Genomic DNA, 72,089 nt, shown 5'->3' on the forward strand with positions numbered 1-72,089 from the left:
CACTCCCTGTGTTGAGGGGCAAAGACGGAATGAGTGAGGCGACAGAGATTGGAATGAGGTAGGAATAGAGAGACAGGGAGAAACACAGGGGAGGGGGGATGGGGGGGGAACACTGTCCCTCAATGTTTTTTTAGTTTCTGCTTTATAAACTGGTATTTTTGTATTTGGATGTTTCTGAGATTGTGAAACCAAGAAAGTGGGGGGGGGGCGGATCTTAAAAAAATATTAGTCAATGATTCCCCCCTCCTTTACCATTCCTGATGATAGAGGTGACTTACTACACTGCAGAGATTATAGAACTGTCTTCAGGCCTGGAGACTGACTCAGCCCTGAACCATGACAACCACACTAACCAGAAGCAGCACAGTGGTTAGTGCTGCTGCCTCACAGCACCAGGCTTGGGTCACAGTCTGTGCAGAGGCTACACGTTCTCCCCGTGTCTGCGTGGGTTTCCTCCGGGTGCTCCGGTTTCCTCCCACAGTCCGAAAGACGTGCTGGTTAGATGCATTGGCTGCGCTAAATTCTGCCTCAGTGTAACCGAACAGGTGCCGGAGTGAGGCGACTAGGGGATTTTCACAGTAACTTCATTGCAGAGTTAATGTAAGCCTACTTGTGACACCAATAAATAAATTAAACTAAAAAGAAATACAGTTTTAAACCCCACTAATATTTTATTTTACTCTTTAACTAGTTACATCTACCCCACCCCCCGCTTCCAATGAAAGTAAACCTGAGAGTATCCATGGAAATATAATGATTAGTAAAGTGGAATAAAGAGTAAATCATCAGTAAAAGGGAATGAAGAGTAAATGATTAGTAAACGGAAATATAGATCACTCTCAGGGATATGCGACATTTAAATGGGCTCACTGCTCTCCCTCAGCGTCCATAGCAACCGCCCCAGCAACGGCCTGTGGAGCCGGACTTGGCCCCGCTCCGGCCCGAGAGCCGCCATCCCGGGTCTGGTTACCGTGACCGGGGTGGGGCCTGGGCACCAACTCCTACCTCAGCGGGCTCCTGAGGCCGTGCAGGACGAACTCAGGCCGGGTGCTCAGAGCCATGGGGAACTGGAGCCCGCATCGCCTGGACGGGCGCAGCTAACCTCTGACCTCCAGGCCAGCGGGCCAATCACAGCCCGCGATGGGCACGGTCCAATCGGCGATCGGAAGGGGCCGGCGGCTCCACCAATGGGGCGACGGCGGAACGTGCCCGACCAATCGGCGCCGCGGGGCGTTGGGCCAATGGGGTCGCGCCGGCCCGCGCAGGCGCACTGGAGGTCACCACCCGTGCGCGCGTGTGGAGGCGCCGCCATGTCCTGGATCTTCGGCCTGAACAAGGGGAGCCAGCCGGGCTCGGGGGACACGGTCTCTCCCTTACCGCCCGCGCCTCCCGCACCCCCGGGCAGCGGCGGCGATGGCGGCTCCGACCGCGATCGCAACAAGGACAAATGGAGCAACTTCGACCCCACCGGCCTGGAGCGCGCGGCCAAGGCGGCTCGGGACCTGGACTCATCCCGTGAGTGGCCTGAGCTCGGTGGACACAGACCCGGGGGCCTCACTCACTAGGCCCTGGGTCCTGAGCGGCTCCTCAACCCCTTTAAATGGTTGTGGAGAAGGGAGGGGGGCGGGGAAAGAGCCTGTGACCTTCAGCCTGGCTCGGGATAGCCAGGCCGCGGGGCTGGGATGGGGCTGAGCCGCTTTCACATTTTATATATTCCAGCCCCCCACCCCCCCCAGTGTCTTGGTTGATGTTTCCTCTCTTTTGATTCAGGTCACGCCAAGGATGCGCTGGACCTCTCCCGGTCACAGGAGCAAACCCTCCAACTGGAGCACCAAGGCCGCATCAAGGTACGGAAGTAGGGAGGTAATGTAGGGAGGTCAAGGGGAGTGGGGGTGGCACACTGCTGGGGGAGTGGGGGTGGCGCACTGCTGGGGGAGTGGGAGTGGCGCACTGCTGGGGGAGTGGGGGTGGCGCACTGCTGGGGGAGTGGGGGTGGCGCACTGCTGGGGGAGGGGGGGTGGCGCACTGCTGGGGGAGGGGGGTGGCGCACTGCTGGGGAGGGGGGGTGGCGCACTGCTGGGGGAGGGGGGTGGCGCACTGCTGGGGAGGGGGGGTGGCGCACTGCTGGGGGAGGGGGGGGTGGCGCACTGCTGGGGGAGGGGGGGGTGGCGCACTGCTGGGGGAGGGGGGGTGGCGCACTGCTGGGGGAGGGGGGGGTGGCGCACTGCTGGGGGAGGGGGGGGTGGCGCACTGCTGGGGGAGGGGGGGTGGCGCACTGCTGGGGGAGGGGGGGTGGCGCACTGCTGGGGGAGGGGGGGGGTGGCGCACTGCTGGGGGAGGGGGGTGGCGCACTGCTGGGGGAGGGGGGGGGTGGCGCACTGCTGGGGGAGGGGGGGGGTGGCGCACTGCTGGGGGAGGGGGGGGTGGCGCACTGCTGGGGGAGGGGGGGTGGCGCACTGCTGGGGGAGGGGGGGTGGCGCACTGCTGGGGGAGGGGGGTGGTGCCCTGCTGGGGGAGGCGCACTGCTGGGGGAAGGGGGGGACGGCACACTGCTGGGGGAGGGGGGGACGGCACACTGCTGGGGGGGGGTGGCACACTGCTGGGGGAAGGGGTGTACAACATTTCCAGAGGTTAAAGGACAGCGTGGTGCTTCTGCAGATGTGTTCGGGGGGCTAGAGGTTGCCTGGGTGGAGCCTGAGACTACTCTTGGGTTGAGGTGTCAGGGATTTCTCCAGTGGCGGGAGAGCTGATGCAACAGTCTATTCATTTACTTGTGACTCTGACCGGTGCATTTTGGCCTTTATGTGGACTTTGAAATTGTTAGTTCAGAGATAAATCAACTCAAACTGCTGTAACTGGTGATATGTGGTTTACCCTGACTAACGTCAGGTAAAAGTGAAGCTGTCATAGGCAGGGTTTTAAATGTTAAAGTTATCCTAAGTTTTGGGGGTGAATACCTGATATTTGATAGTTTATCTAAAGGATTCTTCATGTTTAGAATAACTTTGTTGCCTTGTGATCACGTGTGTTTTGGTTTGAATGCAAAAAAATTTCTTGCATCTGTGGCTATGGGTATTTGATTTATTATTGTCACATGTATTAGTATACAGTGAAAAGTATTGTTTTCTGCATACTATACAGACAAAGCACATAGAGAAGGAAAAGAGAGTGCAGAGCATAGGTGTCCTTGTGGGCCCCAGTTATGCGTGGGTTATGTGGGACACTGCTGGTTCTAGGCTTGCTCCCGCAACGCACTCCCCGTTACATCGATGACTGTATTGGTGCTGCCTCATGCTCTCGTCTGGACTTGGAAAAATGTATCAATTTTGCTTCCAATTTCCACCCCTCTCTCATCTCCACATGACCCATCTCTGACCCTTCCCTTCCTTGACCTCTTTGCTGAGGTTTCTTCCCACCTGTGATTTACAGGGCACTCAACAGGGTTTGACTCATTTCCCGCAAGTCTGCCCTAACCCATTCCCGTCCCTCCCAGAAGCATGATAGGGTCCCCCTTGTTCTCACTTCTCACCCCACTATCCTCTGCATTCAGTGCATAATTCTCTGCCAACTCCAGCATGTTACCATAAAACACATTTCCACCCCGCCCATCAGCCTTCCGCAGGGTGCACTCCCTCTGTGACACCCTGATCCACTCCTCCATCGCGCCCAATTCCCCTTCCCATGGCACCTTGCCTTGCATTCAAAAAAAGTGCAGCACATGTCCCTTTACCTCCTCACCATTCAAGGTCCTAAACACTCCTTTCAGGCTAAGCACTGTTTCACTTGCACTTCCTTTAATTTGGTCTATTGTATTCGCTGTTTCCAATGCGGCATCCTCTACACTGACCAGGTGACTGTTCATTTTTGCTCAGCCCGCAAACATGATCGCAACCTTCGTGTTGCTTACCACCTCAACTCAGCATCTCACTCTCACCCCAACGTGTCCATCCTTGGCCTGCTGCTATGCTCCAGTGAAGCCCGGCACACCTCCCCTAGCATCTGATCTTCTGGTTGGGCACATTGCAGCCTTTGGGACTCAACATTGAGTTCAGCAACTTTAGACTTCGACCTTTCTCTTCTTCTCTCTCCCCCCCCCCCCCCCCTCCTTCTCTTCTCTTCTCTCTCTCTCTCTCTCTCTCTCTCCCCCCCCCCCCCCCCCCCCCCCCCCATATCCCATCCATATCCTCCATGCAACCCCCTCGCACCAAACCATCTGTCTTTTGTTGCCACTTTTTGTTGCAGTTTCTACAGGTGTAACACGTTCTCCCTCCCTTCAGTTCTGACGAAGGATCAAAGGACTTGAAGCATTAACTCTGTTTTTCTCTTAATACATGATTGCAGACCTGCTGAGTTTTTTCCGGCGTCCTCAGGTCTTGTTTCAGATTCCAGCATCCGCAGTATTTTGCTTATTTTTTCTTGCATCTCTTGTCCAGTAGATTCTGTGCGTGTGCAATTTTTATATATTTCTAAAATCCTCGTAGTAATTTCCCATCTGCTGATGTCTCCAAACCTGTTCCTGGATCATTCCAGTGATTGTTGACTGACTGGATTTGCTGTGCTTCTGTCTGCAGGAATATGAAGCTGCTGTGGAGCAACTCAAAAGCGACCAGATCAAAGTGCAGGGAGAAGAGAAGCGGAAAACACTGGCTGAAGAAACAAGGCAGCACCAGGCAGTAAGTGTTTGCAGCAGTTTTAGTCATTTTTCCATAGAATCCTGGGGCCGGATGCTTAAAATGAATGGACTGCAGCTTGTGACCATGATATCAATTCAGAGTGGAGGCAGGTTGAGTGTCCCTCAGCAAGACAGTGCACAGTTGTTAGTACTACTGACTCCCCTGCCAAGGACCCGGGTCCAATTCTGGCGCTGGGTGTCTATATAGAGTTTGCACGTTCTCCCCGTGTCTGTGGGTTTGCTCCAGTTTTCTCTCAGTCCAAAGATGTGCAGGTTAGGTGGATTGGCCATGTTAAATTGCCCTTTAGTGTCCAAAGATGTGTAAGGGGGGGAGCGGGGGTGGGGTAACCAAGGTAAATGCATGGGGTTATGGGGATAGGACAGGGGGATGGATCTGGGTAAGGTGCTCTGTCAGAGAGTCAGTGCAGACTTGATGGGCCAAATGGTGGCCTCCTGGGGTTCGGAGTGGGTCATTGCTGCTTGGCTCCTAGAGAATTGGTAAAAACACCATTCAGAGAAAACTGGGAGCAGTCCCCTGATTTCCCTGAGCTTAGGAAAAGGCATGATGTGAACATGAGCTGTGGCTTAAAAGGGAGAAGATAAAATCATCTGACGGGATAGGCAGAGAAGTGGCAGATGGAATTTAACCCTTAAAAGTGTGAGGTGATGCATTTGGAAGGAGTAATTTGACAAGGAAGTATTCAATGAATAGTAGGGCACTCGGAAGTTCTGTGGAATAAAGGGACCTTGGCATGTTTGTCCAGAGATCTCAAAGTGGAAGGATATGTTAGTAGAGTGGTAAAAAGATTATGTGGGACACTTGCCTTTATCAATTGAAGCATAGATTACAAAAGCAGGGAAGTCATGTTGGAATTCTCTAGAACTTTGGGAGACCACAGCTAGAGTACTGTGTGCCATTCTGGTTGCCACATTATCGGAAGGATGTGATTGCACTGGAGGGGGTGCAGAGGAGATTCACCAGGATGTTGCCTGGGATGGAACATTTAAGTTATGAAGAGAGGTTGGATAGGCTTGGGTTGTTTTCTTTGGAGCAGAGAAGACTGAGGGGCGACCTGATTGAAGTGTTCAAGATTGAGAGACATGGACAGAGTGGATAAGGAGCAGCTGTTCCCCCTTAGTTGAAGAGTCAGTCACGAGGGGACATAGGTTCAAGGTGAGGGGCAGGAGGTTTGGGAGAGAGGGGGGGGGGTGAGGAAAAACTTTTTTACCCAGAGGGTGGTGACAGTCTGGAATGCGCGCTGCCTGGGAGGGTGGTGGAGGCGGGTTGCCTCACATCCTTTAAAAAGTATCTGGATGCGCATTTGGCACATAACATTCAGGGCTATGGGCCAAGTGTTGGCAGGTCGGATTAGATGGGAGTTCAGATGTTTCTAATGCGTCGGTGTGGACTTGGTGGGCTGAAGGGCCTCTTAGTGCTGTATGATTCTTTGAAAATTTTGTCACTGGCTGTAATATTGTGGTAGCAACGTTCTGTGCCCACATATCAGACATGTGATATTCCTCTGGAGAAAAGGATCAAGCTTTAAACTTAGGAATTCAAACTAAGCAGTGTTATCAAAGGCACTCACCCACTGTTGATATGATCGCCACTTGGATTGGGATTTATCTTGATACTGATCCAGTATTCCTGTTGATGGGTGATGGCGTGACTGGCTATTCCTGTAACTGTCAGAAATTGGTAAAGTTTCAAGCTCTCAAACTAAATTTGTCACCTTTGGTTTGCAGCGAGCTCAGTATCAGGACAAACTGGCAAGGCAACGATATGATGACCAACTCCGCCAGCAAGTAAGTAGCGTGCCGTTTTGGACAGTTCTGTTTGGTGACAGAAAATTGGGTGGCTTTTTCAGTGGCCTGGAGGTGTAAGCAATCTCCTTAAATCTTTTGTTCTTTTTGAATATAGACCTCAAGTGTATAAGTAGTAGCTGACACAAAGGAAACGCAGAAGCCGTCTTATAATAAAATGCACAATAGTAAAAGGATAGTTGGATGAAGGCTGCAACTAATTATAGACCAAAAGGAAGCAACATGCATAGATGAGGAACTAAATGAGCACTTTGTACCAGGCAAGAAGCTGTTGCTAAGGTGGCAGTAAAGGAGAAAGCAGTAATGATATTGGATAGCATAAAAATAAATAAAATGGTTATACTTAAAAAGTTGGCAGCCCTTAAAAAAGAAAAGTGACTTGATCCATATAGGTTATATCCTAGTTTACTGAAGGATATAAAGAAAGAAGATACAGCCAGAGGATCTGCAGTGTTTCAAGTTTCTTTGGATATGAGATGATACCAGATGAGAGAATTACAAATGCTACACCCTTGTTTAACTAACGGTGGATGGATAAGCCCAGTAATTACAAGCCAGTTGGCCTAAAGTTTGTGTAGGGAGAAGCTTAAAGACAATAATCTACTTCGTAATTAACAGTTGGAGAAAGTCGGTGTAGATTTGTTAAAACCAGACCATGTTTGACTAAGTTGATCGAATTCTTTGAAGTAATTTTTAAAAAGATTTATTAGTCACAAGTAAGGCTCACATTAACACTGCAATGAAGTTACTGTGAAATTCCCCTAGTCACCACTCCGGTGCTTGTTTGGGTCAATGCACCTAACCAGCATGTCTTTCAGATTGTGGGAGGAAACCAGAGATAGTATGTTTCTTGTGTATGTTGACTTGATATTTGGTAAAGTACCACACAGTAGACCTATTAACAAAATTAAAGTCATTGGGTAAAAGGGATGATGGCAGCATGGATACAAAGTTGGTTGAGAGACAGAAAACAGTAGTGTTGAACAATTGTTTTTCAGACCAGAAGAAGCTACATAGTATTGCTCCCCAGCTCTCAGCATTAGGACAGCTGCCCCTCTAATGATCTAGACTTTGGTATACAAAACGCAATTGCAAATTTTGCAGGTGGCACAAAATCCAGGAATGTGGTAAGTAATGAAGAGGATCACAAGAGACTTTAGGGGTCATAGACCGACTGGTGAAACACAACAGATGCAATTTAATTGCAGGAAGAGTGAAGTGATACACATTTTGAGAGGTAGCCACTGAGCCTCCAGCCTGCTGCAGTCAGTCAACTTGTAAAGCCTTGCTTTGTAGATTATATGGCATTAAAAGAAAGATCTGCATTTATATAGTGCCTTTCACAAAGCGCTCTGCATTCAATGACGTGCCATTTGCAATGTGGCAGATAGTATGTACACAGCAAGATTTTATGCTCTGCAATGAAATAATCATTAGATCTGTTTTACATGTTGGTTGAGTGATGAGCATGGGCCTGAATTCTGCTCTTCAAGGTAGTGCTATAAGATCTATTCCATTTATTTGATTTGAGCAGACAGAGTTTTCATTTTAATTTCACATTTGAAAGACTACACCTTTTGACGGTGCAGGACTGTACTGGAGGAGCAGGCTAGATTTTTGGACTCGAGTCTCTTGGAGGTGGGTCTTGAATCTGTAACCTGACTTGTGAACTGGTAAATGAGTCATAAATAGCATGTCATGGGCTGCAGTACCGACCTCTGCCGTCAGAGGAGGCTCCAACCCTTCTCTTTCACTCTGAACAAGTTCCCGATGATACATGCCCGAGACGACAACCAAGTACAGTACGGGACAGTGGAGTACAGCGCAGCACTGAAGTCAATAAGTGGCTGCACGGTTCAGAAAGAATTAAAGTGTGTTTGAGGAATATAGCAGAAAGAGCGACATTAGATCAATTGAATTGCAACATCTCACTGATCATGTTAAAATGTGAACTGCCTTCAAGCCGCTGGGCGATAAATACATTCAAAGATTAAATTATTTTTTGAAAGCATGATATTGTACCCATGTTAATATACATGAGGAAGACCATTGCCCAGTTATGGATTATGAATGATCGAATTCTATATTAACTATACATTATAGCAACAAGCTGAAATGCCCTCAATGCTTCACACAAATGAAGTGACAATTGGATCAACAATAAACATCATTGTTTCAAATAGTGATCATTCCTTGTTTTTCTTAGCAACTGTTGAATGAGGATAACTTGAGGAAACAAGAAGAATCTGTTTCGAAACAGGAATCTATGCGGAAAGGTAAGATATTTCAATTATAATCATTATTAAATAATATTTGGATTGATTTTAACATTAGAAGGTTAATGTTTAAAATGTAAGTGAATCTTGAATTGGTTGCTGCTTTTTGAATCGAGTACCTGGTGGAATGAGCTGAAGCCAATCCTAACTGCTCAGGTCCGATAAAAGAGCTGTGCAGGATCGGGGAGTTGGAGGTAAATGAGTAGAGACCCGTTTGCTGTTGAGATTAAGGCGTTTTGATTGAAAGGAAGTTCGAATATCTCCCTCAGTCATAAATGAGGGGAGTTCTCATAACATAGTTTAGCTTTCTGTTTTATTGTTCAGATCTGGATCCTTATAGTCGCCGCTCAGCTGAGTTGAAGATTTTGTGTTTCGGTTGTTTTTCTTTACAATGAGCCTGCAGGTTTTGCAAAGATTATTTTTTTAAAATGTCGGCAGCAGTGGCTCCCATACTGAGAAGTGTGAGCGGTCAGGACACCCATATGGCACATCTTAAACCAGCATTGAAAATATTGAATGCCTTTGTAACCTTTTTCCACATAGATTTATTCATTTACAACTGCAATTATCTTTTCCTGGAGGTGTTCCCTCCTTTTATTGCACCTGCACCTGTGGCCCTTGCACTCTGGCTTAATTGCAGGGATTGGTTCCATTTTGAAAGGGAATCACAGCCCTAAAATTGTGCTTCAGTGATTGCTAATGTGTTGAATCTTTTTAAATATGGTTGTGAAATAGTTCTTCTACAAAGTCTGGCATATGATTCAATCTTTATTTGAATGTTTATAACGTGTAGATTGGAATGAGGCTGTTCACTTGCCTTTGATTTGATTTATTATTGTCACATGTATTAACATAGTGAAAAATATTGTTTCTTGCGCACTATACAGACAGAGCATACCATTCATAGAGAAGGAAAGGAGAGAGTGCAGAATGTAGTGTTACAGTCATAGCTAGGCTGTAGAGAAAGATCAACTTAATGCAAGGTAAGTCCAGTCAAAAGTCTGACAGCAGCAGGGAAGAAGCTGTTCTTGAGTCGGTTGGAACATGACCTCAGACTTTTGTATCTTTTTCCCAATGGAAGAAGGTGGAAGAGAGAATGTCCAGGGTGCATAGGGTCCTTAATTATGCTGGCTGCTTTGCCGAGGCAGCGGGAAGTATAGGCAGAGTCAATGGATGGGAGGCTGGTTTGTGCGATGGATTAGGCTACATTCACAACTTTTGTAGTTTCTTGCGGTCTTGGGCAGAGCAGGAGCCACACCAAGAATGCCTTCTCTCATTCCATCAAACTTTGACTGTCACAGCCTCGCGACTGGTCTTTTCTGTTCCTTTGCCACTTCCCAATTTAACGTTTGCAGAGTCTCACTGGGGCAGTGGAAGGCACTGTTCTTCTGGATAATGAAGGAAAGTTTAAAAATGAAATAAAGAACATTTAACGAAGGAAAGAGTAAAGCTTGTTACAACTTGAAGATTAACTTTGTGTGTGAAGGCAGAAGACATGGCTGCGGTTCTTAATGAATATTTTGGGCCTGCTTTACAGAATAGAGGTGCAATGTAGACAATGTGGCTGAGAAGGAGTGTGAAATACTAGGTGTGGTAAACCATAGTCAAGAAATATTGAGGGGTTTAGCATCTGAATAAATCAGCAGGCCTAGAGGGACTGTCTCCCAGGTTGCTAAGAGAAGCAAGGGGAAAACTAGTGGAGACTCTTACTAGTCCTTTCTGGCTACAGATTAGGTGCTGGAAGATGGCTAACATTGTCTGTCCCTTTTAAAACAGTACAGAGTGGTTATTGGTCAATCATCTTAACGTGCAAATTATTTAAAAGAATTTTGATGGGACAGTGTTAATCGTCAAGTAGGAAGACACGGATTCATCAGGAACAGTCAGCTTGGATTTGTTAGGGAAGCTCATGTCTGACTGGTTTGTACACTTTCAGGAAGGAATGGGGGAGGATAGCACCTTGGACATGCTCTACATGGATTTCCAGTAAGGCTCTTGAGAAGGTCTCACTTGGCAGAGTGATCAGAAAAGTGAAAACCTGTGGGATTTGAGGGCAAGTGGCAGGTTGGATCCAGAATGAGCTCAGTCTGAGGAATGGTCAATGGGTGTTTTTTGTGACTGGAAAGTTGTTTCTGCAGATCTCAGCATCAGGTCGCTTGGGTTGTGTGGTATTCGTCAATGATTTAAGCTTAAATGTAGGGGTATGTATAATAAGTTACATGATGCAAATACTGATCATGTGGTTGAAAGTGAGGAAGGAAGCTGTAGACTTCAGAAAGATGTCAGTTGTGGGTAAAAAGTGATAAATAAAATGAACTCCAGGTAATTGTGGTCATGCATTTAGGGAAGACAAAAATGGCAAAGGAATACACAAGCAGGATACTGAGAAATATAAAGGAATAGAGAGACCTTGGAATGCATGTGCACAGATTCATGAAGGCAGGTAGAGAAGGGATACTTTCCTTTATTATCCAGTCATTGAATGGAAGTGCAGGAGGTTATGCCAGAACTGCACAAAACATTAGTGAGGCCATAGCCAGTGTGCGGTTCTGGTCATCATATTGCAGGAAGACTGTGATCACACCAGAGAGGGTATCGAGAATATTTATAAGGATGTTGCCAAGAGAATTTGAGCTACAAAAGAAGATGGAATCGTTGATTTATTTGGGTCGGGGGCGTCCGATGAGTGCTTTAATTGAGGTGTATAGAATTGAGGGGCCAAGGCAGGACCTATTTCCCTTGGCAGAGAGGTCAATATCCAGGAGGCATGGATTTAAAATAATTGATCTAAGGAGTAGAGGGGAGCTGAGGAGAAAGTATTTCACCCAGGGGGTGATGGGTTCTGGATCTTGCTGCCTGCAAGAGTGCTAGAGACGATACCATTGCTACATTTAAAAAGTGCTCGAATACAAACTCAAATTGCCATAACTTTCAAGACTACAGAAAGAGCTGGATTGTGGGATGAGATGCTTTGAATTGAATTGGTCATTTGCGGCCATCAGAGACCGGATGAGCAGATTGACCTCCTCCTGTAACAGATTTCTATGCTTCTTTCTATAGTACTAATAGATCCTGACTAGGATTCAGCATCAAGGGCTTTGTCTTTACTGAACGGATGGCTATTCTGTCCCCAAAACATGGTGAAAAGCTATTGTTCTGATTCATGATTCTTTCCCCCCCATGTGTAGCCACCATTGAACATGAGATGGAGCTCCGACACAAGAATGAGATGCTTCGAATTGAAGCTGAAGCCAAGGCTCGTGCCAAGGTTGAGCGAGAGAACGCCGATCTGATCAGAGAGCAGATCCGGCTGAAAGCTGCAGAGCATCGTCAGACTGTCCTTGATTCCATTAAGTAAGTGTGAGGTAGAAGGAAATGCTGATTACAGTCAGTAAAACAGGACTGACCTGTTCTCTTCCTTCCTCGTCAAACCATCGCAACAATTTCCTTCCCATTAATATCGGGGCCTTGTTCTATCTGCTCCATTTAGTACATACAGCCAGTCAAGGTGCAGTGACATTTCACAGAGTAATAGAAATGTCCTCAAATGGATGATAATGATAGTAATTAAAACACTTGGCATTGAACTGCCGAATGTAGGCCCTAGTGACTCATTGCTGAAGAAATTAACTCTTTGCAGGCACCTCATGTTTTAGCGTCAAATTGTGATGGTTCTGCTACCTTCCCCTTTCAGGAAAGAACTGCTGCTATTAATACACTTTTGCACCCATATCCTTCTAATATACTGTACCAGATTTTCCCCCTCTGGCAATTTGTTAGAAAGGACTCGGTGTTTAATACTACCTACAATTCCACGCCAGGGTGATGTGAAATAGGCTGGGATCAGAGTAATTGTTTCAAATCTGTTTGGTTCTTTGGTCCAACTTCTTAAGCCTGGCTCTTGTCACATGAAATAGCTTCCAGCTTTTTAAATTTCATTCAAGGGAATGTGTTTTAGTTTAGTTTATTTATTAGTGTCACAAGTAGGCTTACATTAATACTGCAATTAAGTTACTGTGAAAATCCCCTAGTTGCCACACTCTGGTGTCTGTTCACATACACCGAGGGGGAATTTAGCCTGGCCAATGCACCTAAACAGCACGTCTTTCAGACTGAGGGAGGAAACCGGAGCACCCGGGGGAAACCCACACAGACACGGGGAGAGTGTGCAGACTCCGCACAGACAGAGACCCAAGTCAGAAATTGAACCTGGTTCCCTGGTGCTGTGAGGCAGCAGTGCTAGCCACTGTGCCACCGTGCTGCCCTAGGGGCCTTTAGGCCAGCATTTATTGTCCATTCCCAATTGCAAAGTCCTTTGAATAAATAAAGAAAAAATACGTCTTGTAAACTGGGTCTCCAAAATGTTTGGGTTGACCTTTGCATTCTGAATGTACAACTGAACGGCAGGCCATTTGCAGCATGCTGTTCCATTACCTGCAGTCGAGAGTCCTCCCTGTCCTTTTCATTGAAGTTTTTGACATAGAAATTTACAGCACCAAAGCAGGCCTTTCAGTCCAACAGATTAATGCTTCGTATGAACCTCCTCCCACCTTTATCACACCCACAACATATTTTAAACAATTTGTTTGCAAACCCCAAAAACTCAGCTAGGTAAGGCAGTGGATAACTATCATGCAATCACAGTATTGAGGCCAGAATTTTAGGAAAGTAAACTATCATGAAGCACTCGGGCAATAGTTACTGGTACATTTTAAATTTAGAAGCTGTTTAAAATGTACACAAAGATCTCTTTACGGTTCACTGCATTGGGTTTTTCCACAAACTCGGAAGATAGCTGGGGATTGAGGTCAAGGCGTACTCCATTCATAAAAATGAAAATTTCCCAACTGAAAATATAGGAGCAGAAATTTGAGAGAGGCTGGCATACACGTATAATGGGGCCAGTTTCGTGCTGCATAATTGAATGAAATTTTTCATTGCCTCGCTTTGAAATGGAGTGGGTGGGTGAATTTTGGATGCTTGTCCAGTCCTTTGTGAGCGAAATAATGCAATCCCTGTCCCCAAAGCTTTTCCTCTATTTCCTGCGCTTCCCTTCAAGAGGCTGTGACTGTGTTTCCGCTTCTGTGCAGCTGCTCATGCTGTTTTGAGGTGCGCTGACTGCTCTACTTTCTCCTTTCACTCAGGACAGCTGGTGCAGTGTTTGGGGAAGGATTCCATGCCTTCGTGTCCGACTGGGACAAAGTGACAGCTACAGTAAGTGAGAAGGAGGGATGCAGTATTCCCCGAACGCTTGTCAAACTTCTGGGGCGGAATGCAGAAAGTAAAATGCTGACGTCCTATTGCTGGGTGAATTAAATGTAAATCAGAACACCTTGCAGTAAAGCTGTGCAGATTACTGGTCCTGTGTACTGGGTTCAGTTTTCATCAAGACAAGCCAACCATCAAAGCCCCAGAGGCTGTGCAGTGAAGGGCCACGAGACTGGAGATGGCATCAAAGAATCAAGCTTTTGAAGAGTGGAGAAGCCATGTTATTTGAGCTTTGAAAGGAAATGACTAAGGAGAAAGTATGTAGAAGTCTGCAAGATAAGTGGGATTGATGAGATAGAACCATAGAATCCCTACGGTGCAGAAAGAGGCCATTCAGCCCACCAAGCCAGTATCAACGACAATCCCACCCAAGCCCTATTCCCGTAACCCCACGTATTTACCCTGCTAATCCCCCTGACACTAAGGGTCAATTTAGCATGGCCAATCGACCTAACCCACACATCTTTGGACTGTGGGAGGAAACCAGAGCACCCGGAGGAAACCCACGCAGACACGAGGAGAATGTGAAAACTCCACACACACACACACACACACACACACACACACACACACACACACACAGTGACCCGAGGCCGGAATTGAACACGGATCCCTGGCATTGTGAAGCAGCAGTGCTAACCACTGTGCCACCCAAATAAATCGGGAGTAGTTTATCAGTATATGCTACAGTATTAGAACCAGTGAAAGGTTAACACTGGCGAAATGAAGGGATATGATATGTTGGTGACAATTTTACACAAGAGAATCAGTGGCACTTGGGTTAGTGTTCTGGTAGGCTGGTGAAGACAAAACCACTGGAATCACTTGAGAAACATTTAGATGATGTGATCTGGAAACATTGCTTGTTATATTCCATACCAATGAACTTGTCTATCTTGTGATCTTCAAGGGCTGCATTTCCATGCATGCAATATCTCATTTTAAGCACCAGAGGGTACCAGTACTAATGGAGGTCCTTGTGAAGGTTGACTAAATATTGCAGTGAGGGACAAGATCAGATGTCATCAGACAGCATCAGTAACTCAACCAGTTTAAAGCAATCACCTTTTGAAGTTGTATGGCATGTCGGAACAGGGATAGGCCCTTGAGTCTCTCGGTGCAATAGCTTCTAATCTCTCCGCTAACTACATAACAACCTTTGTCTACATCCCTTGATACTTCTAGTCAAAGGAAATTATCAATTTCAGTCGTAAATTAACCATTGACCCAGTATCGATTGCTGTTGGCAGAAGAGTGTTCCAGGCTAGTGCTTTGTTTAGTGACCTTTGCCACTTTCTTATCTGAGCTGTACAACAATTGGAAATGTTGGATATCCTTACCATTGTGTTATGCACTGTCAAAGCTTGTTGCTGAAATGTCCTTCATTTTTAACTTTTGGGTTTGTATTCTTCTTGAGCTGTCGAGCTGAGATGTGCTGCAGGTTTTAATTGGCAACTGGTAAGGTTTAAAGATGAGCTGACCCTGCAGGCGGTTGTTTTCTTTGTTTTTTTGCTTGAGTTTAACACAAGTGCTGACTGGAAACTAAAAGCTGAAAGTGTGCCACTGATTCTCTTGTGTAAAATTGTCACCAACATATATCCCTTCATTTCGCCAGTGTTAACCTTTCACTGGTTTGAATACTGTAGCATATACTGATAAACTACTCCCGATTTATTTGGGTGGCACAGTGGTTAGCACTGCTGCCTCGCACTGTGTGCACAGTTAATGGACAACCTGATTTGTGGCACCTCTTGTCAAGAAACAATGTATTTGGCTGAATAATGTAGATTTTGAGTGAGATATTGAAGCCGTGGATTCTCTGTGTGACTGGTGGATGTTTTGTGTGCAGTTCTGTGATGTTGAGCAAAGGAGGCCTTCCCTTTCTGGAAAGGAAGAAGCTCAGGGTCCTATTTCAAGATTGTTCAGTTCACGGTCCTTGACAAACCACGCGATAGTTTCCACTTTGTCCACTGGTCCTTCTCTGGCTTGGCCTCCGCTCTTTGGCAACAGATGTCTCCCCAGACTGTCATGAACTCTGGGAATGGCTGGTGCAGCAATTATAGTTCTTAAAAGAATAACGTGGATCTGTTCTCCCAGCAGATTCCTAATGGGCAAGAAACGTTGCCAAAAGTTGCAGGTGGTAATTGTTGAGACTTTACGTAGATTTCTGTACTCCACAAGAAGCCCCATAATAACCACCTTCCTGGGATGTTGGATTCCTGCTCTGACTTGCTGGAGATGAGGTTGTTATCTGCAGTTGATCTGGAAGTAGTTGCATGTTCCCTTTGCCTCAATTACTGGTTGTACGCTTCAGTCAGCTGACAGTTTGCCATTTACATGGTATTTTTCAGAATGAAAACCTAATGTTTATTTAAGACACTTGTGGGCAATAAATCATATCGTGTTCCATGTGCTCTCCTGAGTATAATTGAAAGAATGGGTTGTAAACCTCTCTCAGTAAAGGCAGTGATTGCCCTTGAATCTGGAGCATGCTCTTTTGCTGCACATTAATATGACAATGTAGTCAGCACCTGGTCCTTGGAGACTAGTGAAAATGGACTATCTTGAACAGATCTCCTTGGGGAGTTGTGCTGTAATGTTTGATCTGTCTTAAAATTCTGATTCTGCAAGTGTTGGCATTTACTTGCATTCATCCTGTGGAATCCCAATACCCCGGACACCTTGTTCTCTTTCTGTCCAGTTTGACCAGTTCCTTATCACAAATTAAGTTTGTAATTCAATAATATTTGACCTGTTTAGCTTACTGCATAATTATATGGTAGTATTTTTGTTTTGATATTAGGGTTTTCATGAAGTGTTTGCTCTTAGAAAGGTTTGGAGGGGTGATGTTTTCATTGAAATGAATACGTTGGAAATATTGAAATAAAACAACAAGGGTTGCCCACAACTCAGGTTATCCATTAACTGTGCACACTTTCAGCTGTTAGTTTCCAGTTAGTTCCCAGGCCTGTATAAAAGCAGATGGTAGTCATGATGTGGAGATGCTGGCGTTGGACTGGGGTAAACACAGTAAGAGTTTTAACAACACCAGGTTAAAGTCCAACAGGTTTATTTAGTAGCAAATGCCATTAGCTTTCGGAGCGCTGCTCCTTCATCAGATGGAGTGGAAATCTGCTCTCAAACAGGGCACAGAGACAAAATCAAGTTACAGAATACTCAATTAGAATGCGAATCTCTACAGCCTCTACAGAATCTCTAAAGTTGGCTGTAGAGATTCGCATTCTAATCAGTATTCTGTAACTTGATTTTGTGTCTCTGTGCCCTGTTTGAGAGCAGATTTCCACTCAATCTGATGAAGGAGCAGCGCTCCGAAAGCTAATGGCATTTGCTACCAAATAAACCTGTTGGACTTTAACCTGGCGTTGTTAAAACTCTTACTGTAAAAGCAGATGGGACAGAGCTGTTAACAATCTACACAAGTACTTAATGTAAGTTTGCGTTGGGGGCAATAATAGCACCCCTTGTTTGACTCTAGCATCTTTGAACTTTACCCTCCAGTTCCACCTAAATTCTGAGTAAAGCTTGCCGCATGACCTCTGCCATCCCTGCCTTCTCACCATTAAAGCGTAAGGCACCCTGCACCGTCCCCAATTATTCATTCTTTCCTGATATCATTTGATTTCCCTGGTCTGCCTTCTCTTCACAGGCCTTTGAAGCCCACACTTGGTGTTGTCTAATTGTTTCCCCATTCACATCATCTTTATTCTTTTGAAATCCTGCTAGTGAAGTGCACTGTGTGACTTGCTCTTTTTTAATAGAACAGTGAGGTTTCCTGCTGACTCTCGGTGCCTTCTAGATTGAGAATGTTTGGTGTCACCTCTTCAAAAATCAAGTTGTATAAATGTCAGAATAAACACGGGGCTCTAAGAATTCATAGCATCATAGAATCCCTACAGTGCAGAAGGAGGCCATTCGGCCCATCGAGTCTGCACTGACCACAATCCCGCCCAGGCCCTATTCCTGTAACCCCTCATTTACCCTGCTAATCTCGCCGACACTAAGGGGCAATTTAGCATGGCCAATCAACCTAACCCACAAATCTTTGAAGTGTTGGGGATGGGGGGGGGGACCGGATCACCCGGAGGAAACCCACGCAGAAATGGGGCGAATGTGCAAACTCCACACAGACACTGACCCAAGGACAGAATTGAACCCAGATCCCTGGCGCTGTGATGCAGCAGTGCTAACCACTGTGCCACCGTGCCACCCGTTACTTGGAATAGACTAAGGGGGTGGGTGGAGGTGGGGTACTTGATGGGCTGCAATAGTCTGTCATGAGTGGAAGAGCTAGTGGAATATAGGTTAGCTGAGATTTTCACTCGATTATACATCCCCAAAGGAGAGGAAATAGCTGGATTTTGCGCACGATGGGATAGATTGTACTTGCATTGTAGAGTGATTTTGATGGGGGAGTTAAATCTATGATTATTTAGAGATAGCATTTAGTTCCGAAAAATGTGCATGATGGGGCAAGTATGTGTTGAATATTTAAAAGATATTTCATGTCTTTAAATATCCTCTGAACTTGTAATTATAATCAATGAAATGTGTTTATAAAAAATGCCTGCATGTTTTATAAGCTGAATAATTGTGCCATCCTCCAAGGCATGACTATAACTCATTATTTTTTCTGGCATTGCTTTATCTTTTAGGTGGCTGGGCTAACACTGCTGGCTGTCGGCGTTTACTCTGCCAAGAATGCTACAGGAGTTGCTGGACGCTACATTGAGGCTCGGCTGGGAAAGCCTTCCCTGGTTCGAGATACATCCCGCATTACATTAGTGGAAGCATTGAAGCACCCGATCAAGGTAATGCAGACTTGGGAGTTTTGGTGATCTGAACAGAAAGTCCAGGCCGAGACTGATTCTCAAATGGGGAATGTTCTCAGACTAATGAGGACCCAGTTGAATTATGAAACCCAGCGTAGCCCCGGGGTTAATTCTTACAGACATAACCTTCCTCTCGGGCAACAGCCACCAATCTACAGCCATTCCAGAACAATCAGTGCTTTGCTACCTAATACCCAGGATGGTTTTCACTGCTGCAGATATAAAGTGGCATCCATCAATGTCATTTAAAATATGCATTAAAAGGAAATTTGATTTCATGGAACAGATTTGTAACTTGAGTATTAATGCGTTAATAACTTTACTTACTCTGCAAAAAAAAATGAATAATAGGCTAAATTAAATCTTCATTATCAGTGTGTTTACTCAGGTTCAGTTGGGTTTTGAGTTGTGCAATAAATGGCTGGTGCCCTTCCCGAGTTCTAAAGGGCCAAGATTCACTTTAGATTAAATACTTCTTACTCCTGGAAGTGTGTGGGGGCCTGGGTCTGTGTCTGTGTGTCTCGGTGTCTGTCGGTCAGTTGTGAGAAGTTTTGAATCTCCTCTCTACACACCTTATTTTCAATAATTACATTTTTTTGTATTTGGTGAAGTCTGCAACCTCCACAGCAGCAACTGCAGAACGGCTCCACAATTCCTGCATCATTGCGGTTCCCAGTGAAAATGCTTTTAAATCATACCTCTTAGGGTAAAATTATGACCACAGGATGAGGTGTGACTGGTGTCCCACTTGTGTGGGGTGGGTGGAGTGGGCAGCAGTGCCTCAATGATTTGTGAGAACTCAATTGTATCAGGTTTTGAATGGGTGTTGGGGGCAAATGGGGAGGAGGGAGCAAGAATTCACTAGTGAGCCATGTTTATTTTTTAGTCTTTTTGCCTGTGAACAATGTATCACAAAAAACTAATGGAATTGAATTGACTTATTATTGTCACATGTATTGGGATGCAGTGAAAAGTATTGTTTCTTGCGAACTGTACAAACAAAACATACTGTTCATAGAGTAGGGGAGAAGAAAAGAATAGGGTGCAGAATATTGTGCTACAGTTACCGATAGGTTGAGGAGAAAGATCAGCTTAATATGTGATTGGACATTCAAAGTCTGACAGCAGCAGGGAAGAAGCTGTTCTTGAGTCGGTTGGCACGTGTTCTCAAAATTTTGCATCTTTTTCCTGACGGAAGAAGGTGGAAGAGAGTATGTCCGGGATGCGTGGGGTCCTTGATTATGCGGGCTGTTTTCCCGAGGCAGCAGGAATTGTAGATGTTCCTGCTAGGATGGGAGGCTGGTTTGCATGATGGACTGGGCTGCATTCACAACTTATTGTAGTTTCTTGCGGTGTTGGACAGAGCAGGAGCCGTACCAAGCTGTGATGCATCCGGGAAGGATGCTTTCTATGATGCATCTGTAAAAATTGTTGAGAGTCGTAGTGGACGTGCCGAATTTCTTTAGCCTTCTGAGATAGTGGAGATGTTGGTGGGCTTTCTTAACTATAGTGTCGGTGTGAAGGGACCACGATAGGTTGTTGGTGATCTGAACACCTAGAAACTTGAAGCTCTCAACCATTTCCACTTCATCACCTTTGATGTAGACAGAGGCATGTCTTCCACTGCGCTTCCTGAAGTCGATGACTATCTCCTTTGGTTTACTGACATTGAGGGAGAGATTGTTGTTGTTGTTGCACCAGTTCAACAAATCTTGGTAAAATGTAAAAATGTTATGATGTAGTTCAGGGTAAAGTTGATAATGTGGCCCAGCTGTGCACTCAGTGCTTTCAATTGTTGACTGATGTATTTGGGAATTTGGTGACAGTTACGTAAAATATTCTCAATACTGCAATATCAAAAAAAAATGCTGGAAACTTTTAGCAATTGTAGAGAGAAACATTGAGTCAATATTTCAAATGGTGGAAGGTCAGTGGCCTGAAGGGTTAACTGTTCCCCTCTGCCTGACCTGCTGAGTATTTCCAGCATCTTCTCTCTTCCAGTGTCCATAGTATTTTGCTTTTTCCCTTGCGGCAAGTGGCTTCGGGTGACGTAATGGATTTTGCTCATTGTGTATGAAAGATAATGTTCCATTGTAAAGTTTAAACTAGATACGTTTCTTTTTCCTCCCAGGTTGGTAAACGTGTGATGAGCAAGCCACAGGATGCGCTTGAGGGAGTGGTGTTGAGTGTGAGTTTTATATATGTTACATATACGCAATTCTGTGCCTGGAGAAATTGAATTTATTTGTTATCGGAGTCTCTTCTCTCTCCACTTTCACTCAATTCCCATTTTCTATGACAGCCCAAATTGGAGGAACGTGTGAGAGATATCGCCATAGCAACCCGAAACACAAAGAGCAACAAGGGGCTGTACCGAAATATTCTAATGTATGGGCCTCCGGGTACGGGGAAAACCCTCTTTGCTAAGGTAAGGACTGTTTGAGGGAGAAAAAAAATTCCTGTCCAACTTCTGCATATCAGAGTGAGGGATGTTAGTGTTGGGGAGATGGATGTTTCAGACAGCAACGTATAGCAGGCAGTTCCTCGGGTAAGATGCCTCAATGAAATTCTTCTTTCACTCCCCGCTGTGCCCCTTCCTCTATCCTCCCCACTTCAATTGATGATCTCTGCAAACCTACATATAGCAACACTAATTGCCATGTATGTATGATCAGTGAGTCATCTCTGTCAGTAGCCCTGCCATTAAATGTACTTACTGTTAAAATCTTAGGCCGTACGATTCCTGAGTTCCACAGGCTTTGCAACCTGAGCAGTTATTGTAACATCAGGTCCTATTAATTCTTTCTAATTTATCTGAGGAAGGTCAGTGTTAAAGTAAGGCAGAACTTGCATTTCACCTTGGGTTGTCCCAAAGCATTTTGCAGTCAATCTGTTAACTTTGATACACAGTTACTGTTGTAATACAGTAGCCAATTTCTGTAGAGCAAGGTTCCAGAGTTGATGTGATTTTGGTGGTGGTGACAATTGTGGGAGAAATGTCTGGCAAAGGCACTGGGAGAACACTCGTGGGGGTGTGTGTGTTTTTAAATAATGCCGTAAGAATTTTTACATACACCTGTATCTTTCAATACACCTACATAGACTGAGTTAAGTTTAGTAGCTCATTTAGGCATGACAGCTATTGGAAAGATTTTCTTTTGTCATAGCTAGAGTCCAGTCAGGACCAGAGTTGAAAACAGATCAGTCTGATAAAGGTGAAGCGTCTATTTATCAGCTCGCTGTTAGCTGATCACATTGCCTCACCCTCTCATGTGTCATTTGCTTTTTGTCTGTTTTGTTCTAACCATGACAGCGAGTTTGTAGATACACATCTCTTCAGCTTTTGTAGCCAGCTTCACTGAGGTGGTTGGATTGGTTTGTGTGGCAAGTGCAAAAAAAAATTTGTACAGTGTTTTGGACCTCCTGTGAGTAAGATTGTGGTACATTGTTGGGGCAGCGGTGTGAAAGCCTTACTTTGTGCCGGCAATGTTGTGCCTGACCTGGGGTGTCCCATCTAAAGTGGCAGCTTTCCCAGCAGTGATTGTCCACCCTGGCAAACACGAAATGGCCTAAACAATTTCTATCACTATGTCCATCACCCTAATTCTGCAATTCCCACACCTCTGCCCTGATTATAGTGTCAGTTCAACACTACAAATTTAGCCTTTTTTGATAGGATTAGGGAGTCTGGGTTATGGGCAATAAAAGGTGTTGGTTGTATTTGATATTTAACATGCAGATTTATTCCAGAGCGGCGTTGCTAATAACATACAGTTTCACAGATTGGGACATGCTGCCCCTATAGAATATAGGTTTAGGGGTGTATCAGATAGAGGTACAAAGGTATATGCTGCAGAAGAAGAATTTTCTTTTGGAGGCTTTTAAATTCTGTCGGTTACGGACGTCAAAGTGAATTTGCTGAAAAACTAAATGATGTGCGTCAGACTGAAGGGCTGAAATAAAATGATGCAGTAAATGAAACACAACGATGGGTTTACAGACAGGCAGGGATGTTTCCTGATCAGCTCCCTGCTGTGTTTTATAAAATCAGTGTGAAATGATCTTTTAATTGATGCCTATGTAGATTGTATAATTTTTTTAATGATTGCTTTGGTGAGTCAGTACTTGCCCCGTGACGTTTTGCACTCGTATCTCCGATCTAATAAGTCGCCGCGCAAATAAAACACGGGCAATTTATTCCATAATTGTGTAACACGATGACAAGTGTATTACCAGGTGTTAGCAAGCATTATGAAATATTCTGAAATTTCTGTGTTTAACGTTCTTTAATTGTGAATGAGGGTTAAATGAGACAGGAAACTTGTGTGTGTGGGGCGGGGGGGGGGGGGGGGTGGGGAACACAGTTGGTAAATAGGGAAAGTCGTAAATCTTCAGGTACAGAAGAGAGGAGACGACATCAATTATTCCAAATAGCTTCAGTGACACTGCCCAATTGATGTATGCGGAACTGCCATCTAATGTATTAGTGCTGCTGCTGCTTAGAGGTTTGTGCAGATATTCTAAACGCTGACTATGTACCCTTGTCTCAGCAAGTGAATTATTTTGGTTAATTTAAGAAAGTTGCTTTGCCCACGAAATGAGAGCTGCGCTCGCGAGGGAGACTTCTGGTTGCAAGAGACGAGATTGCTGAGTGTGTGGCAATGGGTGGGTTTGGTGGCTGCTGTGTGTGGCGCTTTCCTATCAGATTTGCACAGTGCTGAGATGTCATTTTCTTCCCAAGGGCAGATGTTTAGTGGCCTAAGCGAACACCAACGGGAATATCTCATTTGCGAGTTTAATCACCACGCTGGCACTTCTTACGTCAGCTCCACAATTTCACAGGATTTCTCTCCGTTGTAAATAGCCCGGCTGCTAAATCGCTTTAATCGTGGAAGTTTACATCAACACTTTTAACTGCATAAAGGAAAACTAGAATTAAATTATAGAGTGCAGTAGGGCTATATTTAGAAAGCATAATTCTTTTTATATAACACTGCAGTGACTCAGTAGGCTGGAACTGAGTAAGTAGTACTGGCACTGAGGCAGAGCCAAAATACTAATGTAATTGTACGTAATACGATTAACAATGCATCCTCTCGATGGAACCACATTTGATCTGATATATTAAAAAGCTTGCTTCTGCATGCGATACCTGTCAATTATTTCCCACTATAAATTCTTGTGTTCACATTTGAAATGGAAACTGTGTGTAAGTGTGTCACTCTGTCCCCCTGTCAGTGGCACCACTTCCACTGGCGCCAGGGTAAAATTGCAGTGTGCCAAAGTTTGCTCTGGATGTTTTCATTATAAATGTTGCGTAGGAAATATATAAATAAGGATAATGAATGGATTTAGCATGAAAACCGATGTATATCTGGACCCCCGATCTAATTATCCTTTGTTTCACCTGAGAACAGTGGGGTATTAATGGGATTGGGGAGGCATGGTGGCACAGTGGTTAGCACTGCTGCCTCACAGCACCAGCTTCCTGGGTTCCTTTCCCGGCTTGGGTCACTGTGCGGAGTCTGCACGTTCTCCTCGTGTCCACGTGGGTTTCCTCCGGGTGCTCCAGTTTCCTCCCACAGTCCGAAAGACGTGCATTTAGCATTGGCCGTGCTAAATTCCCCCCCCCCCCCCCCCCCCCCGAGTGTACCTGAACAGGCACCAGAGTGTGGTGACTAGGGGATTTTCATGGCAACTTCATTGCAGTGTTATTGTAAACCTACCTGTGGCACTAATAAATAAACTTTAAACTTCGTGCCCCAGTATTAATGTAACCACCCAGGCTAGTGCTAATGCATCTTGGAATGTGTCAGTTGGTCGGATCTGCTGGTGAGGAACAAAACTAATGCGAAAGGCAAGTTTTTAAGAGCAAATCTAAAGTTGTGAATTGGAGTACCACACCCCCCCCCCCAACCACCCAACCTTCCTGTCACCTGCCATTTTAACTCAGCATCTTGCGCTCGTGCCCATACGTCTATCTTTGGTGTGCTGCAATATTCTAGTGAAGCCCAACATGAATAGGAGGAGCAACATCTCGTGCTCTTAAAGTTGCTACATCTTATTGCAATCTCTCCCAGCTACAGTAAAATTTCCAACACATTTCTTTCTCCCTCTCCTCCACTCAGAAGAGTCAGACGGACTCCAAACACTCACTCTCTTTTCTATCCCTGCAAAAGCTGCCAGACCTGCTGAGGTTTTCCCATCATTCTCTGATCTTGTTTCAGATTCCTGCATCTGCAGTATCTTTGCTTATTTTAAAGAGATAAAATCTGATTGATTGGGTTGAACGTGCATAATACACAGGAAGTTAAAGACAGGTGCTAAGAACTATTTTAAAAATCTACACTGGTTATCAGATCAACTTAAAGGTTGCTGGAAAAGAGGCTCGTGGACAACTGGGAATAATGGGAATAGCCTGTTCGCAGAAGTGAGAGAGGATTGTCAAGGAGCACTGGATCATTGAAAGATGCTGAAGGAGAGGCCAGGAAGGAGTTTGGGAATGGCAGAGATATTAAATGAGTGCTTGTATCAGTCTTCACTCAGTAGGCTGGCACAGGATAACAGTATGGAGGAGCACTGTGCCAGAGGTGTCATCTTTCATACCGATACTAAACCGAGTTCTTGTCTGCCCCCACCACAGGATGTAAAAGATTCTGTTACACCATTAGAAGAAAAACAAGAGAGTCCTCCCAGTCTGCTGGCCAATATTTATCCTTAGTTTCATCCTCATTTTAAAAAAACAGACCTGCTAACCATGGTCTTGGTTTTTGCTGAGACCTTGCTGTGCACAGATTGGTGTGTCACGTTTCCTACATTACAAACAGTAACTACAACTTTAAAAAATAGGTGGCTATAAAATTGGCTGTAAAGTGTTTTGGGGGCTGACTCTGGAATGGCGCTATATAAATGTATGTTGCATGTATAAGAACCTGAATACTGCTGACAGCTGAAGCCAGGGCCTGTTCTATTTGATCTGACAACGAGGAGCTCACTGTTCAGGAGACGAGCTACTTTCAGATTTATATTTCTTGTGATTTTTTTTTCCTCCTCAGAAACTAGCTGTACATTCCGGCATGGATTATGCTATTATGACAGGTGGTGACGTGGCTCCTATGGGTCGTGAGGGTGTCACAGCTATGCACAAAGTCTTTGACTGGGCATCTACCAGCAGAAGAGGGTGAGTTTGTCATTTTGGTGGGGTCAGTTACAGAGGGAAGTGAACTGATCCTGTGTTTCAGCTCTGCTAATTGTTGTTTTATTTGAATATTTTATTTTGAAGGATAAATTAATTGAATCCCGACGTTCATAGAATCCTTACAGTGCCGAAGGAGGCCACTCGGCCTATCGAATGTGCAACGGCTCTCTAACAGAGCATCTTACCCAGGCCATATCCCCGTAACCCATGTATTTACCCCGCTAAGCCCCCGGATCTACATGTCTTGGGATGCTATGGGACAATTTAGCATGGCCAATCCACCTAACCCGCACACCTTTGGACTGTGGGAGGAAACCGGAGTACCTGGAGGAAACCCACGCAGACACGGGGAGAATGTGCAGACTCCACACACTCACCCGAGGCCAGAATCGAAACTGGGTTCCCAGTGCTATGAGGCAGCAGTGCTAACCCCTATACCACCGTCAATTGCATGTGGATGATGTTTGAGCAAGTGATACAGATTGAAATCGTGCCGATGCAGTAGAGGGTTGGTTAACTTGAGTTTTGTAGGCCAATGATTTAAAGGACGGTGATTTCAGAGGATTCTGCTGCTTTCCACGTGATTTTAATCTGGCTTGTGCTTGAGGTGGACATTACTGCTGAGGATTTGAAATGTTTCCTAAATTTATTTCACCTAATGTTTGCTTCCATATGTTTTATACTTAAAATGTAAGTAGCAATGTGATCTCCCCCTACTGTGCTCATGCTGAGATTTTAATTTTCCGTATAAGATCTGTGATTTAACAGAGTACAGTGGTGGACTTGTGCCTTTAAGAATTTTGCCTGAGACTGTCCTGCAACCGTAAGGCAACAGAAACTTTCACCCGGGTTTAAAGTTTATTTATTAGTGTCACAAGTAGGCTTACATTAACACTGCAATGAAGTTACTGTGAAAATCTCCTAGTCGCCGCACTCCGGTGCCTGTTCGGGTACACTGAGGGAGAATTTAGCATGGCCAATGCACCTAACCAGCACATCTTTCGAACTGTGGGAGGAAACCAGAGCACCCGGAGGAAACCCACACAGACACGGGGAGAATGTGCAGACTCCGCACAGACAGTGACCCAAGCCAGGAATCGAAGCGGGTCCCTGGCACTCTGTGGCAGCGGTGCTAACCACTGTGCCACCCAGTCCCATTAATACCCCATTGTTCTCGGACGAAGCGAAGGATAATTAGATCAGGGTGCCAAGATATACATCAGTCCTCGTGCTAAATCCATTCATTATCCTTATTTATATATTTCCTACGCCACATTTATAATGAAAACCGCCAGAGCAAACTTTGGCACACTGCAATTTCACCCTTAGGTCAGTGGAAGTGCTGCCACTGGGTCCTGGTCCTGTGAGGCAGCAGTGCTAACCACAGTGCCACCCCTGAAGTACAGTGTGCTAATCCTCTGTCACTTGGCCCATCTACACTAACCTGCTGAAAAATGTGGGTGTTTGTTTTCTGGATGTGCCGTTTTCTTAGGTCAGTGTCCCTGGCTTCTGTGCCTCAAGAATTCTAAATAATGGAGATTGATTTATTTTGGGCTACTAAGTTTTAAACATTTGGATGTGTTTATGTCAAGTCAAAGGAATGATCATAGCTTGTCTCCTGTGCACAGGCTTTTGCTGTTTGTGGATGAGGCGGATGCGTTCCTTCGAAAGAGAGCAACCGTAAGTCTACCCACATGTCCTTTTGAAAATCGTTTGAACAGAAAGAATCACAGGGGAGGAAGGTGCTGTTTGTCCCAGAGACCCGATTCATTGTCAGCATTTAATAAGAGTGAATTTGCTGTCTTGACACCTTTTCATTTCCAGCTCATGTTTTTTCTCTCGGTTTCTGTTTTCTTCTGCTCCCAGTTCCACTCTGCCTTGGGGCACCAGCAGTGGAGCTTGGTTAGGGTTTGAAATCAGTGGAGGGTGATCAGGTGAGGAGTGGCTGGGTTTACATTAATTCTCCTCCATTAGTCATTGGGTAGAATGGAGAAGTGTCATTCCCAAATATGTTCCTTTTCATTAAGGTTGGGTTTGGGGTTTCCGGCCATGTCTCATGGTGTTTATGTCTCTGCTGCTGCTCTTTCTGCTTCACATATTTGCTTCGAAGGTTTGTTAAAGCGTGAGAGGGAAACACCATTTTTACACTTTTTTTTCCCCAATGTTTTTCCCCAATTTCTGTTGGGACAACAGTGCAGGTCCTGCATTTATTGTGTCAGTGAGTTTAACACTTGGAGGAAGAAATTGAGATAGTGATTGATAAATCATAGAATCCCTATAATGCGAAAAGAGGCCATTCGGCCCATCGAGCCTGTACCGACAGCAATCCCACCCAAGTCCTATTGCCACGTATTCACTCTGCTAATCTCCCTGACACTAAGGGGCAACTTAGCATGGTCAATCAACCCAAACCTGCACATCTTTGGAGTGTGGGAGGAAACCAGAGCGCCCAGAGGAAAACCCATGCAGACATGGGGAGAACGTGCAAACTCCACAGACAGGCCGGAATTGAACCCGAGTCCCAGGCGCTGTGAGGCAACAGTGCTAACCATTGTGCCACCATGCTGCCCATTAATAAAGGCATGAGAGAAGAATTGATGCAACTACATACCAGAATTTTCTCCAGCTATATTACCTTTGTGATCTGGTTCAAAAAATGCCCCACTAACTCCATTATACTCAATACCCGAGTAAAGCAAATGAAATATGAGCTATTTGGATGCATTTTGGTTTTCAATAGCTGCTGATTGTTGGTTTATGAATTGGAGAAAGTGCTACTTGTCCATATTTTCTTTCTATCTTGATATGTTTCTGTAGGAAAAGATAAGCGAAGACCTGAGAGCGACACTGAATGCATTCCTGTACCGAACGGGGGAACAGAGTAACAAGTAAGTATTAGCCTTCAAATCAGAAGGTTTTTTTTTCCATTTATTTGTGGGGCATGGGGTCACTGGCTCGCCAGCATTTATTGTGTGGAGGTGCCGGCGTTGGACTGGGGTAAACACAGTAAGAAGTCTCACAACACCAGGTTAAAGTCCAACTTCCTGTTGGACTTTAACCTGGTGTTGTGAGACTTCTTACAGCATTTATTGCCCATCCCTAGTTGCCCTTGCTCAGAGCGCAGTTGAGAGTCAACCACATTGCTGTGGCTCTGGAGTTACATGTAGGCCAGACCAGGTAAGGACGGCAGACATTAGTGAACCAGGTGGGTTTTTCTAACAATCGGCAATGGTTTTATAGTCAACAGTAGATTCTTAATTTAAGATATTTTTTATTGAATTCAAATTCCACCATCTGCCGTGACAGGATTTGAACCCAGGTCCCAAGAACATATGCTGAGTTTCTGAATTAATTGTCTAGCAATCACACCACCCCGCCATCACCTCCCCTTCAGCATCTGAAATAAGGGGAAGGAGGTTAGCATTTTGCAGACACGGGGAGAAGGTGCAAAGTCCACACAGGCTACCCACTGAGCCACCATGCTGCCCATGTCGCTTCTACTTGGGCATCCCATGACTAATGGAGAGGCCTGCTAGAGACGTGGGCCGCCCCTGGAGATCCCCACAAGCCTGAATATTACCCCTGCCCCCCTCCCTGGCTGGCTGGCAGCTCAATAGGCAGGGCATCTGCCTGCACTTGAATTTCTGCATCTTGGGTGGGAATGTCCCCTCACAGGTAAGCACCTGCTCAGGACTTGACACCGGGAATGGTCGTGATGGGGTTGCCAGCAGTCGGTGAACATGTCCCCAGCGGCGATCGTTACATTCCGCACTGAATGTGGGTATCGCAGTATCACAGAATACGCCAGTGCAGAAGAGGCCCTTCAGCCCATCGAGTCTGCACTGACGCATGAAAGGCCCTGACCTGCCCACCTAACCCCACACACAATCACAGAATGCTACAGTGACGAGACTGGCACGTGATGGCCATGCTTAATTGCCAGGAGGCGGTGATGCTGTTGGGTCAGATTCTTGAACAACTGGTAGAGATTTGAAACAACCGGGTGGCCTACTAAACCATTTCAGAGTGAACCATGCTGCTGTTAGACTGGGATCACATTCGCCCAATCCAGGTGTAGGCGGCCGCTTTCCTTCTCTATAGAAATTGCTGCGCTGTTTGATTTTGCAACAGTTCAGAAAAACCAGCTTCGTTATCGTGTTTATCACAACCAGCTGTTTTATTCAAACTTAATTCAAATTCTTAAACTGTGATGGTGGTGATTGATTGGATTGGTCCAGACCTCTGGGGCACCAGTAATGTTACCACAACAATACCATACCTGACTTTACTGAAATCCGAAATTGAATAGATAAACTGGATCCTTGTGAGATTGCTAATATTCAGATGAACTCCAAGACGTGAATTCAAATTTAAATAATCGAGGGTGAATATGCACCAGGGTGTAACTTCTCCCTTAAATAGTAAATACATGGGAAAGCCCAGCAAGCGGGCTGCGCAAATTATAAATTTGAGGGCGATGGCAGGTAGAACGATTAAAAATGTCATGTGGAGTAAGGAATCTGTGCTATTTGGAACTGGCCCAATGGATGAATATGGTAGCTTCCATCCTCTGTGGTCCTGTATTTCAGGTGAATTTTAAACTTGCCGTCTGTGTGTCTGTCGGGAGAGGTTAATTTAAATATATCCAGCAATGCCTGTTAGAACTTTACTTTTAAGGAAATGTGAAGCAATTTGCATTTTCCTGCAATTGGCCGCTGTTATTTTGCCTCCCCTGGGGTTATCTTTACTGACGGTTGAGGACACCGGGCACAGTCAGCAGTGTTGAGCCTTCTATCATATTTTTACGCTGCTTTGGATGTAGATGCGACCCCTCTCTCTCTCTCTCTCTCATTGTTGAGACAGGCCAAAAACGGAGTTTTAAAAATATGCTGGTATCCTGCATCTTGCTGCGGCTTAATTTGCAATGGAGTTGTCACCGTGTGTGGTAGGGCGCTCATGGCGATTTTCATTTTTAAACACACGCACAAGCCTAAGACAACATTTTACTTGTCTTCACAGTGTAGACTGCAATCGGATGGCCCATCATCTACCTCTTGGCAGGGAATTCGGTTGACTACCCGAGTGCAGCTCGATCTTTGTTATGCTTTTTAAAAATAAATATTGATATGGCATCCTGGTACTGTCATTCACAGTGTCCATAATTGCATGACAAGGGGTGAATAAATTTGTGGTTCTTGGCTGCGTGTCTTTATGGTTATTGAGTGAAGTCTGAATACTAACGCACTTAGTTGGAGTCCTTATCAGCGCTTCCCAGCTAACATTCGCCACGCTTCCTGCTTATTGATTGACTCCTAACCCCCTCAGCCTGCTTTTTAACACGGTTGATTGAAGGGAAAATCAGCTAAAATAAGAAGACATTCGCAGTTCGACTAATAGGAGTTCTAAGCCGCAATTCACCATTTCAATTTGAAAAGCATCTTCTACTTTAAGATTAATTCTTTGTTAATGCCTGATTGCCCCTCTGCTTTTAAAAAGCAGCTTGCTTTATTTTTGTCAAGTTGCTGCAATCCGATGGTTCTGCTCATGCTGAGTTGAGATTATCATAGGATTTTGAGGCAATAAAAGTGAGAAGATAATGGGTGAAATTTTCCTTTTTTTTAAAAAAAAAGGCAGGCTGTTAGGTTCTAACTGAGAACTGGTATGTCTCTCCCCAGAAACAGTTGAGTTTTCAATCCAGATCATCTGACACTTTGTCAATAAAAAAGGGGGGAGGGGCATGTTTTGTGCCGCCATTGTGGCAGGGTGGGGCCTGATAGAGCTCCCATCTTTGAAAGGAACCCTGATCTCCAAGTAACGATAAAGCACCCCCCCCCCCCCCCCAAGGAACATCAAGTCCTCTGGCTGATGAGAGGAATAGCCAAACCTTCAGAGTCAGAGGGCCAACCCTCCATAGCTTTACTAGTATCAAGGCAAACCACCGCCCCCCCCCCCCAGGGGTACAACTAGAAGCCCCACCCCAGTATGTCGCTGGCAGGGGGGCATGGAAGATCTCAAACTGAGATCTCGCCACTGCAGATACTGTTACGGCCCACCCCGTGATGCGCAGCCCCTGAGAATTGCACCCACTGGCAGACTTTTGTGATTTGTTTAAAGACAGCCCTAAACACAAGGTTTCTTCTCTGGCATTCAGCACTCCTGTTTTAAACACAACTGCTGCAGTAAATAATCGGTTTTATTTTAAAAATCTACAGGGACGTGATGAAGTTTCCACATACAGAGTTAGCTAAATTCTATTTGTTGGCTGGAAAATAGCTAGATTTTGCATGGACTGTTTGAAATCTAACTTGGAGGGGGAGTTAGCAAAACCCTGAAACTTGATTATTAGTGTGTTTGTACTCGTTTACAGAGTGCTAGATGCCCGATATGTGCAAATCTACACCCATCTGAACACACAGGTTGTAAATAGTGAAATTGTACAGAATTCCAACTTTAATTTGCCTCTGACCTTGAAAGGAAAACTGAGCTGCCCACTGTTGTATCAGTGTTCAGAAATTCAGGAAATTAAATCTTGAAATAAAAAGTGCATGAGCAGTGTTCAGTTTCAACAGGACCGGCCATGATGATACTTTAATTGTGATTGTAAATGATGGTGAATCAAGCGTTGGTATTTAGTGCCCATCACCACTCTTCTAAAAGGCCCCGGAAGTCATCTTTGGGTTCTGTTAAAGTTTACAGGTTCAAGCGCTTGTTTCCCAGCCCCTCGTTAACTTGGCTAACCTTCCATCTGCTTTTTATGCCTCCAAAGAGTTTGATTTCTGATCTGAAACTATTTGGTTTCAGGCCTGAAACACCAGCTTGTTTTAAATGTTTAACCCGGGTATTGGGCTAGCTTTAGGGCAAAGTTACATTTGTAATTCATTTTTTGGTCGTTTTAAAAAAAAATCTAATTTCAAATTGCTACCTGATTTATTTGTCAAAGTGTGAAAACCATTCACCATGAGGTGGGGGTGGGCAGACTACTACGGAACAGGAGCATTGGAGTGCACTCACTGCCAACTGGGCAGTAGCGTGCAACTTCGAGGGGTTCTCAAGAGAAGGTCACCAATGACCCTCCAGCAAAATGATTTTAAAAATGCGTGGAGGGACGAGGAAGACCAGGATCAGTGTGTGAAGCCTGTACTTGCTTGCCACCACCTTGGAAACCATGAGCAATAGATGTGGCCTTGGCAGCACCACCTGTACATCAGTCCAGAAAGTGAGGATACTGATGAGTTTAAATAACACCAGGAACTTGTCAATCCAGAATTGTTAGTGGCATGTCGGTCCAGCCAGCAATGCTAGTGCCAGAGAGATTACTCAGGAAGGCAATGACTGTCTACAAGGTTGTTTGCATTATTGCAGTCTATCAGATTAATTATTTAAACAGTGTATTTGAGTAGCATCCTGTCCATGTGTAATTAATTACTTAACGGTGACTTTGATCTGCAGGACAGAGGATTTTGCTGCTTTTGTTCTCTGGCATCGCAGAGTTTTAACTCCTGTGCCGGCCGCAGGTGTTCTGCTGAAACAATGCCCTCGGTGGCTGGGTGTATTGACTTTCTCCTGAGGAGATTTTCTCCTTGATTGAGATCAGACCTATTAAGTACATGTATAGCTGTTCCCCCGGTGAGTCAGCAACCTTATTTAATCCGCAGCTGTGCCGCACAGAACAAGGAGGTCCCTCCGCGCATCGCCTTCCCTGATCCCTGTTGGGGCAGAGGTCGGGGGCAATACAGTTGGCCGCTCAGATCTCGTGTGAAACCAGACAGTAACCCCCTGCTGGAAACTTGAGTTTGGATGTTATGAGAACAGGGTTTAGTTCTGCTGTGATACTCTATCCCCATTCGGAGAAACAGCATGTTGCATTCGCTATCTGGGCTTGCACTGGATAGGTACGGGAGGAAGATCGGTAACTGGAGCCATTACCCCAGCAAGAAGCAGTGCCTCTGACAAAAAGGATAATGGAAACAATGCACGTAAAACAAATAAAATCTGTACTGAGCATTAGCAATCCAGTAAATTTGGATACTTTCATTATTAAACAGCAAAAAGCTCTATTATTATACACAGCGCCCTTGGTTTTCCTTCAGTGAATATTCTTCACATCAACAATCACATGCAAATATTAATAGCTGCCTTTCCAGTTAAGCTATCCCATAATATTTTATATTAAAGACTTGTCAGGACTCTGCAGTATCATTCTGTCCGTTAATGCCTGTGCGGGGTAGGAAATACTTGCACTTGAAACAGGAGATTTAAGGGTGTATTATATGCCATGTAATTCGCCCCCTTTAAATTTAACCCACTATCCATGACAGATCAATACTCCACCGATTGTTATATCCTCAAAGTGCTCTCTTCAAACACTGTACATCTGCAATTGTGCTCCTGAGTATTTTCAGTTGAAGTAGGCACAATGTGAATGTCTCACATCCACCATTGTACTTCACTGATCCCAGTGACACTGATTTTTCTTTATATGTTCTGACGCAAAATGAGAGGAGTTAGTTTGGGTGACTAGAGCGGTAGCGTGTGGATCAGATTAATGCCAACAGCATGGGCTTCGATCCCTCTTCTGGCTGAAGTAGATTTGGGGCCTGCCTCCTTGCCCCATCCATGGTGAAAGAATCATGGTACATTGCTTGGTTCAGCAAATAATTGCCAAGGATGCTTTCAAGTAGAGACACGAGGAGGAAGAAGCAGCTAGATAAGTCAAACCTTGCTGGGAGCTGGATTGACTACTCAAACTCAATTCACTGTGGACCAATAACACATCTGCAATCTGAGATATTCATTGCATCAAGTTTTGGTTATTCAAGTCAGGTTCTGACCCTGCCTGCTGTCCTTCCTCATATCTTCTCTTCTGCATTCTATCCTCCTTCAGTTATTTTTTTATTTAATACTCATTTGTGGGACATGGGTGTCACTGGCTGGGCCAGCATTTATTGCCCATCCCTACTTGCCCTTGTTTAGAGGGCAGTTGAGAGTCAACCACATTGCTGTGGCTCTGGAGTCACATGTAGACCAGACCAGCTAAGGACGACAGATTTCCTTCCCTAAAAGACACTAATGAACCAGATGGGTTTCATCAGTAGATTCTTAATTCCAGATATTTTTTATTGAATTCAAATTCCACCATCTGCCGTGGCGGGATTCGAACGCGGATCCCCAGAACATTAGCTGGGTTTCTGGATTAATAGTCTAGCGATAATACCGCTAGGCCATCGCCTCCCTAGTGTCTTAGAGTTGAGAGCAGATACGAGCTGTTTCATCCCTGTGGCCTTTTCCACGAATCCTCGTATCTGGCTGCTTGTTTGCTGTGGAAACTATTCTGGGAAAGGATGAATTTGTCCGGGCTGATCAATTCACAGAAATTTAATATGAGAAACATCATGAAATTAGATTAGTAATGATTTGGAAGGCGCCACATACTTCCACTCTGCTAATGCCAGCCTGCCTTTAAAGATTTGTTTTAATTAATATCCTGACCACTCGACTCATTAATGTTCATCTGTTTTTTTCTAACAGGTTTATGCTGGTGCTGGCTAGTAATCAACCAGAGCAGTTTGACTGGGCTATCAATGATCGTATTGATGAAATTGTTAATTTTGATCTACCAGGACTTGACGAGAGGGAACGACTGGTCAGGCTATATTTTGACAAATATGTCCTGAAACCTGCCACAGAAGGAAAACAGTACGTACCTAATTTACTCTCGCTTTTAGTGAGTATTGGATAATCCTGCTGTGATCTTCTTCCATTTTAACTTTTTTTTGTTATTTTTAAATTTCTCTTCTTCCTTGCTCCCATTTTAATTGAAGGTTTTGCGTTTCTGAATGGAGGGCTGTGACAAGTGGCGTTCCTCAGGGATCATTGCTGGGGCCTTTGCTGTTTGTAATATATATAAATGATTTGGAGGAAAATGTAACTGGTTTGATTATTAAGTTTGCGGATGACACAAAGGTTGTTGGATTTGCGGATAGCGATGAGGACCATCAGAGGATACAGCAGGATATAGATCAGTTGGAGACTTGGGCGGAGAGATGGTAGATGGAGTTTAATCCAGACAAATGTGAGGTGATGCATTTTAGAAGATCTAATACAGATAGGAAATATACAGTAAATGGCAGAACCCTTAAGAGTATTGGTAGGCAAAGGGATCTGGGTGTACAGGTCACTAAAAGTGGCAATGCAGGTGAAGAAGGTAGTCAAGAAGGCATACAGCATGCTTGCCTTCATCGGCTGGGGCATTGAGTTTAAAAATTGGCAAGTCATGTTGCAGCTTTATAGAACCTTAGTTAGGCCGCACTTGGAATATAGTGTTCAATTCCGGTCGCCACACTACCAGAAGGATGTGGAGGCTTTGGAGAGGGTACGGAAAAGATTTACCAGGATGTTGTCTGGTATGGAGGGCATTAGCTATGAGGAGAGGTTGGAGAGACTTGGTTTGTTCTCACTGGAACGACGGAGGTTGAGGGGCGACCTGAAAGAAGTCTACAAGATTGAGGGGCATGGACAGAGTGGATAGTCAGAAGCTTTTTCGCAGGGTGGAAGAGTCAGTTACTCGGGGGGCACAGGTTTAAGGTGTGAGGGGCAAGATTTAAAGGCGATATACGAGGCAGATTTTTTTACACCGAGGGTAGTGGGTGCCTAGAACCCGTTGCCAGGGGAGGTAGTGGAAGCAGATATGGTAGTGACTTTTAAGGGGCGTCTTGACAAATACATAAATAGAATGGGAATAGAGGGATATGGTCCCCAGAAGGGTAGGGGGTTTTAGTTAAGTCGGGCAGCATGGTCGGTGCAGGCTTGGAGGGCCGAAGGGCCTGCTCCTGTGCTGTAATTTTCTTTGTTTCTTTGTTTATTCATTAGTCACAAGTGGGCTATATTTAACACTGCAATGAAGTTGCTGTGAAAATCGCCAAGTGGCCATACTCCGACACCTGTTCGGGTACACTGAGGGAGAATTTAGCATGGTCAACGCACCTAACCAGCACGTCTTTCGGACTGTGGGATGAAACCGGAGCACCCGGAGGAAACCCACAAGAGGAACGTGCAAACTCCACATTGACAGTGACCCAAGCTGGGAATTGAACCCAGGTCCCTGGTGCTGTGAAGCAGCAGTGCTAACCACTTGTGCCACCGTGCCATTAACTTGACTGCCTTTGAGGTACCCGTCCTGCATTGTATTAAGACTAAGGCTGGGCTGGCAACTGGCATTGTTGCTCATGAGCAGTGAGTATCAGAGATATTCCCAGAGCTGTTAGTCCAGCTACTTTAACTAATGTTTTCTGTTCCTGAGGAGAAACATTCCTGTAAAGAGTGAAGCAGACTTGGCTTCACAGTAAGAAGAAATCACTGGCCCTAGTGTGACCAACTGTCGGAAATGTTGCAGGAGTGCTGATTCCGCATCCGATCCTTCAGTTCAGTAGCTCGGCCCAAAGGGGCAAAATACTACAGCTGCTGGAAATCGGAAATAAAAACAGAAAATGCTGGAAATACTCAGCAGCTGAACCAGATTGCCTGATTTTCTCTCTTTAACTCTATCCTGTTTGCACCATAACTGGTGTTGTGGGAGTGGATGCCCAATGTCAGGGTTCACCCACCCACTGTTTGACACTTGCAAAAGATTGCAACTCCCTTAGACCTGAATTCAGTAGCTTCAGGACACGTTACACACTGCCTGCTTGTCCCTTTTCTACCTCGTATGCTTTTATTAAAACAAGCCACTACATTCCTTTAGAAAGTAGTGATCTTGAAATCTCTATGTAGATAAAGGATAATCTGGTTTATAATCGAAATGGCATTGGGGACTTTATCTTAAATGGAGATACGGTGGAGCAAAGTGCTTTTTTTTTTGAAGCACAGCCTTGCCCGTGATTAACAATCGTGCTCAACCCAGGAAGGACAAAAGCAGAGACAGCTAACACTAACAAGCTGTGGTACAGACCAGCCTGTGTGACCACTGTTTGAGTGAACCATGTCAAAGTTTGAGCCACCTTGAATATTCGTCCTTTTTAAAAATTGTGTATGGGTTTTATCCTGTTAGGCAACCACGCTTGGATAATTAAAACAAAAAACACAGCAACCACATTCGTGCAGGATTATAAAGATGAATAGCTACTTTGTTTAAATATTGGTGGCATCTGACAAATTGACTTGCAGCTTCTGGGTCGAGTAGCAACTGCACCCCACAGCCTGACATAATGGTTCCTTGTAAATTTCCACAGCATCCCACAGACCGTTTGAATGGCTGTTTTATTTTTCTCCCCATTCAACTTTGACTTTTGAGGGGGTGGAAACTAACCATCAAGCACGCACTTCAATAAAATATAGACACCCCAAATTTTACCTGGATCGCCATGTGGTCGGCTAACATTTTACTGCGGCCGCAACAAAAGGGTGGCGCAGTGGTTAGCACTGCTGCCTCACAGCGGCAGGGTCCCAGGTTCAATTCCAGCCTTGGGTCACACTGTCTGTGTGGAGTTTGCACATTTTTTCCCCCCTTGTCTGTGTCGGTTTCCTCCCACACTCCAAAGATGTGCAGATTAGGTGGATTGGCCATGCTAAATTGTCCCTTAGTGTTCCAAGATGTGTAGGTGAGGGGGATTAGTGGGGTAAGTGCGTGGGGTTACGGGATTAGGGCAGTGTGGTGGGCTCTTGGGTAAGATGCTCTTTCGGAGAGTCGGTGCAGACTCAAAGGGTTGAATGGCCTCCTGCAACTGTAGGGATTCTATGAAACTGCGGCATTCCCTCTGATCTTTTGGCGTGTGTGGATTTGTCAGTTTTTACAGAATTGCACTCTGAGGGACTAGGCTGCGGAGGTCAAAAGAATGAAGAGTCTTTAATTTTATCAATTTAGGCTAGATTCCAGGGAAAATACATCAGCGCTCTGGGCGACTGGTGTCTTGCATGAAGTTTGAAAATGTCAGCAGAAGCTTGACATTGAGTTACTGGCTTAACTCAATTTAAACTCTGTCAGGCACCCCCTTTTGTATAGTGTAGTGAATGGTCCTATGACATTCCATTTATCTCCTCGTATAAACTGCACTGCTAAGCAGTTGAGATGATGAGAGATAAGATAAAATGAGGCTGTCCGCATGTCCAGGTAGACAGATGAGCTTCTTTGATCTATTTGAAGAGTTTTTAAAATTCATTTTATGGGATGTGGGTATTGCTGGCTGGCAATTTATTGCCCGTCCCTAACTGTCCTCCATTTCAGAAGACATTGGAGTCACATGGAGGCCAGATCAGGTAAGGACAGCAGATTTCCTTCTCTAAAGGACATTAGTGAAGCAGATGGGTTTTTCCGACAATCGATAACGGTTTCGTGGTCATCAGTAGATTCTTAATTCCAAATTTTTATTGAATTCAGATTTCACCGTCTGCCTTGGCGGGCTTTGAACCCAGGTCCCTTCATCCCTTAACCCTCACAACCAAAACAGGTTAACTGGTTATTCATCTCATTACTATTTGTGGGACCTTATTGTGCACAAATTTGCTGAGGTGATTGCCCACGTTACAGCTATTGTTAAAGTATTTCACTGGTTGTGAAGAGTTTGAGTGCTATATGAATGAGAGTTTTTGTTTTATGTAGACTGGGTAGAGTTGTTTGTTCTGATGTATAAGCTGTGTCCCTTGGCTTGAGTTACTTTGTCCCAGTATTTAATCTTAATCCCACAATTTGAAGATCATAAAGTGCATAAATGTGTCAAATATTGAGCAGCCATTTTGAACCTAAAGAGGTCCGCTGGCCAAAGACATGTCATTTACAGCGCTCATAACCATCCGATTCTGCTTCACAGGCGCCTGAAAGTGGCTCAGTTCGACTACGGCAAGAAATGCTCTGAGCTTGCTAGAGTGACTGAAGAGATGTCAGGCAGAGAAATTTCCAAACTTGGAGTGGCCTGGCAGGTATGGCTTATTTAATTCTCATCATGTCATTCGAATGTATAACACCTGGACCAGTGGCCCATCCACATAACTGTGACAAGATCGGGAAATGTAAATGAAATGATTTGTTCTCGTTAACTAAAACAAACCGTTGCTTTCCCTCGGGGTTGGAAAGTTTGTGCAGATAACGCAGGAGGCTCTCTTTCAGGGTAAGCTCTAGTTGGTTAAACCCTCAAATCTGAGTGAAACTTTCTGTCTTTCAAGGTCTACATGTTGTTGTTTGGCATAATGGTGGGGGGCTTGTTAATGCTGGAAAATTGACTTCCCCACTCACTGGAGTCTCTCTCCTGCTTTTATTCCATTTGAGCTTGGCTAATGTCTGTAGGAACCAGATCATGTGGGAGCTCAAATCTGAATGATATTCCATCTTTGGTGCTCTCTACTTTTAATAGATTTTGAAATGCAGGAAATTTCTTATTAGAGAAACTGTACCACTGGAAGAGTTGATTGTTTTTGGGAATTGGGTTGTAAATGTTAAAGGGAGATACTTGCAGGGGAATGGGATTCATTGGGTGGCTCTAGGGCAGGTACAGGGATAGTAGGCTGAATGGCCTCCTGTGCCATATGGTTTTTTAAATACACTTTCTCATCACGTTGTGGGCCACAACTCGAGGATGAGCATTGACCAGTGACCCATATTTTTACTGCCATTGGACAGTCTGGTATTTTTGGATTTGGTCACCCAGGGGGTACAGAGCTCCTAACCCAAGGGGAGCTGCCACCTTCAGCAGGCAGGATTGGAGCACTGCTCCAGCGGGGGCTGAGATCAGTTCGTCGACACCCTTCTGTTTCCCGGATAGATGCTGTCGCCCAGAGACAGTGGACTGTGTTGGAGGAGACCCCAACTCTCCCGGTACATCAGGCCCCTGTTCTGTTTCCTGCCACTGAGTTGCCATTCTCTCTCTCTCTGTACACATAACAATCCTAGAGTCTAGTTCAATCTGCTACTTATTGGAGTGAGCCCGGGTGTCCTCTGGCTGCCTTGCAGTGTTTCAGCTTGATGCAAGCCCCCATAAAAGTAGGGGACTGACATGAGGAGAACAAAATGTTGCCTGGGTGTTTGGTTGTTCTTTTTAAAGGCAGTTTCCCCTGCTACACCTTTAGGGTCACAGCAAATGCAGCCTGTATGTCAGGCAAGTGCTCTGATAATCGAGGCTTGGCTCTCTTCACCATTGATCCATCTGTTAAATGTTGTGTACTAATAAATGGTCTCTATTTTTCCAGTTTTACTTCCTATGCCTAATCCCCAAAAGGTACACTCTTTCCCAGGTGACTAGAACTGATGAGCTTGTGTCACTACACATTCCCTGCCCTCTTGTGTTTTGTTTGCAGGGGTGGAGACTGTTTAGCTCCTTCCTAACTTGCTATTAAATTGAGTAGCCTATGTAAATATGCACTGGTTATAGTTTTCCCTGTGGGTGAGAGCAAGTTTCTGGCTGCTGCTTTATTGTACCTAATTGAATTGTTGCTCGCAGTGTTGGATTAGTAACACTTTTCCAGCTTTGCTGCATTATTAACCCTGGCCCAGTTGGATGTTTGCAGCTAACGTTCGCTGCATTTACTGGAAACTGCAGAGGGGCCCTGATAGTAGTAGGATATTTACAGTAAATGTCCCTTGCTCCCGAGAGACCTGTGCTCAGTTCCAAGTGAACAATTTGCAGCCCCTCGAGTCTGTTGGGCCGCGTTTACCCAGACGCTTAACCTCTGTCAGATTTACAGCTGATGCTCCCACGTGACCAGTGTTATTGGCTCCACAGATCTGAAGGTAGCTGAATTCTTAAGTTGATGTAGTCAGCATTCGCCGCTGAATGAGTGTGACAGAACCTGGGGGCAGAGTGGGCACAGCCAGGCTGTGATTATTGGTTTTCACATCCGTTAGACTGCGAGTCTGCACTGATGCACGCTGACATTAAGCAAGGAGATGATGATGTGTGAGGGGCCTGCAAAAAGCCCTCAAAGGACGGGTCTCTTAGCTAATTTCATTTACTTAAATTTAGCCACGAGAAAGATGGTGACAATATTTTTAAATGAAATTGAGATGTTTTTTTTATTCACTCATGGGACATGGGCGTCGCTGGTTGGCCAGTATTTATTGCCCATCCCTAGTTGCCCTAGGGCAGTTGAGAGTCAACCACATTGGCCGTGGCTCTGGAGTCACATGTAGGCCAGACTGGGTAACGATGGCAGATTTCCTTCCCGAGAGGGTATTAGTTAAACTGGTGACGTTGGTTAGTGTTAACGGTGGTTCCCTTTGTGGAGTGTGCTGCTACCACACTCTAGAGGAGTATGGGCAGAACGTTTGATCAAAGCAAAAGCCAGCAAATGACTGACCCTTATAGAAGCGAGGAACAGGCTGCAGGGGCTTCAGGTTTTTACTTGATTACCCATTTCACTCTTTGAACATGGACTCTATCAACTTTAGCAGGCTGCGGACATTAGACAGATTGGCTGTTGGTTTGAGCAGATGGGTGCCAGATCCATAGTGGGCTTATTTGCTTGACAGTGAAGGATTTTTTAAAAGTTTAAAACAGTGAGCATGCACATATTTGCTCATTTTGGAATAATGAAAGCAAACGTTTGCATTTAGGTAGTGCCTTTCACATTCTTGGCACTTCCCCAAACACTTTACAGATCAAAAATACGGAATTGCTTTAACTGTTTATTTTCTAGGTTAGGGCAATGAGATAAATATCTGTTGATTTTAAATAACCCCCCCCCCCCAATCTCTTCACAGAGTAGCATGGAATATTTCACATCGACTTGAGTAGAAAGAATTTAATGTCTTACCTGGAACCTCTAGCCTTGCAGTATTTGCTCAGTGCTGAACTGAAGTGTCAGCTTCTTGGCCTTTTGGCTAAGATCCAGTGTAAATTCTGTTCTTATCAGCTTAATATCTGATATGTCCCCACGGGTGACATGGTGGCACAATGGTTAGCACTGCAACCTCAGCGCCAGGGTTTGACTCCCGGCTTGGGTCACTGTCTGTGCAGAGTCTGCACCTTATCCCTGTGTCTGTGTGGGTTTCCTCCGGGTGCTCCGGTTCCCTCCCCACAGTCTGAAAGACGTGCTGGTTAAGTACATTGACCATGCTAAATTCTCCCTCAGTGTACCCGAACAGGCGCCGGAGTGTGGCGACTAGGGGATTTTCACAGTAACTTCGTTGCAGTGTTAATGTAAGCCTACTCGCGATACTAATAAATAAACTTTTTAATCTTTGGAGTGTGGGAGGACGAGAAGATGTCCAAAGATGTGCAGGTTAGGTTGATTGGCCAGGTTAAAAATTGCCCCTTAGAGTCCTGAGATGCGTAGGTTAGAGGGATTAGTGGGTAAATATGTGGGGATAGGGCCTGGGTGGGATTGTGGTCGGTGCAGACTCGATGGGCCGAATGGCCTCCTTCTGCACTGTAGGGATTCTATGAATTCTATGAAGAACAGATTAATTGGCTGGGAATTCTGCCAAGGGTAACTAACCTCGCTAAAGTCTCTCCACTATTTGCAAGGCACAAGTCAGGAATGTGATGAATGCTCTCCACTTGCTTGGATGAGTGCAGCTGCAGCAACACTCAAGAAGCTCAACACAGTCCAGGGCAGAGCAGCCTGCTGGTTTGGTACCACGAGCACCACCTCTCTGTCACCGGTGCATTGTGGCAGCAGTGTGTACCATCTACACGGTACACTGCAGCAAGTCGTCAAGGCTTCTTTGACAGCACTTTCCAAGCCTGCGGCCTCGACCACCTGGAAAGATAAGGGCAGCAGATGCCTGGGAATGCACCACCTGCAAACTCCCCTCTAAGCCACATAGCATCTGAACTTGGAATAATATTGCCAGTGTTTCACTGAAGTTGAGCAGTGTAACTGGGTTGTAACTACAGCGTACAAACTGTAGCAGTTCACCACCTTGAGCCATTCAGAATGGTATTTTTTTTTCTAGTTATCACTAGTGAGGTCAGCATTTACTGCCTATCCCTAATTGCTCTTGAAACTGAGTGTCTCACTTGGCCATTTGAGGGCAGTTAAGAGTCAACCACATTGCTGTGGCTCTGGAGTCGCATGTAGGCCAGACCGGGTAAGGATGGCAGATTTCCTTCCCTAGAGGACATTAGTGAACCAGATGGGGATTTACAGCAGTTAACTCTAGTTGTCGTGGTCAACATTAGTGAGGTTGCAGATTTTTTTATTAATTCCTGTGAACCCATGCTCCCAGAGTATTATATTGCTAGTCCAGCGATGTTACCACTCCGCCACCATCTTCCCCGTGGCTGTGTTGCCAGTAACATTCATTCCATCATTCACTTCAAAGTATTGGAACATTCAGTCGGATTATCAGCACCAACCGGCATTGTGTTGGCATTTTTTTTTTTAAGTAATGTCGGCTGGTGCAGATTCTGTGGAAAAATTGAGCTTGTTCGATATTTCATAAGGCAAAGTCGGCAAGTGCTCATGCTTGACGCACTCGCAGCCTAAACCCAGTGGAATCGTGTTCAGACGTCAGCACCAGAATTACTACTTATTACCATTTCCTCATCTCCTTAATGTCCTGTAATTAACCAAACACTGAAGTGTGTCTCAATCAGCGTTCTTGCTGCCACTTTGGAGAAATAATGTAATTGACCAATCTGTTTGAAAATAATTCACAAGGACCACAGTTTAATAACTTCTGGAACAATCCGCGTTATCGTCCTGGTTAGTTTTTCCAAATTTAGTCCACTTGAGGCAGAGAGAACACCGATGAAGAATAGTTCTGTGTTGCTATATGCGATTGCTGTTTTTTAAGCTGGATTGGAGAACAGTGCTGTTGGTTGGACAAGTGGAAAGGGAGATTGAATTGATGGGAATTTCGAGATAATGATTGGTACTCGTGACTAACGTTGCTATAAAAATCCATCTCAATAATTTGTCAAATCTGTTCCGAAATTAAGTGGCTCCATTCAGTTTTAAATACACATATTGATACACTGCCTGCAGGTGTAATTAGGGCTGTAAATCTGCAGCTTTTAGACACTGGCCCCAATCTGATGACGAACGGGGCTTGCATTGAACTGATCGCCACGCACTTGGATTTTCTCCAGCTGATGCTGAAACCAAAGCTATGTTCCAAGTATGTCTAACAGTGTGCAGGTACTGCCCAGTGAGCTACTGAGACATTAAGTGGTTGCGTGTACTGCCCAGTGAAATACTGAGCCATGTTCAAAGTTCCAGGTTCGATTGTGTTAGTACTACTTCACCTTGGATCTGTCTCAAACCCCCACACTAGAGAACAGAAAGATCTGCCAGGATTCCTACTCATTAGTATCCAGCGGCCCACGTTGGATCAAGCTGGCATTCTAAGTTAGTCTGTTCAATATGACCATGCAATTCAGGCAATGCCTGAGGTGCTTATGAAACTGGTGCCCAACATTAGTCACTGCCTGTGGAAATGGACAGAAGGAAATTGGAAAGGAAGAATAGCGTGTGGATGTCAGCCCAGCAGAGCTCCACTCTGCCAGAGTTCATGACTGCTAGTCTGTTACTTCAGAGTGTCTGTGTGTGCTGGGAGTGGCCGAGGTCTGGTTTTCGGCTGCCCATGGGCTGATAACATTTCGTATGGAACGTTCCTCCTCTCACCGGACTCTGGAATGTTGGCTCCAAAGCTGCTCCGTGCTCCCCCAACAAAGCAGACAAGCTCAGCTTGGAACATGGTTTCCCTCTGGCTTGTTTGAACCCTCAGCCTCAGGTTCTTTGCATTCACTAACAGTGGGGTGGATGGCAACTGACTAGCTTGTTAGAACGGGCATACCGTGTCTTTATTCTGCTCGGATTTGATTCACTTGTTATTTGCAGCAGGAGGCAGAAAAGCGGGTGATAAATCCGTTCGTAAAACGTCTGAGAATAAGGCTTTCTTTTAATAAATCTCCCATTTGAAGCTTGTTTGTGATTTGTCTCCGTCTGGAGAAAGTCTGGACAGGGAATCTCTCAGTTTTGAAACATCACCTCTTTTTTAAATGTCACTTGGTGGGTTTCACTTTTATCTCCTGCACGGCTGGTGTGGTCTGAGACTCTGTGCATTCTCGGTAACACATCTGCTTGTCCTCTTCCTGTTCTGCAGGCTGCAGCGTACGCCTCCGAGGATGGAGTTCTGACTGAGGCGATGATCGATTCCCGGGTGACAGACGCAATTCGGCAGCACAAGCAGAAGATGGAATGGTTGAAGAGCGAGGGCAGGGAGAAGACTAAAGACATGGAGCATCTTGTGCCACCCCTTCCAGAGGGCACACCGGTGTGAGTGTCTGGCAAAGCCATGTCTGCACCCAGCAACTGGAATGGAGAATCCCTGAATTGAACGGAACTGCACCAACGTAAAACGTGTTTGAGCATGCGCTGTGCACTCTGTCCGCTGGTACGAGCAGTTTTTGCACAGGACTTCAACCCAGACAGCAGTCAGCTGGTGCCCTGTTGGACCCTAGGCTCACACTCAGTTTTTGTCTGTACGTTTTGTAACGGGTTGGAAGCAGCTTGCTAATGAGAGGAGACTTGAAATGACATTTCAGTCCGTCTCAGTCTGTCACACCAGCTGTAGCAACTGTACATCCTGTGTCCTTCAACTCCTACAGCTGAGTGTTCAGTGTGGACTGCCTGACCTGGGAAGAGAGCATGATGGTGAACTCTGTGCAGTTAAATATCTGTGCGTTAGAAGGTGTTTTGCGTTGATGTGGTGTGTTTTAGTTCCGGGTTCCTCGACTCTCCGCACTGGCCATAATTTATAATCTACAGTTGGATTCATCATGTTTGAGACCGAATCCCTTGTTGCCCACCTACCTCAAATGTACTCCTTCAAACAGACACTTTCACTCTTTTGTTTAATAGCGATTCCCACAGATCAAGGGGGGGGGGGCGGGGATTCACTGCCATTTTGCACCAATGATGTGATTGAGAAATGGTTGGTTTGCAACTCATTGAGCTGAGTTTGACTGTGACAAGAAATGAAAGCCACCGTGTAACAGTTGCTGAACTTCATAAATAAAGTGGGAGTGGGGACTGTCAGGGAAGTCCAACTCTGTTCCCCTTGTCAGATATAATGTCACGTGGTGATAGCATGTTGGCATCTGTATGGAATTTAAAAAGGCTGCTGACTGGGCCTTTTACATCTGCCCTGTTTTCATAGAATCCTACAGTGCAGAAGGAGGCCATTCAGCCCATCGATCTGCACTGACCGCAATCCCAGGCCTTCTTCCCATAACCCCATACATTTACCCTAGCTAATTCCCCTGACACTAAGGGTCAATTTAGCTTGGCCAATCCACCTAACCCACACGTCGTTGGACTGTGGAAGGCAACCAGAGGAAACCCACGCAGACATGGGGTGAATGTGCAGACTCCACACAAATCGAACCTGGGTCCCTGGCACTGTGAGGCAGCAGTGCTAACCACTGTGCCACCCTTGTGTCCACTTTGACCAGTAAACTTCACTGAATACCTGGTTATGGAATTCCTCTGGGTGGGATTAATATCCCATTTCGACTTTTATTTGTCTAAAGACGCATTTTTTATTTCCTGTTGGCGAGCCATGTCTTTGTCGATGGTGACAATCACGCTCTGCCCTCAAAAGGTTAAAATACCCTGGTGGTTCTGCACTGACCCACCAGCAGGACTGATTTCATCAGATTAGAACCAATTGTGATTGATTATAAATGAAATTTTAACTTAAAGTACCTCAAAACAGTGAGAAATCTCATTACAAGTTTTCTCATTGTCCAAAAAATTCTCATCTACCTGCTCCACGTGTCTCTAAGCTTATCCACTGTGGTTTACAGGATGTGGAATAGAGACCCACAGTCATAGAAAGGTATCAGCGACATGTTAACACCGGTACTTAAATCGAATGAGGAAAACCAAGTCTTGGGCTGCTTTGCTGAGTGAAGCTGTACTTTGCCTGCTTTCCCTCAGTTTGCTGGGGAGAAGGGCAGCTTCTCGAGGGCAGTTTAGGAGTGGGTGACAAGTGTTGGCCTTGCCAGCAACGTTCGCAGCCCAGGGACAAATGTATTTAACAAAGGTTTGAGTCAGCTGTCACACTATTTGATCTCCAAATTCAACCCATATCCAGACATTCAAAGCTTTCTTCCCAGACTGCCTTTCCTTTTAAAAAAAAAAAAAGTGGTGCCTTGCCTGCGCCAAGATACTGGCATAAATAAAACAACAGGATTAATTTAAAACTAGGGTAGAGAACTCAGCTGGGCCTATTGTTCTGGTCCATTTCCAGAGTTGGATCTGTGTCGAGTGGGGTGGGGGAGCCGAACAGGCAGATCGGGTTGGATTAGTTTCCACACTTCATTCCTTTGTCTCTCTTGTTTCCGATGGTGACTGCACATCATATTTGATGAGAGTCTGCTTTGAAATTTGTCCATGTTAAATTATTTGATTTGATTTCGTATTGTCACATGTATTAGTATACAGCGCAAAGTAGTGTTTCTTGCACGCTATACAGACAAAGCATACCGCACACAGGGAAGGAAAGGTGAGGGTGCAGAATGTAGTGTTACAGTCATAGCTAGGATGTAGAGAAAGATCAACTTAATATGAGGTAGGTCCATTCAAAAGTCTGATGACAGCAGAGAAGAAGCTGTTCTTGAGTCAGTTGGTACGTGACCTCAGACTTTTGTACCTTTTTCCCAACAGAAGAAGGTGGAAGGGAGAATGTCTGGGGTGCTGGGATCCTTCATTATGCTTTCTTATTAATTTGCCTTATTAATGACTATTCTGGTTTACTTTTATTTCAAAATGGAGAAGTCGCCACTGAAAGCCTGTTCCGCCATAAGAGCGTTGGATTTATGGGAGGATTTCTCATCTAAATTACTGCCAAGAAAAATCGTATGCACTTTTAGCCTGCCTGGAATGCCCCTCATCCCTGTGCTTGGAATGCCCCCTCATCCCTGTGCCTGGAATGCCCCCTCATCCCTGTGCCTGGAATGCCCCCTCATCCCTGTGCCTGGAATGCCCCCTCATCCCTGTGCCTGGAATGCCCCCTCATCCCTGTGCCTGGAATGCCCAGAATCTCTCTCCCCAGAAGTGGCTGCAAAAGCTGAGTTGCTGTGGAAAATCCCCGGTGAACATCATTGAAAAGACTGAAGTGAAAGTAAGAGGAGTGCTTTAAATTATGTTTGGGCCTGGAGGTCAGGTGGGATTTTCGGTCTGCCATATATATATATATATTCTAAGCAAACCTTTTAATTGTTGAAATGATCTTGGTGATTTTACAGTCTGGACAGCTCCAGTTTCCTTCTGTACATTTATAGGAGGTGAACAGAATTCCATCGAGTTTTTTTTTAAACTTACCACATCACTATATTCCAAACATGGAATGATTTTAATTTGATAAATCCTTTTTTTATTGGATTAAACATGTAAATCCTGCTTTATCTAATAAAGAGATAAGCATGACACTCAGCCAAACAGAAAATGGTTTATTCTGCAAAACACACAAGTTCCAGAGTTGGTTCTTGTCAAAAATGGTAGATTCTCGTCAACTTGTGAGATGTTATTGCTAACTATGGAATCTCTTGTCTACAGTCTGCATTTAGTAAAGCTTCCTGCAGGCGGGACACAGCCATGATTCAATGCAGATTACAGATCCTCAGGCTATTTCTGTTAGTACCATTAATTCTCTCTCTCTCCAATATAATCACACCCTTTGGCCAAGACCAAATTTAATGACCAATTTTATGTAATGGGCCACTTGTGTGTCTGAGATCCGACTTACTACACAATCCCTTAAATGGGACCTTTCATCCAGTAAGATGGGATGCAGGCAGGTCAAAAACCCAGAGTGTCCGATCGCCTGTGGCCCCCACACACTCCTGTGTTAATGCATTTTTGTTAAAGTCCTTCTCCAATGGAATCTAGCCCTGTGATTGTTGGTACCCAACAGAACCTCGGTCTCCAGTCAGTTCACTCTGTGCGACATAGCGACAGCCAGTGTTTGGTGGCATGAGACCACAGGCAGTAAGTGTCCATTTCTGTGGATATAACACCGAAGTGAAGTTTTGTTCCATTTCTCTTACCTAACACACACACACTAATGCAGCATGGATTGTTGCTAAGGCGCTTGGTATGGGAGAAAGTAACTGACCGTCAGTAAAGGATCATCTAAACCTTGAAGACAATATTCACCAAAAAGTGCCAGCACCGTGTTTCTGCGGGATGATGGAAAGAGACACTGGCTCCTTTGTGAAATTTCTGAAAATCTTAAGCTCTGGGGGTGGGGGGGTGAGAGAGAAAAGAAACTTTATCAAGTTGACTCTGGATTAGTCCTTGTACTCACCTAAAGAATGGAGACCGTCTGAGGAAAGCTAACGGCATGTTGACCTTCATAGCAAGAGGATTTGAGAATAGAAGTAGGGATGTCTTGCTGTAGTTATACAGGGTCTTGGTGAGGCCACACCTTGAGTATTGTGTGCAGTTTTGGTCTCCTAGTCTGAGAAAGGACATTCTTGCTATTGAGGAAGTCCAGCGAAGGTTCACCAGACTGATTTCTGGAACGGCAGGACTGACATTTGAAGAGAGACTGGATCAACTAGGCTTGCACTCGCTGGAATTGAAAAGAATGAGAGGGGATCTCATGGAAACACAAAATCCTGATGGGACTGGACAGGCTAGATGAAGGAAGAATGTTCCCAATGTTTGGGAAGTCCAGACCTAGGGGTCAAAGTCTAAGAATAAGGGGTAAGTCATTCAGGACTGAGATGAGGAAGAACTTCTTCACTCAGAGTTATGAACCTGTGGAATTCTCTACCACAGAAAGCTGTTGGGGCCAGTTCGTTAGATATGTTCAAGAGGGAGCTGGACGTGGCCCTTGTGGCTAAAGGGATCAAGGGGTATGGAGAGAAAGCAGGAGTGGGATACTGAAAGTGCAGGATCAGCTATGATCATATTGAATGATGGTGTGGACTCGAAGGGCCAAATGGCCTACTCCATCTATTTTCTATCTCCAGATCAGAATGGTTGGGTGTGATGTGTTGGTACCAGAGAGCTGCTATGTGATGATGCCCACTATTAGAAACTGTTTGAAGCATCTCCATCCACATTCTTGAAGTCAACAACAATCTGCATTCATATAGCGTCTTTAATGGGGGAGGGGGGTGGAACAGAGTTTTTAAAATCTTGGGGCAAGACTTATTTATGAAATTATTTCATTATGTTTGACATTGGCTTTGAGAAAGTGGGAAGAGGTTGTGTGTGTGTGGGGGGGGCGGGCGGGGGTGATTTATGGAGTGAGTTCCCAAGAGTGGCTTAATGCTCTGCCAACAAAGGGAGGGAGGTTCATCAAATCCACACCTGGAAGATTGTAGAGGGCAACGGATTAGAAATTGCAGAGTTATAAGTTTGGGGTGAAGCTTTGGAGCTATTTGCAGGTGGAAATTAAAATTCTAAATGCATTGGCTTTGGAGCAAATATGAGTGGGTGATTTGTAAGCAGGTTTTAATGATGAAGCTTTAAAGGAGTTTGGTTGGCAGGGGTGGTGAGAGGCTGACGAGGAGGGTACAAGTGAAATCTGGTTCAGATCCTTTGCTTTTCTAGAAATTCCCTGGTCGCAACTGTGGGCCGTCACATAGCATTTCACAGCCAACGGATTATTTAAAGTACAATGACTATTATATAGGCAAGTTTGTGCAAATAAGATCACACAAGGTGAAATAAATGTGCATGGAAGGTGGTGATTGATTCAGAGTAAGGAAGCGATGTAGGTTGAATGTGGGGTTTGAAACTCCAAGCCTGTTGCCTTGTCCAACCCAATGTTACGGGGGGCTGATTCAATCTGACTAAGGAATCCACAAGAGAGCAATGCTTAGACTCCAGGCTTAGAATAATTTTGGTCTCGAGGGGGAGGGGGGGGGGTTATTTTCGGACAGTATGTGAAGGATGAGGAAGAAGGAGAAGGAGGAATGTCTCTAGGGGATTTGAGAAGTTCCTGTCCAGGGGCAGAAAAGAAGCCATGGTACCAAAAATTCCTAGCTGTGTGAGGACAGGTAGGACCATGCAAGGGCACTGTATGGCTAAATTTAGCTCTTCTCGATTCTAGCTCAATTTAGTCATGGGATAATGCCCTGCAGTCATGGGACGTCTGTGTCTTTAGCCAGATCAGATTTGGTGCTGTGAACACAATGGAAGTTGAAATGAAGGAATTTGAATAGGAATTCTAGAGAGCTAATAAAGAGATGTAATCAAATACTTAAGTTTGGAGTTGGAGCAGTATTTGGGGAGGGCGAATAGGTTTAAGAGTGACTTTTTTGAGGAGGAGATGATCGTTTTAAAAATGTAGAAATTATACCTTGGCAAAGAGCCATTAACAAGTTTTGCAAACACAGAAACTGGAATAATTGAGCTGTCTGAGGTGGGCATCAAGAAGGCAGATGGTGATTCGTGTGGATGGGAGAGAAATGAGCAGGAAGAGGGGATGCAGAAGATATGGTGAGCAGGAGGTGAAATGGGGGATGGCAGCAGCCAGATGCACAGCATCTCCATCTGAGTGAGGAAGAAATCTGTCAACACTGCTAGAGGGAAGTGTTAAGAGGACAGAGGTCTGGAGGTGCTTTAGTGTGGAGTAAAGGAGCTGAGGACTCTGCTTTCCAGCTGACAAACTTCATTGGACTGTCATAGGAAAATTGCAACTGCTGGGGGGGGTGGAGTGGAAAGAGGGAATGTAATCTTCAATTTTGGAAAACAATGGATGGGAATTAAGAGACTACATAGGACTTGGGAGCAGACTTTCAGGCCTTCGAGCCTGCTCTGCCATTCAATCAGATCATGGTTGATCTCTCCCTGGTCTCAAATCCACCTCCCTACCTGTTCCCCATATCCCTTTAACCCATTTTTTAAAAAATCAGAAATATGTCTGTCTATCTCCTCGAAACCATTCACTGATTCCGACTCCACTGTGCTATGGGGCAGCGCGTTCCACAAATCCACCACCCTCTGCGAGAAGTAGTTCCTCCTCATCTCAGTTTTAAATCTACCGCCTCTCAACCCATACCTGTGAACTCTTGTTCTGGATTGCCCCACAAGCAGAAACATTTGATCTCCATTTACTTTTATCAATCTCTTTTAGTATTTTATATACCTCGATCAAATCCCCTCTCATCCTTCTAAACCTCAGATAGTATGAACCCAAACTGTGTATCTCTTCATATGTCAAGCCTTTCATCCCCGGAATCAATCTGGTGTAACCTCCTCTGAACTAACTCCAATGCCCATCACATCCTTCCTCAAGTAAGGAGATGAAAACTGGACACACAAACTTTCAATCAATGCAAAACTGCTGTAACCAGGCTAATGGACAGGATCTCAAGGGCATCTGGTTGTAAGTCAAAGCTGGTTATTAAATCTAATTCGTTGATGTACTCATAGTTTTAATGTTGGTGCTACTTTATGCACAGCTTCGAAAGAAGTTTGATTCATGGGAGATTCAGACGACAAGGATGATTCAACATGCAAAGGTATAAAGAAAGCCCCAAAACAGGAAAGAGTACAATCCAGCTCACTGCCACCTTCTGGGGGGCAGTTAGGGATGGAAAATAAATGCTGGCCTTCAGGAACACCCCTACACCATGAAGGCAGAGGGCAGTTGAGCATTAACCGCATTGCAGTGGCTCTGGAGTCATGTGGGCCAGACCAAGCAAGGATGGCAGATTTCCTTCCCTAAAGGATGTTTTTCTGACAATCGACAATGGTTTCGTGGTCATCATTAGATTCTTAATTCCAGATATTTGCCCTGGTGGGATTGGAACCTGGGTCCCCAGAATATTAGCTGAGTTTCTGGATTAATAGTCTCGCAATAAACCACGAGGCCATCGCCTCCCTCTCAATATCATAATTACAAAGAAAGGCTAATAAATTATTTTCCACGGTGAATCAAGTAGAGGTTTTCAGAATTATGAATGGTTTTGAGAGGTTGAATAAATAAAGATCTTTCCACTGATTAGCAAGTTCTTAACAAGTATCAGAATTACCACTAGAATGATCTCATGATCAGTCATCTCAGTTCCAGGACATCACTGCAGGAGTTCCTCAGGGTAGTGTCCTAGGCCCAACCATCTCAGCTGCTTCATCAATAACCTTCCTTCCATCGGAGTCAGAAGTGGGGATGTTTGCTGATGACTGCACGACGTTCAGTACCATTTGCGACTCCCGAGATACTGAAGCAGTCGATGTCCAAGTGCAGCAAGACCTGGACAATATCCAGGTTTGTACTGACAAGGGCCAAGTAACATTTATGCTACATAAATGCCAGGCAATGATCATCTCCAACAAGTGAGAATCTAACCATCCCTCTTGACACACAATAGCATCACCATTGCTGAATCCCCCACTTGCAACATCCTGGGGTTACCATTGACCAGAGACTGAACTGGACCAGCCACATAAATACTGTGGCTACAAGAGCAGGTCAATGTCCACCATCTCGAAGGCCATACTGAAGAAGCTCAACACCATCCAGGACAAGTTCTAGGTTTGTTTATTTATTAGTGTCACAAGTAGGCTTATATTAACACTACAATGAAGTTACTGTGAAAATCCCTTTGTCACCACACTCCAGCAGCTGTTTGGCTACACTGAGGGAGAATTTAGCATAGCCTAACCGGCACGTCTTTCTGACTGTGGGATGAAACTGGAGGAAACCCACGCAGACACGGGGAGAATGTGCAGATTCCACACAGTCACCCAGGCAGGAATCGAACCTGTGTTCCTGGTGCTGTGAGGAAGCAGTGCTAACCACCATGCCGCCCCCCCCCCCCGCCCCCAAAGCAGCTGGTTTGATTGTTACCCCTCCCACAAATATTCAATCCCCCCCACAAATATTCAATCCCTCCACAATGGCAGCAGTGTGTATCATCTACAAGACACACTACAAGAACTCATGGGGGCACATTAGGCAGCGCCTTCCAAACCCACGTACGCTACCAAGTAGAAGGACAAGGGCAGCAGCTACACGGAAATACCACCAGCTGGAGGTTCCCCTCCAAGTAATTCACCATTCGGACTTGGAAATATATCGCTGTTCCTTCACTGTGGCTGGGTCAAAATCCATGGAACTCTGTCCCTAACAGCACTGTGGGTGTACCTACACCACATGGACTGCAGTGGGTTCGAGAAGGTGGCTCACCACCACCTTCTCAAGGGGCAATTAGGGAGGGGAAATAAATGCTGGCAAAACCCAACATCCCGTTAATGAATAAATAAAAAGATGGAAGACAAATGTGAGCGACGGGACGATTAGAATATGGAATGTTTGACATGATGCGGCTATGGAGGCAGGTGAGTATTCAAGGGGGAATTTGTAAAGGGCAGGGAAATGAGATAATGCAGATAAAGACCTGGCAGCAGCAGCAGGCGTGTGGCCTTGTCTACTGCAATTCCTGTGATCCTATATTATCTGAATTGACACGGTTGGATGAACCCAATGATATTGCTCTCTTAGCAGTAAAACAACTGCTGACCCTTTGGGGGACTGCTTATGCTCTGAATATGTGATTATTGAAACAGTGTGCCTTGAACATCAAACACAATTAAACATCTAACGCCAGCATTTGAGTAACATTGATGAATTTTTTTAAATGGTCTAAGTGAAGCTGCACCTTTTATGAATCCTGATAACTCAGTGCCAATAATTAGAATGTTAAACAAAGAACCTCGGTAATCCACAAGAAACCAGAACATTTAAAAAAATAATAATTTGCCTTTCATTCTCTGTAAAGGACATGGGCAGTAGTTGTCGTTGTCATTCGCTCTCACTGGAGGCATAATTGCTCCTTGCTGCATTCTGTGGTTTAAATGGATTTGAACCAATCGTGGTCTAATTGCTCCACTGGGATTGAAATGAAACTACCAGGGTTGCAAACCCTTTGCAGGCGGGATTATTCGCGGCGCTGTAATAATTATAACTTCTCCATTTCTATTTATAAGTAAAACTTCACATATCTGAGCCGTGCAGAGCAGATGGTCTCAGCGAGGGTTCCTCAGTGTCCTTGAGTTAAGGATGAGAAAATCAGTGCCTGCTCCTCATCACTATCCAGCGATTCTGCCTGGGAGCTGCATGTGGACACTTGGCAGGTGATGACAGGAATAGGCTCAATGAATACCTGCTGAGGCTCGCTGTCTCAGCTCACACATCAAGAATGGCCACTTGGGTGAAGCAGCAAGTATTTGGTATCTTCAGGACAAATGGGAGGAAGAAAAAATATGACTTGGTGGAACAGCTACATGTGGCGCGGTGGCACAGTGGTTAGCACTGCTGCCGCACAGCGCCAGGGACCCGGGTTTGATTTCCAGTTTGGGTCACCGTGTGTGGAGTTTGCACGTTCTCCCTGTGTCTGCGTGGGTTTCCTCCGGTTTCCTCCCACACTCCAAAGAAATGCGGGTTGGGTGGATCATGCTAAATTGCCCCTCAGTGTCAGGGGGACTAGCGAGGGTAAATGCATGGGGTTGTGGGGATGGGGCCTGGGTGGGATTGTGGTCGATGCAGACTCGATGGGCCGAATGGCCTCCTTCTGCACTGTAGTGATTCTATGACTAGCTAGGGCAGCACGGTGGTCAGCACTACTGCCTCCGAGCGCTAGGGACCCGGGTTCAACTCCTGGTTTGGGTCACTGTCTGTGCGGGGTCTACACGTTCTCCCCGTATCTGCATGGGTTTCCCCCGGGTGCTCTGGTTTCCTCCCACAGCCCGAAAGACGTGCTGGTTAGGAGCATTGGCCGTGCTAAATTCTCCCTCAGTGTACCCGAACAGGCGCCGGAGTGTGGTGACTAGGGAATTTTCACAGTAACTTCATTGCAGTGTTAATGTAAGCCTACTTGTAACACTAATAAATAAACTTTAAACTTAAGGAACTTCAAATGGGTTGACCCATTTGCAGAGCTCATTTACACAGGGTGACCAACTCCTATCCAACAGCACTGTACAGGAGCTGGTTTTTGTCAGATACAAATCTTGTGCTTACTGTTTAGCTATTCTCAACTGAGATGAAAGAATGTATATGGTTTGAAGCCTTAATGAATTTTATGCGAAAAGTCTCCATTGGAATTTAGTACACATTAAACAAAATGGATAACTTCTGGTATAGTGCACGCTCTTCCTCTGATTAAAGAGCTGCATCTATTGTATCTGAGAAAGTTATGATCGTGGCCTCTCCTTTTAGGTTTTGTTTGGTTTGATGGAGGGCAATGGAAACCTGGGCCTGGGATAAATCCAGGGAGCTGTCTTTGGGTTGTAGTAAAGATCTTTGTGTATTACATGGTATTTACAGGACAGAAACAGGCTATATGGTCTGGCAGGCCCAAGTCAATGTTCCTTCCTGCTCTCTCACTAAAGCTGTTTTAGACCATCTGTCCAGAAACACCTAAGGTGGCACAGTGGTTAGCACTGCTGCCTCACAGCACCAGGAACCCAGGTTCGATTCCCGGCTTCGGGCAGCGTGTGTAAGGAGTTTGCACGTTCTCCCTGTGTCTGCGTGGAGGTGTTGCGGTTTCCTCCCACAGTCTGAAAGACATGCTGGTTAGGTGCATTGACCCAAACATGTGCCAGACTATGGCAACTAGGGGAATTTCACAATGGCTTAATTGCAGTGTTAATGTAAGCCTTACTTGTGACTAAAAAAAATAAACTTTTTTCCAAGTCCCTTGTGTTACTTTTATAATTTACCTCAAAAATAATTTTCCAAGCTTATCTTTTCCATGCCATTTACTATTTTATAATCCCCCAATGAAGTCTTTTGTCAGTGCTGAAAGTCCCAAGTGTCTTCAATTTTTCCTCACAACTCCACCACCTGACTCTAGGGTGACGCTGACTTTGTTGCCCATCTGTGTGATGCTTGGATAATCCCTCTTCCATCTCAGTGACCTGTCCAGAACTGGACAGCCTGTGCAGCCTGACCTGAGTGCCAGAGTTCGATCACAACTTCTTCTGACTTGTATTGTTCAGTTATCTAGTCCAGTGGTCGATTGGCTCTGTTAATCGCTGCTCCTGATAAACCATAGAACCATAGAAAATTACAGCTCAGAAACAGGCCTTTTGGCCCTTCTTGTCTGTGCCGAACCATTTTTTGCCTAGTCCCACTGACCTGCACTTGGACCATATCCCTCCACACCCCTCTCATCCATGAACCCGTCCAAGTTTTTCTTAAATGTTAAAAGTGACCCCGCATTTACCACTTTATCCGGCAGCTCATTCCACACTCCCACCACTCTCTGCGTGAAGATGTTCATTGTTCTGAAGCGGAGGTGGATGCTGCCCTCCGAGAACTAACACCTGACCACTCAGAGGAGTACCTCACCTCATAATCTGTAAAAGTGATTGCAAAGTGGTACGATCTGCTCTTCAGCAACTTTTAGTGGTTAAATCAAAATAACTCCCTGATACTCTCTAAAGTCAACAAGGAACAATAATTTATCTGTGAACAAGTTAACTAAACTATTAACAAACTGAATAAAACAAGATTCTAATGGAATCCTGTTCAGATAAATATAATTCCCACTTATTAACAAAAAATAAATAAAATTTTAGTCACTCTCTAAATTACAACCAGGTTTTGTCTTCTGGAATATTTTGGAGCTTCTCTGTTGATTTTTCTTTGCCATCTAGATGAGGCTTTGAGCTAAAAGCTATGAGCTGTGGCAGGTGGCAGTTGCTCTCCTCCTCTGTCGCACTGCCCTCTTCCTTTAATACCTGTGATGACATATTGATATCCCCCACAATAGGACTGGTCCTAGGTTGCCAAAACCATCGGATTTAAATTTAATAGGTTCTTGGTATCCACGTACCCAATTCAAATTGATAGGCTGAATTTAAATAATTCAAATGCCAGAAAGCCTGTTGCCTTGGTAACTCTGCTGCTTGGCCTTCCGATACAAATGTTTCATTTTGGGTACTCTATCTGTACTTGCATTTTTTTTTATTTTCTAAGCACAGAAAAAGCACCACCTCTTAAAGGGACCATCCAATACTTTCTCCCGAGCATTTTACAATTCTACAATCACCAATCAACAATTACCCAACTTTGCAACAACATCTTCAAATAATTAAGTCTATTGAGACTTTTAGACGATTTATTTTGCTTTTATAGAATCCCACTGTACAGAAGGAAGCCATTCAGCCCATCGAGTCTGCACCGACCAAAATCCCACCCAGACCCTATCCCCATAACTCCATGCATTTACCCTAGCTAGTCCCCCTAACACTGAGGGACAATTTAGCATGGCCAATCCACCTAACCTGCACATCTCTGGAGTGTGGGATGAAACTGAGCATCCAGAGGAAACCCACGCAGACATGGGGAGAATGTGCAAACTCCACACAGACAGTGACCCAAGCTGGGAATCGAACCCAGGTCCCTGGAGCTGTGAGGCAGCAGTGCTAACCACTGTGCCGCCTTGGCTGCCTCAGTGCCTCATTCATGATGCACAGATCATCCATTTTACATTGGTCTTCTTTAAGTTCAGTTGGCCACTGTTCTGCCCGTTTACATATTTTGACCCACTCCATGTGGAATTTCTCAGGCTACTCCCTTTCATTCAGTTGCCACCCCCCCCCCCCCCCCCCCACCCCCTCACGCCCCACGCTCCCCGTGGTTCACTTTCATCCGCAGATTTGACCACTTTGCACTGAGCTTTTCAATCCATTGATGGAAGTGGGATAGGTAGGAATTTGAATGAGGGGGGAGAATGGGGGGAGGGGGCGGGTTTGAAGGGGAGAAATGGGGGCAACGAGTGGAGGAAGGGTGATGACAAGTATTCCAAAGAGAAGGGGTGGCATGAACAAAAGGATGAACTCACAATAGAACATAGAACAGTACAGCACAGAACAGGCCCTTTGGCCCACGATGTTGTGCCGAGCTTTGTCTGAAACCCAAATCAAGCTATTTCCTCCCTATCATCCCGAAGTACTCCATGTGCCTATCCAATAGCTTCTTAAATGTTCCTAAAGTTTCTGACTCCACTATCCCTGCAGGCAGTCCATTCCACACCCCAACCACTCTCTGAGTAAAAAACCTACCTTGGACATCCTTCCTATATCTCCCACCATGAACCCTGTAGGAATCTTTGGAATTCTCTACCCCAGAGGATTGTGGATGCTTTGTCGTTGAATATATTTCCGGCTGTAGGATAGACAAACTTTTGATCTCTTGGGGAATTAAGAGAAATGAGTGGAAAAGTGGGGTTGTTGAACAAGATAAGCCATGATCGCATTGAATGGTAGAACAGGCTCGATGGGCCAAGTGATCTATTGCTCCTATTTCTTGTGAAAGGTTGAGTGATCAGACAAAAGGGGGTTGTGCAGAAAGACAGTTGAAGAAGGGCAGCACGGTGGCACAGTGGTTAGCACTGCTGCCTCTCAGCTCCAGGGATTTGGATTCAATTCCCAGCTTGGGTCACTGTCTGTGTAGAGTTTGCGCGTTCTCCCCGTGTCTGCGTGGGTTTCCTCCAGGTGCTCCAGTTTCCTCCCACAGTCCAAAGATGCACGCGATAGGTGCATTGGCCATGCTAAATTAACCCTTAGTGTCCTGGGATAAGTAGGTTAGAAGGATTAGTGGGGTAAATATTTGGGGTTACGGGGATGGGGCCTGGGTGGGATTGTTGTCGGCGCAGACTCGATGGGCCAAATGGCCGCCTTCTGCACTATAGGGATTCTATATTTCTATAAGGTGGAATCAGAAATCAAATCACATCGCAGTATTACAAACAGCACAATTCCCTTGACGAACCCGAGGTGGAAAGCACCAGCAAAGAAGGATTCGGCAGCCAATTTCTTGGAAGTTGAAACACCAATATGTGGGAAGATCTCACAACATTTATAGGCCCACTGGACCAATCATCCGCAGACAATTTTAATCAATAAAACAAAAGCATGATTAATAACCATCGATCCACTGCCCTGAGTTCACAAAGAAAGAATTTGCACTATCGTAAAGCACTCACCACCACCCTCGCACCCACATCTGGCACCTGCAACCATCAAAAAGGTTCGCAAATATGGGAAATCAACGAACAAATAATTTCACATAAATAGGAGTTAAAATTCCATCGATTACCATTCCCATTGAGGCATTTCCCAACAGCTGACAGGCAGATTAAGAACCTATTCTCTGAAGACAAAGTGTTCCAAAGTCTCGAGAAAAATGACAATCTGTTTGGAGTGACAGTTCCCCAGGGAAGAACCCAGGAGCTGAGCTCCAACTAAACCTGATGTCCCTGCGCCTCGTGTTCCACACACCTCAGTTCACCCCTGGGTGTGTCAATAAACACCTCCGCAGATTCAGCGTCCCAGAGATTTATCTAAAGAAGATATGTAATAGGAATGTTATTATAAAACAACAGGAGTGTGCCCGCCTCACACAGGAAAAGCCAACCCCATCAAATCAACAATTCCACGTTACAATTTGAGCTCTCCCTATCTGGTTCTTTCCTTTGATAACTCAAACTGCCTTTCCCATCAGGGTCGACCACCCCTGTTATCATCTGAAACTGTAAAGTACCGTGAACAAGCAGCCGCAAGATTAATAACTACTCATAGAATCCCGACAGTGAAGGAGGAGGCCATTTGGCCCATCAAGTCTACGCCGACAACAATCCCACCCAGGCCCTAGCCCCTTAACTACACATATTTACCCTGCTGGTCCCCTAACACTGAGGGGCAATTTAGTATAGCCAATCTACCTAACCCGCACACCTTTGGACTGTGGGAGGAAACCACAGCACCAGGAGGAAACTCACGCAGATACGGGGAGAATGTGCAAACTCCGCACAGACAGTGACCCAAGCCGGGAAGCGAACCTGCGTCCCTGGAACTGTGAGGCAGCAGTGCTAACCACTGTGCCACAGTGCCACTCCTCATCGAGATATTCAGACTAGCCATGGTTCTGATTCCTCCTCAAACCAAACTCAGAAAATGTTCAAACTCCAAGACTCTTTTAAGGATTTTTTAAAAAACTGTAAATATAAAATAGGACGGAACAGTTGCTTCCTGATACAGACCAACAAACTCCCACAAAGAGCAGCGAACCCGGGGAGTGATCACAGAATACATTCAGTTTAAGTTAAAGTTTATTTATTAGTGTCACAAGTAAGGCTTACATTAACACTGCAATGAAGTTACTGTGAAAATCCCCTAGTCGCCCACACTCCAGCGCCTGTTCGGATACACTGAGGGGGAATTTAGCATGGCCAATGCACCTAACCAGTATGCCTTTCGGACTGTGGGAGGAAACCGGAGCACCCGGAGGAAACCCACGCAGACACGGGGAGAACGTGCAAACTCCACACAGACAGTGACCCAAGCCGGGAATCGAACCCGGGTATCTGGAGCTGTGAGGCAGCACATGCCACCATGCCGCCCCTAGGGCCTGGATGGGATTGTGGTCGGTGCAGACTCGATGGGCTGAATGGCCTCCTTTTGTACTGTAGGGTTTCTATGATTCTGAATCATGTTAAATCATGATGGTGACATTAAGAGTAAAATGGAGAAATTGCAGATACAACTGGGGTCACATTCCCTCTAAGGGGAAGGGATTTGTACACAAAGGTCATTGAGGTCACACATTGACAAAGTGAAAAGGGGGTCACATAATACACAAAAGAGAGAGAGCGTGACATATTGCTCAGAAAGGGGAAGAGCTCTTTTGACCAATTGACAATCTTCCTGATTTCTTTGAAGGGGTAACAGAAACTGTTTATAAGGGGAGCGTAATGTATTCTGATTTCCAAAAGGCCTTTAATAAGATCGACCCATGAATGGGGTTTAGAGTATGTGGAACCAGAAGGCAGGTAGAGGAATGGGCAACAAACTGGCTGTAAAACATCCCAAACCGTAGGGGAGTTATGGTCCGAGGCTCAGGCTGCCAATAAGTGGGAAATGGTGTTCCACAGCGAGCGCTGACATTCACCATTTACACAAAGCATTTGAACTTGGGAAGATAATGACAACATTTGTAGATGATGCCAAGTTGTGGGGGGGGAGTAATTAATATTGGTGAAGAATGCAATGAAATAAAAGGAGTGGCCTCCTGTACTCCAAATATGTGCAGATTAGATGGATTGGCTATGCTAAATTGCTCTTTAAGTTCAGGGGGATCAGCAGGGTAAATAGGTGGGGTTACGGGGATAGGGCCTGGGTGGGATTGTTGTCAGTGAAGGCTCAGTGGGCCGAATAGCCTCCTCCTGAGCTGTAGGGATTCTATGAATTTATCAAGTTGAGACGGGATGGGTTATTGGCAAATAAATTTGAATATGGTTAGATGTGAGGGGGTTCCTTGTGCTAAGAAAAATAAGGGGGCAACATAGTTTGCTTGGAGTAAATTAGAACAAAGAACAAAGAAAATTACAGCACAGGAACAGGCCCTTCAGCCCTCCAACCCTGCACCGATCATGCTGCCCGACTGAACTAAAAACCCCCTACCCTTCCGGGGACCATATCCCTCTATTCCCATCCTTTTCATGTATTTGTCCAGACGCCCCTTAAAAGTCACTACCGTATCCGCTTCCACTACTTCCCCCAGCATCCCACCATCCTCTGTGTAAAAAATCTTGCCCTATACATCTCCTTTAAACCTTGCCCCCTCGCACCTTAAACCTATGCCCCTTAGTAATTGACTTTTCCACCCTGGGAAAAAACTTCTGACTATCCACTCTGTCCATGCCTCCCATAATCTTGTAGACTTCGATCAGGTCGCCCCTCAACCTCTGTCATTCCAGTGAGAACAAATCAAGTTTCTCCAACCTCTCCTCATAGCTAATGCCCTCCATACCAGGCAACATCCTGGTAAATCTTTTCTGTACCCTCTCCAAAGCCTCCATATTCTTCTGGTAGTGTGGCGACCAGAATTCAACACTATATTCCAAGTGCAACTTAAGGTTCCATAAAGCTGCAACATGACTTGTCAACTTTTAAATTCAATGCCCCGGCCGATGAAGGCAAGCATGCCGTATGCCTTCTTGACTACCTTCTCCACCTGCTTTGCCACTTTAAGTGACCTGTGTACCTGTACACCCAGATCCCTCTGCCTATCAATACTCTTAAGGGTTCTGCCATTTACTGTACATTTCCTATCTGTATTAGACCTTCCAAAATACACCACCTCACATTTCTCTGGATTAAACTCCATCTGCCATCTCTCCGCCCAAGTCTCCATCTGACCTATATCCTGCTGTACCCTCTGATGGTCCTCATCGCTATCCGCAAATCCACCAACCTTTGTGTCGTCCGCGAACTTACTAATCAAATCTTGGCGAAGAACGCAATGAAATAAAAGGAGTGGCCTCCCGTACTCCAAATATGTGCAGATTAGATGGATTGACTATGCTAAGTTGCCCTTTAAGTTCAGGGGGATCAGCAGGGTAAATAGGTGGGGTTACGGGGATAGCGCCTGGGTGGGATTGTTGTCAGTGAAGGCTCAGTGGGCCGAATGGACTCCTTCTGCGTTGTCGGGATTCTATGAATTTATCGAGTTGAGACGGGATGTGTTATTGGCAAATACATTTGAACAGATGTGAGGGGGTTCTTTGTGCTAGAAAGAATAAGGGGGCAATATAGTTTACTTGGAGTAAATTAGGCTGAGGAGCAAATAGACACAGGGGCCCACACTACTGAAATAGCAATGTAATCATTTAAAAGAAACCAAGCAGGGGGATTCATATCCAGAGGGATGGATTTAAAAACCCCAGAAGTCACATTAAACTTGTGTAGAACCTTTCTTAAACAGCAACAAAACCTGCATTTATATAGCGAGTCTAACCTGGCAAAACACCCCAAGGTGCTTCACAGGATCACTATTCAACAAAACTCAGCACTGAACCATATTAGGAAAGATGACTGAAATCTTGGTTCAAGTACTAGCATTTAAGCAACTGTTTGGATTAGATAGAGGTGGAGAGCTTTAGGGAAGAATTTCCAGAGCTTAAAGCCTAGACCTCTGAAGGCACAGCCGTGAGCAGTAAGGGCAAAAGTCCAGAACTGGGGAAATGCGGAAATCTCAAGAGGGCCATAGAGCTGTTGGAAGGTCACAGAGACAGGAAGAGGCAAAGCCTTGGAGATATTCCGAAACAAGGATGTGAAAAGATTTAGAATAGAGGTCGAGCCAATGGAAGTCAAGGGGTGATGATGGGCCCACCATGAGTTAGGATAGCAGCAGGAGGCAGAGTGGGATCGAGTCATGTAATCATAGAATCGCTACAGGGCAGAAGGAGGCCATTCAGCCCATTAAGTCTGCACCGACCACAATCCCACCCAGGCCCCATCCGCGTAACTTCATGCATTTACCCTAGCTAGTCCCCCTGACACTAAGGGGCAATTTAGCATGGCCAATCCACCTAACCCGCACATCTTTGGATTGGAGAGATCATTGTAATGGAGGTGGAAGAAGGCAGCCTCAGTGATGGAACGCAGTTGGAAGCTGATCTCAGAGTGAAATAGAACGGTAACGTTGCAAAGCTCGGCCTCTGGAGGTGGCCAGGGAGAAAGGTGGAGCCAAGGTCCAGGCCACAGAGTTTGTGGCAGGGAGTGAACACAAAGGATAGTTTTCCCAATATTTAGCATTTCTCCCCGTCCAGTATGGGATGTTGGACAAACAGCCTAACAATGAGGCACTGAGGGAGTTGCTGATGAGGTGAAGCAGGCTGGCATCATGTACATGTGGAATCTGACATCTGAGTTTGATGTACAGTGAACAGTTCTGACCTCCATTGCATCAGCTACCAGCTGAGCCATGGCTAACACAGCGAGTAACTGAAACATTGTTCCTCGCTGAGACATTTCAACGCATCAAGACATGTTCAGGAGTTTGGGTCAGTGAAGGTCAAGATCAGAGAGCGCCAGGATAAGATGCTCTGTCAAAGAGTCGGTGCAGACTCAATGGGCTGAATGGCCTGCTCCTACACTTACAGGGATTCTATGATTCAGATTCTGAAAACGATAAAGTGCCAACAGAACTCCAGATACCAGAACTGAGGGCCAACTCTGATCCAGAAAGGCTGAAGAGGCTGTGGCACTTTACACTAGAAAGAGAGAATGCTGAGTGAGGGATCTGACAAGAATTGTGAAGATTTGGAAGGGTTTGATGGGGCAGATATAAGTAAAGTGCTTCCACTTGCAAGAGGCATCCAAAACTAGCAAGCATGAATGAAGGAGTGGGGGTGGGGTCACATGACACACAAGGAAGTAGGCCTCACATCGGACACTAAGAAGGGTTGTAGTGTATGTGAAGGGAGGGGGTCATATTGCGTGTGAAAGGTCAGTGTGTTATACTTCCATACACAGATTTATACCAAAATGGGGACAAATCATATACACAGTGAAGGGGTCATTTAGAATCCCTACAGTGCAGGAGGCCACTCAGCCCATTGAATCTGCACCGCCTCTCTGACTGAGCATCCCACCCAGGCTTTATCCCTGTAACCTCACATGGGCGGCATGGTGGCACAGTGGTTAGCACTGTTGCCTCACAGCGCCACAAACCCGGGTTCAATTCCAGCTTCGGGTGACTGTCTGTGTGTGGAGTTTGCACATTCTCCCCGTGTCTGCGTGGGTTTCCTCCGGGTGCTCCAGTTTCCTCCCACAATCCTAAAATGTGCGGGTTAGGTTGATTGGCCGTGCTAAATTGCCCCTTAGTGTCAGGGGGATTAGCAGGATAATTACCTGGGATTATGGGGATATAGCCTGGGATTGTTGTAGGGATTCTATTCCCCTGAACCTACACACCTTGCGACATTAAGGGGCAATTTTACCATGGCCAATCCACCTAACCTACACATTTTTTGGAGGAAACTGAGCACCCAGGAGAAACCCATGCAGACATGGGGAGAATGTGCAAACTCCACACAGACAGTGACCCGAGGCTGGAATTGAACCCAGGTCCCTGGCACTGTGAGGCAGCAGTGCTAACCACTGTGCTGCCCTTGAAGAATATAGATGCAGAAAAGAAATAAGGCCCTACACATTGATGTGATGAGATGATGAGACATAAAATGGATGGTGAGCAAAGAAGGGAGCATGAGGACGGGTGGTTAAAAGCTTGGATAGAGGTGGGTGTTTAAAGGGGTTAGGGTGTGGAGAGTTTCAGCTGCAAAGTCCCAAAGCCTGGGGCTGAGACAGCTAAAGTTGGGCTGAAGAATGAGTGATTCCAATTACTATTAGTGCCAATTATCTGACAATTCAACATTAGCACTAAATCCCTCCTGCAATTTACATTGCTTAATGCAGATTTGAATAAAATATGAAGTTAAAGTTTTTTATTAGTGTCACAAGTAGGCTTACATTAACACTGCAATGAAGTTGCTGTGAAACTCCCCTCTTCGCCGCACTCCGGCGCCTGTTCGGGTACACTGAGAGAGAATTTAGCACGGCCAATGCACCTAACCAGCACATCTTTCGGACTGTGGGAGGAAACCGGAGCACCCGGAGGAAACCCACGCAGCCACGGGGAGAATGTGCAGACTCCGCACAGTGACCAAACCGGGAATCGAACCCGGGTCTCTGGCGCTGAGAGGCAGCAGTGCTAACCACTGTACCACCGAGTGAATCATCAGGAGTAAACTGTATGCATCAAATGCAGAGTCTTTTACACTCACATTGGATACATGTGGAGTTGTACTGCTCACAAATGGCAGCAACATTATCCGCGGGGGTAGTCCTTATGTCGACATAAAGGGCCAGTCACATTACAACACAAATGGGAGGGTTGATATTAAACACAAAGGGGAAATGTTTGGATGATTTTAAAGACATCTCACAAAAGGAGGCACATTGCAAACCAAGATGCTCATATGTGGACAGACACAACAATCCTCCTTGCATTCTGACTCAGTCACTTCATCCAGCCAACAGCACACACTTAATTTGACGTTTGAATAACCTCCGGACAATGTCACCCACGTGCATCGAGCGAGCTCCCAACTTCAGAACAAACGGACCGACTCTGGCCTCCACTTTTACCACCCTCCTGAGATACTCGTTACTGGACTGGCAAAACCCATCATAAGCAAAGCAAATTGCCCGTAGCAACGCGATTGCTGGTCCCACCTCAACACAATGCAATCTGTCCTAGTTAAAAGCTTTCACCAAAAAAAAAAGCAACTTTAAATATTATAGACAAGACTCGAGGGTGCTGGGAAGACGCAGCAAGTTAGTTCGCATCAAATAGACAGATGACAATTTCTCAAGAAGGCCTTCATTGAAACCCTTCAGTTTGCTCGATCCCAAGTAACAGTCCTGCCATGTCACCCACTCCAGAACTTTGGAATTGAATTGTGTCCACATCTCAATCACCCTGCCTGAATCCTGACCCTGTGCCGCCTTGTCCTGTTTACCTCAGGGTGTTTACTTCTCCATTATTGAGCTAATGACATTCTAGAAGGTGCCTTTTGTCAGCTTAAAGAGCCCAAACTTAACAAGTTATTCTTTACAACTCATCCCTCTCTTGTCCTCTGCATTGTCTCCAAGATCCAGATGGCCCCCTATTGACACAGCAACCAGATCTATACTCAGTTAAGTTTATTTATCAGTGTCACAAGTAGGCTTACATTAACACCAGTGAAGTTACTGTGAAAATCCCCTAGTTGCCACACTCCGGCGCCTGTTCGGGTACACTGAGGGAGAATTTAGCATGGCCAACCCACCTAATCAGCACATCTTTCGGACTGTGGGAGGAAACAGGAGCACCCGGAGGAAACCCACGCAGACACGGGGTGAACGTGCAGACTCCACACAGACAGTGACCCAAACCTGGTGCTGTGAGGCAGCAGCACTAACTAACCACTGTGCTGCCCCTGATTAGTGTGATAGTAATGATTCAGGTTTGAGTCAGTCTCCAGTCCTGAAGACAGTTCTATAATCTGCAGTGTCGTGAGCCAGACAGTGACCCAAGCTGGGAATAGATCCCAGGTCCCTGGCGCTGTGAGGCAGCAATGCTAACCACTGTGCCACTGTACTCCAGGCTGAGTACAGCTACAACTCAGTTTTCCAAATGCAGGCTGTCCAGTTTCCACATGGCCTCTTAAGGGTTTTGAACTGACTAATGGGACATTACCCCTGCAGGTACCTGGTGTACCACTCCCTCACACTTGCTCACAGATGGTAAAGCACCAATCAACCCTCAGCACCTGGGTCTCATAGATTTCCCACTTTGCAAATTCTGTCACAGCCTTGGGGTGTGCTGCCTTCTCGGGAGGATAGGCTGAACTTGGACCCCGATCACTCGGGTGTAAACCTGGACTGTGTAAAGTCTGTGTCAAGTCTTGACTGCCTCCCGAATCCACAGTTCAGCCTGATCCTACATCAAGACAATAATCCTAGGACATTCATGTCAACTAAGGATTTGGGAAGGGGGGGGAAATCCCAGCAGAGAACATCCTTCAGTACCTGCCTGAGTGCAACCTCACTCCCTTAAAAGTATTCCCAGTTCACGTCTTTACACTTCTTCCTCAGTCAGACTGAACAAACAAAACGAGGTGACATATTATTTTAAATATTAAAGAGTTCAAGCATTAAACCTTTAAACTTATCATTAATGGGTTGTGGACATCTCTGGTCAGGCCAGCAAGGGGAGGCGATGGCCTAGTGGTATTATCGCTAGACTATTAATCCAGAAACTCAGCTAATGTTCTGGGGACCCAGGTTCGAATCCCGCCACAGCAGATGGTGGAATTTGAACTCAATAAAAGAAAAATCTCTGGAATTATGAATCTACTGATGACCATGAAACCATTGTTGGAAAAACCCATCTGGTTCACCTTTCGGGAAGGAAATCTGCCATCCTTACCCGGTCTGGCCTACATGTGACTCCAGAGCCACAGCAATGGGGTTGACTCTCAACTGACCTCGGGCAACTAGGGATGGGCAATAAATGCTGGCCAGCCAGCCACGCCCATGAATAAATTAAGAAGGATATTGATCCTTAGTTGCTCGTAGGAAAGGGGGATAATGGAAGAAGGGTGGCATGGAGAATTCGAACCACTGACCATGTAGAGCATCAATAAAGGCTGATTGGGCCTAATTCCATGTTGTGAATTCAATGTAATTTCAGAAGTCACATTGGGCTTCTCCCAATTTATAATCTCACCCCTTGGAAAAAAGAATCGATGAACAGGGAGACCTGCCCTGACTAAATTCACAATGGCTGCCATTTATTGTCATGTAGGTCCTGTTCCAAATGGGTAGCCTCAGCGTTCCAGTTATTGAGATTTAACAAATGCAACTTTGATGGCCAGGAATTGTTCCACTAAGAGAATCGGCGCAGGCTCGATGGGCCGAATTGCCTCTTCTGCACTGTAAGCACTCTGATTCTAACTGGGCTCTGGTGACCAATTCTGGCCGCATCAGGCGTTTCCACTCCATTCATCGACTCTTTCAGCACTTTGCAAATTTCCTGGGATCCATCCCAGAGGACTGGCCGGCAGCACAGAAAATAAATCTAAATCCTTACACAAAGCAACATCGAAATTACTTTTAATTGGTTTTTTTTTTTCTCCGACACATTTTCACATTCACCTGTTCCATATTTTTTACGCATTTCGTGCCTTCAAGCTCACCTCATCCTTAACACATTTCACACACAAGTTCCACAAGATAACAAAATCAGCACTAGTGAGAAAGGAGTTAACAATTAATAGGCATTGGAACAGCTCATGTTGTGCCCCTCTTTACCTGATCTCTCACACAGCAGGCAGAATTGTACAGGTACCCGAGAGTTGGAGACACATGCGCAACCAGCTTGTTCTGGACATTCGCGGTACTTTCCTATGGGGGGGGGAAGTGGGCAATCGAAGGTTATTAGTTACGGGACATTGCATATGGGGCCGTGTGGAGTGGCTTTCCAACACAGCCTGCTCGTGTTATGACTAACCAATTCCAACTGCCAACTGCCCTCAAGAGTCCAGCTCTCACTATTAGGTACAAATTCAAGCCTCACTTAAATCTCCTGGGCACTGGCAGAGACTGGAGCAGGACTGGGGCGTGTACCAACCTTCCAGTTCAAAGGGGTTAATATAGAGACGATTCCTGCACAGGACAAGGGAGGGAGGGGAGATGGGTTTGAAGGGAAGAGGCAATTTAATAGCTCTCACTTTTAACTACACAAAATAATTACAAATTTATTAAAAATGTCCAGTTCCTTGTGTTGTGTTATTAAACTTGAATAAAGGAGGAGCCGTGGGAATTTATATTTTTAATGATGGTGAGTTGTACAGAGTATTGTAGACTAGTAAATCTTTACACTTTTCCTTAGGTAACATCCTGCACAATTGCACATTTCTGACTTGCTTCGATGGGTGGCGGGGGGGGGGGGGGGGGGGGCAGGGCAGGGGGGGGGTGCGGTCTGTGACCTGATTTTGGCCTCAAGCCTCTTGCTCAATGATGCATGTCCTCTCGTATGACTAGAAACCGCAGCAATTTCAGATCTGAACCGTCCCGCTTTCAAATAAAAAGATTCCTGGTGTCCGTCTTAGAACAGAAAAAAACATGGGGGGGGGGGGGGGGAGTGGGGGGGCGCGTATTAAAAGCCTGAACTGATAAAAGAATGGAATAAAGGTCTAACTCTGGCTCCAGACACACACAACCTCCCACTCTACGGTGACCCAGGGCCAACACTTGCCTGGGTCAGTGCAACCATTCAGGCCGCCCGTATATCACCCACAAAATGTAGGCCTGAAAACGTGGCCTTTTGAATGAGACAGGAGTCTCATCTGGTCCATCGAATTGCACCGATTCTAGGCTGGCAGGGGGAGGTCAGCGTGTACAGGCAGGCAAACAGAGGGTGTCAACAAACAGAAACAAGACGGGGTGGTTCGCAAAGAAGTTAAAACCAGATTACCAGTGATTCATCTCCGAGCATCTCTTGGTCTACGTACTCAAATAAGAAAAGATTACAGAGAAGCAGCCGCTGAGGGCAGTAACCCAGGGTATTTACAGAACGTACAGGTCACTCCGGCTGCCTGAGGGCAGCCACCATCTCGTCGTTGGAGCAGTGTTTGTTTTTGATCCGGTTTGAAAAGGGTTCGGAGTTTCCACAGGCTCCTAGTTGTGAGTCCCAGCCTTCTGGCGGT

At 45.4% G+C, this 72,089-nt stretch overlaps 1 protein-coding gene and 1 pseudogene across 1 annotated transcript; both read left to right on the forward strand.

Moving 5' to 3' along the window:
* The first annotated feature begins 1,273 nt into the window (after positions 1 to 1,273).
* atad3 (ATPase family AAA domain containing 3) lies at positions 1,274 to 49,454 on the forward strand. The gene is made up of 16 exons (XM_078238920.1): positions 1,274 to 1,515; positions 1,771 to 1,847; positions 4,572 to 4,673; positions 6,419 to 6,478; positions 8,703 to 8,772; positions 11,961 to 12,126; positions 13,917 to 13,986; positions 18,714 to 18,869; positions 21,022 to 21,078; positions 21,193 to 21,318; positions 25,946 to 26,070; positions 27,717 to 27,768; positions 28,906 to 28,976; positions 35,617 to 35,784; positions 39,891 to 39,999; positions 46,124 to 49,454. Exons 1-16 carry the CDS (start codon positions 1,311 to 1,313, stop codon positions 46,298 to 46,300), a joined length of 1,791 nt encoding a protein of 596 aa, XP_078095046.1. The 5' UTR covers positions 1,274 to 1,310; the 3' UTR covers positions 46,301 to 49,454.
* LOC144510274 (U2 spliceosomal RNA) lies at positions 42,873 to 42,986 on the forward strand (annotated as a pseudogene).
* Positions 49,455 to 72,089: the final 22,635 nt, after the last annotated feature.

The sequence above is a fragment of the Mustelus asterias genome, chromosome 22, assembly GCF_964213995.1.
Source record: "Mustelus asterias chromosome 22, sMusAst1.hap1.1, whole genome shotgun sequence".
In the NCBI taxonomy this organism is placed as follows: Eukaryota; Metazoa; Chordata; class Chondrichthyes; order Carcharhiniformes; family Triakidae; genus Mustelus; species Mustelus asterias.

What these genes read in the sequence shown, in the direction of transcription:
- atad3 (XM_078238920.1), top strand. Translation starts at nt 1,311, where the DNA reads ATGTCCTGGATCTTCGGCCTGAACAAGGGGAGCCAGCCGGGCTCGGGG. An exon ending in TCGGGACCTGGACTCATCCC is followed by an intron (nt 1,516 to 1,770) that starts GTGAGTGGCCTG and finishes CTTTTGATTCAG; the next exon opens with GTCACGCCAAGGATGCGCTG. An exon ending in ATGACCAACTCCGCCAGCAA is followed by an intron (nt 6,479 to 8,702) that starts GTAAGTAGCGTG and finishes TGTTTTTCTTAG; the next exon opens with CAACTGTTGAATGAGGATAA.